The sequence below is a fragment of the Peromyscus californicus genome, unplaced genomic scaffold (genome assembly GCF_007827085.1).
Source record: "Peromyscus californicus insignis strain IS unplaced genomic scaffold, ASM782708v3 Scaffold_9__1_contigs__length_137607984, whole genome shotgun sequence".
Taxonomy (NCBI): Eukaryota; Metazoa; Chordata; class Mammalia; order Rodentia; family Cricetidae; genus Peromyscus; species Peromyscus californicus.
Genome location: NW_026294617.1, coordinates 16,945,392 through 17,004,873, shown reverse-complemented (window position 1 = coordinate 17,004,873; position 59,482 = coordinate 16,945,392). Strand labels below are relative to the sequence as shown.

Here is a 59,482-nt window from a genome sequence, read left to right as displayed (position 1 = left end):
GGACTCTGTCAATCTGTCCTCCCAGGTTCTCAAGATCCCTAGCAATCTCAGAATCCATTGACTGTAATTGTGTCATGTTAAAGGAAAGAACAGTGGAACTCTCATTAATGGCTTTTCTAGCCTTTCCTAGCAAGTCATCTTTGGGTTCATTATTCTATAGAGTTCATGAGTCAAAATCATGTCTCTGTTATGCCTCTGTTTGAGTGTTAGGCTGGAGATCTTGGACATGTTTACCTGTCCTGAGAAATGAACTGTAATTCTAGTAGCATTAAATATAGCCAGACAACCAGGTTCTGCAGAATAAAAAGTGGACTCCAAAGTATCCATGGTGATGTTATAGATGTCAACTGTGAGGTTCAAGGCCTTCATGGAGCATGTAATAAAGACTCTATTGCCAAAGTCTGTGAGTTGGTTTATAAATACATAAGGGGCCAGTTCTCACATTTGGAGCTCACTGGACAGAGAGTGGGTGGCCACAAAGATGTTGGCCCCAAGTGAAATGGTATGTTCCTTTGTGTTGCAAGAATTCTAATTGGTCTTATAATAAAAACCTGGAGGCATATATTGGGGTAAATGCAGAAAGATCAGAGAGAAACAAGCCATAGCCAATTCTCACCTCAACAACTCATCAGCTGAAAAGGGAAGATCCTGTCTCCATGAATCCTCAGACTGAAGACCCTGAGTCCTCAGCCAAAAGGGTTTGAACTCTTGCCTTCTCCAGCCTTATATTCCTGTCTTCACCCAGCCATGTCACTTCTTGTCTCAACCTTCCTAGTGTTGGGATTAATGGTGTGTGTGCTTCTCAAGTACTGTGAGCAAAGGCATGAGATCCCAAGTGCTGGGATTAAAGGTGTGTGTACTATTGCCTGGATGCTTCTCTTTCAGACTGGATTACTCTCCTGTAGTCCTGGGTGGACTTGAATTCAGAGATCCATCTGCCTCTGCCTCCTGAGTACTAGGATTAAAGGTGATCTCTATGGCTAACTCTGTCTGGCTCTTCCCTCTGATCTTCAGGCAAGCTTTATTTGTTAGAGTACACACAAAATATCACCACACCTCTGGCTAGTAAGTAGATACCCTTTGTATTTGTCCAACTAGTCCATAGGAAGGTATAAGTAGGTACAACAAGCTCATTATCAAGTTTCCAAGGCCATGGGTGTGTGTGCCAAGCTGGTACTGCATTGTTCCTATAGACTAAGTGTAAATGTATTTTGCAGAATTCATGCTCACACCAAGAGGTTTGCCTTGGGTCCAGTAGAGACTTACAGATAGATGGCAGTTTTTGTTCCAAATCCTGTGGGAAAGGGCTGAGATAGGTCTGTGTACTCATTGTAAAGTGAGTCTTGCTTGGATACATTCTTCTTTTTGTTCCCCTGAATAAGTTGTAGCAGATAATTTTGAGAGATCTTTTTGTCTACAGATAGTCTCTTCAAATTTCAGATATTTGTTAGTACCTGCCAATGATTGCTTTAATGCATATATTTCCAGATGAAGACCTATAATCAGTTCATGAGTAGTAACTAGTCCACCAAAGATTTCAGATGTCTGCTGTGTCTGTGTTGATTTCTGAAAGAACAGAAGATGCTTTGCCAGCTCTGAGTAAGGAGCCAACCAACATAGCTCCAGTGATTATGAATTATAAGGGCTTTCTTGGGGCAAACCTATTTCCTGAGGAGTAGGAGAAGACTGGTATTCTCCTCAGTTCAAGCTCAGAATAGGGTTCTAAAGGTGGGAGCCATGATTTGAGGTTGAAGGTAAAGAAGATATTCTGATCCTAGGTGTCATGATGTTTTACAGGTAGACTAAGATCAGGCATCACCATAGATTTCCCAGTAACCATTGCTGGGGAAGAAAGGGTGTTGACAAATGCCACCTTTTAGTGGACTGTGAAGAATTTGTTCTCATCCCATCCTCCTCCATCAATAACATGGTGTTAGGCTGCCTTATTTGATTTTACAGGATTTCCATGTTATGGGGAAGACATATCCATCATCAAATTGGATTCCTTTGTGCAGAGTTCCTCCATGTGATATATTGAGTATGGGCTTATGGGCCTCAGAGTCTCCAATTCCCCATTCCTTGAGCTGTGGTAGTGGAAGTATCATGTAGAAATAATAGAGAAGTCTGGGGTGTGTGAGTTTCCAGGTTTCCAGTCTGGAAAGATCCATACCTGCAGTTTTCCACCAATGTAAGTTTCTGTGGTCTGCCATTTTTTTTCTTAAGATTCATTTATTTATTATGTATACAGTATTCTGTCTGCATGTATACCTGCAGGTCAGAAGAGGCTTCCAGATCTCATTACAGATGGTTGTTAAGTCACCACGTTGTTGCTGGGATTGAACTCAGGACCTCTGGAAGAACAGTTAGTGCTCTTAAACGCTGAGCCATCTCTCCAGCCCCATAGTCTGCCATTTTTATGTTATACTTGACACAAAGGAATCATAGGATCTAGGTATTCCTCTTTTTGCAACTTGTATGATGTCCACTCTTGGGTTGATGTAATCCATTTGGAGCTGAAAGAAGTGCAGGCTGGAATTCCAGTAGTCTGGGAACTAATGTTCCATATTTGGGGAGGAAAGAAGTATGTGATGTTCCTGGTGTGGATATCCAGAGGTATTGGGAAGTCTATTGTTTCATTGTCGTGGGGTGCATGCATGGAATCACAGCTACAAAAGTTTTCTCATTTGGCAAGCAGATTTTTGTTTTTAGGTTACAATTATGGATTTCTCTGTATCGTTGATAATTAGTGGAGTTCATTGTTCCTTTAGTTTTATAATTTACCTTAAAAATGTGTCAGTAAATGTAATTGTCAAGTTGTAAATCTTCTGAGAGTGGTGTATGGAAAAGACTGGTGGGTCAGTTAGGTTTTCCATTGTCTCTTCCACCACTTAGATTGGTTATTTTGTTTCTGGTGTATTAAACCTTGTATGGTAGTGGTCCAGCTGAAGTTGGAGCCCTTGATGGACTACAAGGAAATTTGTACAGACTTGCCCTCACAAGTCCAGGGTGAATTGGATGATTACATTGAGTGGTCCACCCATATGCAAGAAGTGACATTAGTCAGTACACCAGTCTAGTTTGCATCAGTTGGCACCCATCCCAGAGATTCTATTATGAGTGTTGAGGCCTTTGCATTAAAAATCATGGCCGTATATAGGCCATGTCAGTACAAAACAGGGCTGGCTGTGCTAAGGTGTAATCTGAGTTCTGTAGAACACCATGCAGGCACAAAGTGTCTGAGTGTCTGCATGGATTCTGCTCAGGTGATGGGGCTTCAATATCACAAAGATGTGTGAAGGGTTGTGGCAGCAGGTCAAAATCAATGGAAATCTGTAACATTGTGTCCCCAATGCTGCAGTTTCTAGCCAGTCATTAATATGTGGAAATGAATCATTTTCTGCCTTTTCTATCCATATGTCCATCTTACCGTAGTAGGGTAGGTTAGGGAATTTGGCCACAAACACTACAGTTACATTTGGCCTATTCAGTTTTGGGTATAGTCCAAAAAGTGAATTTGGACATTTGGATTCATATGGTAGTGGTATTGTATTCCAAGAGAGAAAATGCTCCCATCACTTTGTCCTATCACTGTCTGGATTAAAGGTACAATTCTGACAAATCCTGGGTTCACATGGCTTTGTTGTGGCTGATATTGATGTCACCTCAGTCAATTTATCTGGCTCCTCATTCTGGTTCCAATTGGGATCATTGTATACATTTTTATTTCCATCCCTGTAAATACAATCCCTGTAGTTTTATTGTACTGGTTGCCAAGCCTAGGGTTGGTCTGCAGTATGTGTGAGGCCATAAATGCTGAGAGGAATTTTGCATTTGCTGCTGTTCACATTCTCCCCTTGTTCTTCACTGTAAGGTGGAAGAATGATTTAGTAGATATTTCTCTCCAGTTAAAGTTGTAGATGGCTGATGCTGCTGTGATATTTCTCCAAATCTGTGTTAAATGGCATTTCAATGGGTTTCTTTTGTTAAAATTGGTGTTTTTAATGTTGTCTTGGTCATTGGTGACTATGACTGTCAAATTTGGCTCAGTATGGGCATTAGCCTTTCTCATTCATCACAGTAGCTATATCAAACGGTATTCCCCAAAGCTCCACAATGAACGTATTGAATGCATTCATGGTGTATGTGAGGTTTGGGATGAAGTGTTCATGGTTCTAATATTCTGGTAGGAATCTATCCAAGGTGTAGCAGGGTAAGTCACCAATATCACACTCACTCTTGGTTTGTTTGTTATGGTAGCTGATGGTTTGGTGGTTATTTCATTCATTGTTCATGTTGCTATCGATATGGTCATTGAAGGCTATGATGTCTCCAACTTTGACCATCTCAGTAGTGTTGGTGATGGTGAAGCAAACAATGGTATTGCTGAAGAGCCTGAGCTTGACTCTCTGGTTAATCTTAAACTTATGGAATTCAACAGGAGGAGTTTCAGGAACAGTGTCCTGGGTGCCTTTGCCCAGCAGATTGATACCTCTTTTATTTTCTTGTTAGACTTTCTATGAGGCATAGGGTGTAATTTGTTATGGCTCTGCCTTGCCATATTCTATTTTCCATTCTGTCTGGGCAGAAGGTATAATGCCCAGTAAGCGGCAGTGCTGAGTAAAGCAATTCTAAGACTATTACTATCCTTATGAAAGTGCAAATGCATTACATTGGGTTAACTATATTATGTGCATAGATCATCTAATTTTTCAAGGTTCAGATTTGCCTTCTTGTCTGTGGTCCAGGTTATATTGCCTGTTCCAGGTGCCACAACTTGTGTCTCCTTTAAGTCTTGAGTATTTCCATCCCTGTAAACACATTTATGAGGAATTATTCTTCATGGCCAGGAAATATCTGGTTGTTGCTCTCTTTCTAAGTCTGACTTAATAGCTTCTTCTAAGGGAGAAGTTCTGTTCAATTTTTGTCTAGTATTTGACTCATAGCATGCAATTTCAATAGCCTTTCTCAGGGGTATCTTTGAGTTGTAATAACTTGTTTTTAAGCAGTCCATTCCATCTTATTATATTGTCAGGTAGAGTTGGAGTCTATGCTAGATGGAAGACCCCACCGTATGTCCATAGCCTGCAGACACCTCTGGACTTTAGAACCTGTAAAGTGGGTCCCTTGATGTAAATCAATAGTTATTGGGCAGCCATATGTGGCTTATCAACACCAGAGTGTTTATTTTGTTGCCAACTGGTCCTATCTCTGACTTTCTCTAGTTAATCAAGCCCTGTGCTTACATCTACTAGGGTGTAGGCATATAGGCCCCTGTAAGTATTCAAGGGTCCAATGAAATTTATTTGTAGCATTTAATTAAATTTTTTTAGGACACCATGTTACAGCTGGTACTTGAAGTCTGGATCTAGTTTTAAGGTGGCAATCTCTATGGCCTGTTTACAGTCCTGCCAGGTTCCTTTCATCAAACCATTATTAGAATAAAGCATGTATGCCTATATATCCCAAAGTTTTATGGAATCTTAGGATTTCTTCTTTAGTAATCATGGTATCATTGTGTGTGGGGGACATGTGTGGAGGTCCGAAGTTCTCTCTCTTGCCTATCATGTGGTGCCTGGGGATGGAACTCAGGTCAGGCTTGGCTCAAGCCCCTCTACCCTCTCAGCTTTCTCACCAGCTGCTCAGTAATGCTTTTATGTTTTGATCTTTTTTTAAACAGTGGCCCATGCTGCCCATGAATTCCTGGTCCTCCAACCTACACATTTGAAGTGCTGGAGCACATCTGTAATCTGCATTCTTAATGTTTCAACTCTAGTACTTTTCCTTAATTTGAGAGAACACCAAGGCACACACAAGGTCTAAACACGTGTGCTAGTAAATTTTGATATTTGAACAAGTCTGTGTCTTACAGCTTTTGGTCATGCCATTATTTTTACATTTTTGAGAGAAATTGCTATTATTTTATTGAATTTCTATTTTCTTACACAAACATTTGGATGGTCAACTTTGAGTGTTTACGACAGCCTTAAACTAATTTCTACTTAGCTAGATTTCTAAACAATGGTATAACATACTTAGGGCTTCTGCCCTATAGTTACAGGATTGTAGAAGTAACCAACGGTCTGATTAAATAAGAAACACAGAGCCGATTCAGAGAAGAAAGCCAAGAGGTCAGAGCTAAGAGCCTTACCCTTCCTGATTCAGGGATCCTCTTCAGTCAAGAGAGCTCTCCGAAAAAAGGGACCTACTTCCTGTGTGTATGTCTTTATATACTCTAGCTGTTCTGCCTTCTCATTGGTTGTAAACCCAAACATATGACTGCCTCGTCACTGCCTGTATTTACCGCCCTCCAGGTCCTTAAAGGTGTGCGCCACCGCCGCCATGCACTTGCTATGGCTCTAATAGCTCTGACCCCTAGGCAACTTTATTTATTAACATACAATTAAAATCACATTTCAAGGCGCAAAGCTACACAGAGAAACCCTGTCTGGAAAAAACCAAAAAAAAAAAAAAAAATCACATTTCAGTACAAGTAAAATACAACCACATTTCCCCTTTTCTATTTTAATAAAAAGAAAAAAAAGAAAAAGGTTATAACTAACAAAAAAAATATATACAAAAGTACAATAACTATATACAATATATACAAGTAATAAATGTCTAAACAATGTCTAGTCCATTTGTATTTGACAAATTCAGAGAAAATAATTTCATTATCTATCCTATTTTGTTAAGTCCAACATGTATCTAATTCACTTTCTATCCTAATTAACCTTCAACTATAACTAACTAACCTTCAACTATAACTAACTAATCTTCAACTCCCTCAGAGACCCAAGAAGGAAATAATATTAGCTAACAAAAATAAAAACAGGAACTTCCAAAAAAAATTTGTGAGTTGACAGAAACAGCCAGCTGCCTGGACAGTCACCTGCGGTTTCTCTGCAATGCTGGGACATCATCTTCAGCCTATAGGCTTAGCATATCTAACAGACTCATTTGTGAAGTAGGATGTACACAAGGTCAACAGTTCAACCTCACATTGGGTGAGAGCAGTCCATGTACCAGAAACACCTGAATTCCACTAGTGTCATGTTATGATTCAGGATATTAAATTCTGGAAATTGTTGATGGTTTTTTAATTCAACTGTCCATTCTTCTTGGCTGTATATATATGGCTTCATTTCAGCATCCCATTCTTCTCTACATCCCTCTATCAAATGCCAGTCTACTACTGAGAGGCATGAGCTTAGTTACTCTTCAAGAATAACTGTTTCAGCTGCTGTTCCATTGCACATCAGAAGCCATCGGCCCACTGCCTGTTCAGCTGCCTTCGAAGAAAAGGGCACTGTACCTTTTCCGAATTGCAAAGGCCACTTCAGGGATGGTGCCATATTGTCCTGGCCTCAGAAGATGCCTTTTGATAAAGCCATAACCACACTTGTTTTGGAAAGAATCAGTAGTCCTTTGTTTCATGTCCTGTCTGTCCTTTTTGTCAGCAGTTAATTCGAGGATACTTTGTTGTCCAGTGGCTAACTTTTGCCACAATGAAAGTTAACTCCATATGCAGTTTCTTCAATGCCCATATTTTCTCTGAAGTAGATTGGTACTGCCAGGAGCCGACATGTCTCATAATCATAACAAAAAAGAAAAATTTTCTAAGTTATTAAAACATCTTAAATGCCATATTCTGTAGATCTCTGAAGGGTTTGAAGATGACCTGTCTATCTAAAATATATCTGCTCAATTTTTAAAACATATCTAATATGACTACAAGTTCTATTGTAATGTCTAACTACTAACTTTCATTTCTTTATATCCTAATAGTTGGTAATAATAACATTCAAGGATCAGAAAATTGCAATGTTAAATGAATGGTATAAGTACAATTAGAAATATACATATAGCATTTTCTAACAATATCAATTTCAATATATATAATTTGTATACAATATAAAACAATCCAATCCAATGTAAAGTATTTAAAACTAGTAATTGTCTTTTTCTTCTTCTTTCTTTCTTTCTCTCTTTTTTTTTTAAACAAGAACCTTAAATCTAATCTCCTTTGCTTAGCCTTTTTCCTAACCCTTGACAATAACTTGTAACCAACCCCCCTAAACAATGAAAACTATCCCAGACCCAAAACCCATTAAAAAGACCAAAAAACCACCCACCCCACACCACCTCTTTGGGAATGTGGGCGTCGTATTCTTAAAATTGCTTCCTGCTGGGTATGGGCGAAGTTATCTTTATCCTGAAAGAAAAATGTTAGGTTAATTGTCAAATTCTAGGACAGGTAACTGTATCCTTCATTATCTAGTCTGTGTATAATGCCAAAGTTCAGGGTTTATCTCAAGTCCTTATTCAAGTAGTCTTTGAGACTGGATCATCTCAGCTAGTCATCTCAAAATTGCTCTGAGCACCTTGTAGTTCAAAGCTGATTTATAGATGATGTTTGTCAGCTTAGTGATATTATTATTGTCCACATGGAATTGTTGTTGTTGTGGGGCCCCAACTTCTTCCTGGAGACTTCAGTTGATGTTAGGCCTGGCGGTGATTTCCTGCAGAAAACTGATAAGAGACTTGAACACAAAGACATATATAGGCAGCTAATTGAAGCCTTTTTTCTAGAATTAGTTAGTACTCTATATGACCATTCATATCTTAACAAAGTTTAAAATGTATATATATCTATATATCTATATATATTAATCTTGTAAATTTTGATATAAAATTTATACTTTAAGAAAAGTTTTAAAGAATCAGAATAGAATCAAAGAGTTGAGATTAGTAATAGAATAGTCCCTTAATTAATTTCACTTTTCTCCTGTCCCATAGCAGAAGATGGCTCTTTTCTTCTGGCATGATACAGGGAGTTTGCATTTTCCTTTTAACAACATGCTTGAGTTTAAAGAAGGAGAGAGCCATTCTCCAACTCCAAAGTCAGCTTTAAATTTTAATTGAACTGGGACTATTAGAAGACCAATAGTGTTAAATCTTTAGAGAAAAGCAGAAACAAACATTTAGGAAGACATAACATTTTTTAGATAATATATACCCATATCCCATTTCACTCTGTTTCCTGGGATAGATGATTTGTCCCTTTTCTTCAGTTGTCTCATTTGTCCAGTGTTCTTCAGATTCCTTAACCTTCATTCTCCTAAAAGACAAAAACAAAAACCTTTCCCCAAGACTAATTTTGGGGATGTTCCTTTTTGGCAAGTTATTATCTGATTAAATGAAAAGACATGTGTTACTGGTAAGTTAGTTTAATTTGGATGTTCATGCTGGTTGATGAACTATCACCTCCTCTAATTAAGAGGTTTCTCTTGTTCAAATCGAACTTTTATCAATTTTGATGGTACCCACAACTTATCTTCTCCTGTAGAAACAAAAGGAAAATCTCATCCCCAACGTAACACATACCCTGGTTTCCATTCTGAGGTCAGCACATCCTTAAAGTATATAGGCTGATTTAATTCTGTAGTTTTTTCTATTATCCAATGTCTCTCTGCAGCTGTTGTTCCTTTCTCATTGGCATTAAGAAAATTCAAAGTTAATAGAGCATTATGCAGTCTGTTTCTGGGGGTTTTTGTTACCCCTTTCTGTTTATTTAGCTTATCCTTTAGAGTTCTGTTTGATCTTTCTATAACTGCTTGACCTGTAGGATTATGTGGTATGCCTGTAATATGCTTTATATTGTAATAAGCAAAAAACTGTTTCATTTTAACAGAGACATATGATGGAGCATTATCAGTTTTGATTTGTGCAGGTATACCCATGATGGCCATAACTTCTAGCAAATGAGTGATTACAGAATCAGCTTTTTCAGAACTCAAAGCAGTTGCCCACTGAAATCCTGAATAAGTATTGATAGTGTGGTGTACATAGTTCAGTTTTCCAAATTCTGCAAAGTGAAACACATCCATCTGCCAGATTTCATTCCTTTGAGTACCCTTTGGGTTACATCCTGCTGGTAATGGCATTTGATTGTAGAAGGAACAAGTAGGACATTTCTTTACTATTTCTTTGGCTTGTTGCCAGGTTATGGAAAAATCCTTTTTTAAACCTTTACTATTGACATGATTTTTTTATGAAATTCTGAGGCCTCCAGCACATTTCCTATCAATAATTTAGCAATCTCATCATTGCCTTGTGCTAGAGGGCCTGGCAGACCAGTATGGGATCGAATGTGAGTTATATATAAAGGATGACTCCTTTTCCTGATTGTATCTTGTAATTGAATAAATAGTGAAGTTAATTCTGAAGCATCAGGGATAAATTCTGCAGTCTCAATATGTAATACTACTCTTTCAGCATACTGAGAGTCAGTTACTATATTGAGAGGTTCTGAAAAATCCATTAATACCAACAGAATAGCATACAATTCTGATTTTTGAACTGAATTATAAGGACTTTGAACCACTTTATTTAAATTTCCTATTTGTAACCTGCTTTTCCTTGTTTGTTGGCATCTGTATAAAATGTATGAACTCCAGATATGGGCTTTTCCCGTACAATTCGAGGTAAGATCCAATCAGCTCTCTTTATAAGATCAATTCTATCGCTTTTGGGATATTTGCTGTTAATTTCTCCCAAAAAATTACTGCAAGCTCTTTGCCAAGGTTCACTTTCTGTCCATAATTTTTCAATGTCCTCCTTAGTTAAAGGTACAACAATTTCTGCTGGGTCTATTCCTGCTAATTGACGAAGTCTCAATTTTCCTTTCCAAATCAAGTCAGAGAATTTTTCCACATAAGTTTTTAATTTTTTATTTGGTTTATTTGGTAAAAATATCGATTCTAATATAATATCTCCCCTCTGCATTAATATTCCTGTAGGAGAATGCCTAGAAGGTAAAATAACCAAAATGCAATCCAGCTTTGGATCAATACGATCCACGTGCCCTTCATGTACTTTCTTTTCTACCAAGGCCAATTCTTTCTCAGCTTCAGGTGATAATTCTCTTGGACTATTTAAGTCCTTGTCACCTTCTAAGGTTTTGAACAAATTATGCAGTTCATCATTTTTTACCCCAACAATAGTTCTTAGATGAGAAATAGCTCCAAATAATCTTTGAAAGTCATTAAGAGTCTGTAGTCTATCTCTCCTAATTTGTACCTTTTGGGGTCTAATTTTTTGTAGCTCTATTTTATATCCTAAATAATTAATAGAATCTCCTCTTTGTATCTTTTCAGGATCAATTTGTAATCCCCAGCAAGGCAAAATTTTCTTTACTTCTTCAAACATTCTTTCTAAAGTATCTGCATTTGAGTCAGCTAGTAAAATATCATCCATATAATGATAAATTATAGATTTAGGAAATTTTTTATGTATCACTTCCAATGGCTGTTGTACAAAATATTGGCACAGAGTTGGGCTATTCAACATTGCCTGTGAGAGGACCCTCCATTGAAATCTTTTAACCGGTTGAGAATTATTATAAGCAGGCACTGTGAAAGCAAATCTTTCTCTGTCTTTTTCTTGTAAGGGTATTGAAAAGAAACAGTCTTTTAAATCAATAACTATGAGAGGCCATCCTTTTGGTAACAGAGTAGGCAAAGGAATTCCAGATTGTAGAGAGCCCATTGGCTGAATTACTTTGTTAATTGCTCTAAGGTCTGTTACCATTCTCCATTTACCAGATTTCTTTTTAATAACAAATGCAGGAGAATTCCAAGGCCTAATTGATTCCTCAATATGCTGAGCATTTAACTGTTCTTCCACCAGCTCTTGTAAAGCCTGGAGTTTGTCTGTTGTTAAAGGCCATTGCTGGACCCATACAGGCTTGTCTGTCAACCATTTTAAAGGTAGAGCTATTGTTGTTTGTGGAAGATCATCAGTTGTTGTGCCCAGTTCTTGTATAATATGGATGGCTGGTGACCACTCAGAATAATGCCTTCTAATATTTCTCCCAGAAACATGTGCTAGTTTATGATTTGTTTCTGAGACTGGAGGGATGTTAATCTGAGTATTCCATTGTTGCAACAAGTCTTGACCCCACAGGTTCATAGCTATGTTAGCTACATATGGTTTCAATTTTTCTCTCTGTCCTTCTGGACCTATACATTTGAGCCATCTTGCACTCTGTTTCACCTGAGATAATGTCCCAATACCTAACAGTTGAACGTTTACCTCCTGAAGAGGCCAAGTTGGATGTCAAAATTCTGGTGCAATTATGGTAACGTCCGCACCTGTGTCTACCAGACCAGACAACAAAACACCATTTATTTTTATCAATAATTTTGGTCTTTGTTCATTAATAGAAGTTTGCCAAAAAATTTTCTTTATGTTTTCTCCTGAATTTTCTATTCTCTCTGTTTCATCATCCTGACCAGCATGACTTATTCCAATAGGCATTTGGTTATTTAATTGCTCTGAGTAGGGGTTTCCTCTACAACTGCAGGAAAGGTTTGAACTGGATTTGCTATTGGGGCCTGCATGAGGCCCCTCAGGGTGTTTCCCGAAGACTGAGGCAAAGGATTACCCTGTCTGTCCCTTGTTGATCTACATTCATTGGTCCAGTGTTTTTCTTTACCACACCTTCTGCATACTCCAGAAGGAAGGGGTATTCTGTTGCCATTGTTCCTTGAAGAAACATTGTTTCTAGGAATGACCTGTTTACAGTCCTTTTTCAAATGTCCTTGCTTTCCACATCCAAAACATCTAACATTCCTCATACCTTTTGAAATTGCTTCTCCTACCTACGTATCATCATGCTCATGAGCTTCAACCTTAACCGTGTCTCTAATCCAATCTTCCAAAGGTGCAGATCTTGCCTTTAACGGCCTGATTATTGTTTTGCATGTTGCATTCGCATTCTCAAAGGCCAAAGATTCAATTATTATCTGACTAGCTTCTGAATCCGGGACCATTCTCTTTACTGCTGAAGCCAGTCTTTGTAAATAATCTGTGAAAGATTCTTTTGGGCCTTGTACAACCTTTGTAAATGACTCAGTTTTTTTTCCTGGTTCCTCAACTCTGTCCCATGCACTCAAGGCTGCTGTTCGACATAAAATTAGGGTTTGGACATCATATAAACATTGTGCTTGTGCTGAAGCATATTGACCTTCTCCAATAAGCTGATCCTGGCAGACTTGTATTCCTTTATCCCTCCATTGTTTTTCTATGTTTTTAGCTTCATCCTTGAACCAAGTTAGCCATTGAAGCCTTTGACTGGGTTCAAGAACAGCTTGTGCCAGCTCCCGCCAGTCCTGTGGTACAATCCTATTATATGTTGACCAAGAGTTTAATATTTGCTTTACATATGGGGAATGCATGCCATAAGATACTATTGCCTCCTTAAACCTTCGTAAATCTAACATTTCAATTGGAGCCCAAATATTTTGTGTAGTCATTTGATCAGGCAACTGCTGTACGGTTACTGGACAAACTAAGGGTGACTGTGTGAAAACAGGCTTTCTTTCTGTAACCCTATGATCCAATCTTGAAGCAACTTCACTGTTAGTTTCTTCTGTCTGAGTTTTTACAGATTTATCAAGTTTTTCTAAAGCTGTCACCCTGGCACTTAAATTGACTATCTTTTTAAATACTAAAATGAGGATAAACATAGTAATAAAATGCATAATTCGGTCAACATTAATCTTCTCATATAGCTGTTCCATTGTCAGACTGCTTAAAATTGCAAACAAAGCCCAATTTTCTTCCAATGTACACAGAAAACCCATTTTTTTTAATGTGGAAAAAATTTCTCTTTTAAATAGTTTCCTTTAAAATATTTGATATGTTAAGTGACTTACGAAGTCCTCGTAGAACAGTACCAATCTGAGGGAGTTTCAAAACAGCCACCTAGTGTCCAAGGTGTGAATCCAGAGAGAGAGAGAGAGAGAGAGAGAGAGAGAGAGAGAGAGAGAGAGAGAGAGAGAGAACACGCTCTGGCGGGAAACCGGACCTGCCGCCAAGCCAAGTTAAGCGGTTTTTAATGGATTCTTGTCACGTTGGGCTCCAAATGTAGATGTAACCAATGGTCTTATTAAATAAGAAACACAGAGCCGATTCAGACATGTGACTGCCTCGTCACTGCCTGTATGTACCGCCACACAGGATGGTTGTAGTTGCTGAAATCAGCTCTTGTTGTGTATGTAAGCAGTGTGATTTCGGGGTAGATATCAGTTGACTGATGCTACAGTGAGCATGACACTTAGCTGTTACATTTGAGAGACTGTACTAAGTTGTATGACACTAATTCTCAATCATTCCAGTGCCTGGTATTTCAGGTTTCTATCCAGTCTGAAGGTTTCTACCCAGTTTTAAGGGCTTCTGTGGCACCTGATATTTGCAAAGCCCCTTTGCACTCTGATCTGATCACATAGCCACACTTGAAATCACTCTGTAGCTTCTTCTGGTCTACTGGTTTTATGTATAGGGAAGATTCCAGCTTGATACTTCCTATTGTTCAAAGTATCAAGGTGGAATCTTCCCTATACATAAGTGTAGATGTAACCAACCTTCTTATTAAAATAAGAAACACAGAACCGGACTGGAGAGATGGCTCAGCAGTTAAGAGCACTGGCTGTTCTTCCAGAGGTCCTGAGTTCAATTCCCAGCAACCATATGGTGGCTCCCAACCATCTGTAATGAGATCTGGTGCCCTCTTCTGGCATGCAGGCAGAACACTGTATACATAATAAATAAATGTTTTTTTTTAAAAAAAAAAAAAGAAACACAGAACCAATGCAAAGAAGAAAGCCAAGATATCAGAGCTAAGAGCCTTACCTGTCTGCTGCAGCTAGCCACTTCAGCCAAGAGAGACCTACTTCCTGAGTGTTTGTCTTTATATAGACTTTCTATTCTGCCTTCTCATTGATTGTAAACCCAGCCACATGACCGCCTCATCACTGCCTGCTTGTACAGACCTCCAGATCTTCTGTGGTTAGTATTGAGATTAAAGGTGTGTGTCTCTAATGATGGCTGTATCCTTTACCATACAGAGATCTACCTAGTTCTGCCTACCAAGTGCTGGGATTAAAGATGTGTACCACCAACTCCCAGCTCTAATATGGCTTGCTATTAGCTCTGACCCCCAGGCAACTTTATTTATTAACATACAAATAAAATCACAATTCAGGACAAATAAAATATCACCATATTTCCCCTTTTCTATTTTAATAAAAAGAAAAAAGGAAAAAGGATATAACTAACATAAGAAAAACTATATACAAAAGTGCAATAACTATATGCAATATATACAAGTAATTAATACCTAAACAATGTCTAGTCCATTTGTATTTGACAAATTCAGAGAAAATAATTCCATTATCTATCCTATTTTGGTAAGTCCAAAATGTACCTAATTCACTTTCTATCATAACTAGTCTTCAACTATAACTAACTAATCTTCAACTATAACTAAATAATCTTCAACTATAACTAATCTTCAACTCCCTCAGAGACCCAAGAAGGAAATAATATTACCTAACAAAAATAAAAACAGTAAGTGCATACAAGCAAATTCCAAAAAATTTGTGACTTGACAGAAACAGCCAGCTGCCTGGTCAGTCACCTGAGGTTTCTCCATAGTGTTGAGGCATCATCTTCAGCCTATAGGCTTAGCGTATCTGACAGACTCATTTGTGAAGTAGGATGTACACAAGGTCAACAGTTCAACCTCACATTGGGTGAGAGCAGTCCATGTACCAGAAACACCTGAATTCCACTAGTGTCATGTCATGATTCAGGATTTTAAATTGTGGAAATTGTTGATGGTTTTTGAATTCAGCTGTCCATTCGTCTTGGCTGTGTATATATGGCTTCATTTCAGCATCCCGTTCTTCTCCACATCCCTCTATCAAATGCCACTCTACTATTGAGAGGCATGAGCTTAGTTACTCTTCAAGAATAACTGTTTCAGCTGCTGTTCCATTGCACATCAGAAGCCATCGGCCCACTGCCTGTTCAGCTGCCTTCGAAGAAAAGGGCACTGTACCTTTTCTGGATTGCGAGGGCACTTCAGGGATGGTGCCATATTGTCCTGGCCTCAGAAGATGCCTTTTGATAAAGCCATAACCCCACCTGTTTTGGCAAGAATCAGTAGTCCTTTGTTTCGTGTCCTGTCTGTCCTGTTTGTCAGCAGTTGATTTGAGGATACTTTGTTGTCCAGTGGCTAACTTTTGCCACAATGAAAGTTAACTCCAATTGCAGTTTTTTCAATGCCCATATTTTCTCTGAAGTAGATTGGTACTGCCAGGAGCCAACATGTCTCATAGTCATAACAAAAAAAGAAAAATGTTCTAAGTTATTCAAATATTTTAAATGCCATATTCTGTAGATCTCTGAAGGGTTTGAAGATGACCTGTCTATCTAAAATATATCTGCTCAATTTTTAAAACATATCTAATATGACTACAAGTTCTATTGTAATGTCTAACTACTAACTTTCATTTCTTTATATCCTAATAGTTGGTAATAACAACATTCAAGGATCAGAAAATTGCAATGTTAAATGAACGGTATAAGTACAATTAGAAATATACATATAGCATTTTCTAACAATATCAATTTCAATATATATAATTTATATACAATATAAAACAATCCAATCCAATGTAAATTATTTAAAACTAGTAATTGTCTTTTTCTTTTTTTTTTTTGATTTTTCGAGACAGGGTTCTCTGTGTAGTTTTGGTGCCTGTCCTGGATCTCTCTCTGTGGACCAGGCTGGCTTCAAACTCACAGAGATCTGCCTGCCTCTACCTCCCAAGTGCTGGGACTAAAGGCGTGTGCCACCACTGCCCAGCTCTGCTATGGCTTGCTATTAGCTCTGACCCCCAGGCAACTTTATTTATTAACATACACATAAAATCACATTTCAGTACAAATAAAATATCACCATAGCTTATTATATTTCTTATATATTATTTTATTTTTTAAGACTTTATTTTGTTTTTATGACTATACAGCCTTTCTCTTCTCTCTCTCAATCCTATGTACCTTTTACATAAATTGCAACCCATTTAGAGTTTTATTCATCTGCATCTGTCTTACTGTGAATCTCTAATCCTTTCTTGGCCAGGAGAGATTTTAAAGTGGTAAGCAGCTTGACTAGGATGAAAGTGGCATCCCTGGTTGCTGACTTCACCCCCCTCAGCTTCCCAACATGGTTGGAGGTACGTTTATCACCACCTCTGGGAGCCATGCTCACCACCGTCTCTGCGAAGCAGCATATCTATGCCTCCATCAAGCACCATGTAGCCCAGAATCCTTTTTTTTTGTCTGAATTTGCAAAGGCTAAATTCACCATGCAGTGCACTGCACAGCTTGGAGACACCTCTGTGTACCACCTCAGGAATCCACCATGCTGTGCTCAAGCTTGAATATACAGAGGTATCTATGTAGTGTGGACCCCATGAGACATATGAACTAGGAAGTTGCTCTTAACTCCATTTTCATAAGTTCTCTCAAGTTTTAGATGGAAACTCTTCCATCATGTTTGGTTTGAGACCAAGCAATTTCCCTCTATAGCTTCCAAATGGCTCTCAGGGGCTATATTTCCAATGGGTGGGGTAAGCATCCTTGGTTACTAGGCAACCTGCTTAAGCAGTAGAGGAAGACTAAAAGTAGATTTTGGTCTGCTGTAGCACTTTCACTATAATCAGTTGCTTAAAAGGAACTTCTTTAGATCTAAGGACTACACGTATTGCTTAAAGCTACAGAACAAAGATGGAATTAATCTTAGACTTTCTCACTACATTTCAGGGTAAACCCAAACAATAAATCTCAAAGCTAAAATCTTGTGTTAATAAACCAAGGAGAAAGAAGTACAAGGAGTTAGGAATTTAAGGTTAGTGAGGTTAGCTCGGGATAGTTTTTCTTATCTGCAGGATAAGTAAAGCAGGGCACATTTCTATCTATCTAAGGATTGCAAATCAACAATGTGGTAATACTTTGCCCTTGAATGTCTGAAAATGTCTCAAATGAAATCCTTTTGCCTGGAAACTGACAGTGGTCAAATGCCTCCCAACAAAGAAAACTGCAGTAAGTCAGACACTGAAAGGTTATGTTGGAAAGGGAACAAAGACCTGATTGTGGGAAAGAGGTTTTCACCTGCATATCTGTCTCCACACATAGCTAGGGGACAATATGAATATACCCCAAATGCATCGGGGAAATTGTGGCCAGTAAATGATCAGTCACACTGCCAAAAGCTTTTGTGAAATGAATCCCAAGGTTGTAACAGATAGGAAAGCTACAATTTCACCTAAGAAATTCACTTCAGGAAACAGCCAATACATTGAAAAGGCAATAATCCCAAACTGCATTGTGTCTGGGCTCCTCCAGAACCCCTGGTTCTAATGAGTTGGCCTTGTCAATGATGGCTGAGTCGCTACTTCATATTTCTGTGGTTCATAGCAATTTGGGTATATCTGTGAGGGATTATTCTTAACTAAAGGTTTTGAAATGGGAAGACCCTTCATATAATCTGGATCTTTCTTTGAGGTAATACCATCCACCGTTAATCTTGGCCAGCCCTTCTGGTGACGGCCCATTTATATAAAGAATATTGAAGAAGGAAGCTCTTTCTTTCTGCCTGATTGCCATGGCTTTGCCTAGGAAGGTCATTCAATTACTCTCTTTAGAGGCAAAGAATGATATCCACCTTTAATGTCAATCCCACTTTCAGGTGGCAGCCTACATATATAAAGGATATTGAAGAAGGAAACTTTCTCTCTCTCTTTGTCCTCTTGCCTTAACTCTGGCTACCAAGTTCTTTTCTTTATAGCATTAAAGCCTACTTCTTCAGAATTCTGGTGTATACTGAAGATTATCTGAGACATCCAGCCTCATGGGTTGAAGAAGTACTGAATTCTTCAACTTTCCATTTGTAGACAGCCGATGTTGGACTAGCAGGATCACAGACTGTGAGACATTCTAATAAATCCACTTTCTGCCTACATAGGCAGACTGATTCTATCAGTTCTGTTCAAGCAGAGAACCTCACTAATACTGTTTTTTTGTTTTGTTTTCACTTGCCTGGCGAAAGATATTGTACCTAACAGTAGTGCTCATAAAAGAACTTGTTCCATTTCTCTCTATGTATTCAATTTATTGTGAAGACTACACTTCATATTGTTGTTAAATTGTCAAGAGATTGAAATGGATTTTAGGAATAAAACTTCTAAAGCAATGGAACCACTATCCAGCCTTCTGATGGAAGAAAGATCTATCTTGTCTGTGATCTGGTTCCAGATTTTTCTCCTGGTTGTCTAAAGTCCCTGTGACAACCAGGTAAAAAGTACCTGAGTTCATCAGACCTCAGTGTGAAGCCATAAAACAAACATCTCATTTTGTGTCCTAAAATCTCTCTTTAATTGTTAATATTCTGGGCATCCTTTAACCTGGTGGAGAGGGGAATCATTCTACTCCACATTGTGTAATAGGCTGTGCAAGCTAGCCACATGGTGTCCAGGAGGAAGAAGGGGAAGTGCCTGTGGAGTGCAGGAATATAGCAGGGTCAGCTATTTGAGCCAGGGGCAAAGTGCTGTTGTAATGGAAATCACTGCAGATCTAGAAAAGGTCTGGGTCTTGGGTGGAAGGCAGGGCCAGGAACCACTGTACAGAGTCTTTAAGCACACTGTTACCCTAAGGGAGGTGCTCTTGTCACTCAGGCTTCAGTAGCCAATCAGGCCCTCCAGTGTGACCTGCCAGTCAGAAGAGTGTGGTGATGTTGGGGCTTTCCAGGGCCAGGCTGCAGGCTTGTCTTTGTAGTCAAGGTCAACCTGCTTTTCATGCAGCCATGGAAGGCAGGCTGCTAAATTTGTAGAGGTCTAGTTTCTCTAGTGACTTCTAAAAGTTTTGCACTTTGGATTTAATATTTAAGTGAAAGATCAATAATGATTTTGTGAGGATGATAAGTGGCATGTCTTGTGTTGAGTAGCGCTCCACTATTAAGCTGTGATGTAGAAGAGTAGAATTGGTGATGTGAAGGATTTACCAATGCTTAGGAGATAGTAAGTCACAGAGAGTAGAATTTAGTTAAGGGAGGCTGCCTCTAAAATACCACAAGGATAAGTATATGCTAACCAGGTCTGTTAGAGATTAAGATGCTAGGATACACATTTGTTCACCAGGATTGTCCAGACATTTGGCTCCAAACTATAACAAAGGAGACACCCCTGATTTTCAAGCAGCCACTAGGCCCATCCTTATATCAAAGAACAGGCCTCTAACAAGCTTTCTAGGGGGCACTACAGGGTCACAACCAACCTTAAGGCCTGGTGTGCAATTAAGGTCTTAATTTTCTTCTTGAGAAAAGCACTGTTCTGACAGATAGACAAGGTGATACCTGTTTGAAAAGGAAAACACTGTTGTGTTGAGGGCTGGCCTGATTAGCAAGACTTTTCCTGTAGGCCCTCACCCAGGAAGAAGGAACATTCTTCAGAGAGCCAGAAAAGGCCTGGAGTCTACGACTTGGGAGCTTTCTCCAAGGACCTGATATATTGAGGATAAAACAGAGCTCCTCCTTTAAAACCAGGAACATGCTAGGGAGACCTTGTAATGATGTTGGACCAGGACCTTTGTGGAGGAGTTGCTTCAGATCCTGGGAATACAACTCTTATTACCACATGGCACTATGGTTATCAATCCTAAGGTCACTGTGTGCTTAGTCATTAATGTTTTTGAGATACTCTGTGTTCTCCTTATGCAGCAGTGTGTGAATTGCCTCCTCCTGAGTTTGCCCCATCGTATGGTAGTTTCTGTTGACTTCATAGAAGTCTCTCATTTTCTTCCATTTCCCCACTGGAAGATGCTATTCTTCTTAAGAACTTTACTTGGCATGAGGCATAGCTCGTGCAAGACCTCCCTGCCCCAGCCTTTATTATTATTATTATTATTATTATTATTATTATTATTATTATTATTATTATTATTTTGCCTTTTACTTTTCCTATCCTTTTCATCCCCTGGTTGAGAAGGTGCCTTCTCATCTCCTGGCACCTCTACCTCAGGACCGTGTCACTGATGAATGACCTACTGTTTCATGTTTGTGGTGTACTTAAGAAATAAATCTGAAATTATCTTTGCTTTGTGAGTTTCCTATCTGCCTAAGTGGCTAGATTTACAATCTCCTGATACTATTTAAATCTTCAAAGTGTAACTTGAGCCTGAACCTAAAAGAAACTAAAGGATGACAGAACATGTGGAATGCAAAATCTGTTCCAGGCTGGCTCCTCTTTGAGTATTAGCCAGAGATGGATGCATGCTCTCATTAGAGACATTTTTCTTTTCCAATCTCAAGTTTATGGAGTGATTTCTCCTTTGGAAGGCATATTAATTCTTGAATAGCTGCACCTCCAGCTATTTAGAAAAATTTTTCTGAGACAAACTCTCCTATGTTGATTCTAGTGGCCTTGATCTCAATATGTTGGTCCCCACAGTGATGACCTTGGTGTCCATGTTCAAACATTATAAATTCTTAAATGACTTTACCAACTCAGAATTTTAAAATTACTCATTTGTGTCATGTAGTTGACTATCCATTGCAGTCACAGGAAAAGGATTTGCATGTGGAGTATGGCTTATGCCTTCAGAGGAGAATAGGAGGAATAGTTTATTGTGTGCACTTTAGGGGGAAACAGGATTGGCAATCAGCTGCTGGAGTCACCATTATGAAAGAGGACCTTATTGTTTCAGGGTGAGTGACTTTGTATTTTTCCAGCATATTTTAATTCATGTTGTGAACACACACGACATTGGTGGGTGTACATTTGAGAAAGTTTGTTTGAGCCAATGAATATTGAATTTCCAATTAGACAACTCATTTTGCAGATATGTTCAGTCCTGCTTGACAGAGTTAAGTCAACTCAGAAGATTGAGAAATAGACCATTGCCTGTAACTCTGTGTGTCAGGTTACAGATTTCAGCAGCCAACATGTGCACATGGGCAAGATCTGTCAGTCTCTTATTAATTGCGTTTCCTCAACTAGGGAAGATTCTATTCTTTTTTTTTGAAGTCAATATAGCTAATATAGGCAAGTGTTTTGCCTTAAAAATAAGCTACTTTTTATCATGCTAAAAGGTAATTATTGTTATTTTTTTTCAAATTTCACTTTTTTAAAATGCCTTCCTTTTCTGTCACATGTGGTGTTGCTGAAGTTCTTTTCCCATTCTGTAATCTGTTCCTTTGTCTTATTGACTGTGTCCTTTGCCCTAGAAAACCTTCCTAGTTTCAGGAGGTCCCACTTATTAATTGTAGAGGCCTGATCTGCAAAATATATAAAGAATTCAAAAAACTAGACATCAAAATACCAAACAATACAATTAAAAATGGGCTACAGAGCTAAGCAGAGAATTCTCAATAGAAGAATCTCAAATGGCTGACAGACTTTTGCTCAACATCCTTAGTCATCAGGGAAATGCAGATCAAAATGACTCTGAGATACAATCTTATACCTGACAGAATGGCTATGATCAAAAATATTGAAGACAGCTTATGTTGGAGAGAATGGGGAGCAAGGAGAACACTCCTCCACTGTTGGTGGGAATGCAAACTTGTACAGCCACTTTGGGAATTCTGAGCTATGGTGGTAGCTCAGAAAATTGGAAATCAATCTACCTCAAGACCCAGCTATACACTCTTGGGCATATACCCAACGAATGTTCAATAATACCACAAGGACACATGCTCAGTTATGTTCATAGCAATGTTATTCATAATAACCAGAACCTGGAAACAACTTAGGTGCCACTCAACCAAAAATGAATAAAAAATATGCAGCACCTATACACAATGGAGTACTTCTCTGCAATATTAAAAAAAAAAGAAATGAAGCCTGCAGGCAATTGGATGGAACTAGAAAATATCATCCTGAGTGAGGTAACCGAAACCAAAAAGAATTAACATGGTATGTACTCACTCATAAGTGGATACTAGATGTGTGAAGCAAAGGATAACTAGAATACAACCCACAGCTCCAGAGAAGCTAACTAACAAGGAGGACCCTAAGAGGGACACATAGGTAGCCCAGAGATGGAGAAATAGATGAGATCTACCTGAGCAAACTGGGGGTTAAGGGGAAGCAATGGAGGGCAAGGAATGGGGTTGAGAATATAAGGAAATGGGAGGTTTGAACTGCAACAGGGACAGAGTGGGAGAGCAAGGAAAGAGATACCATGATAAATGAAGACATTGTGGGAATAGGGAGAAACAAGGTGCTAGGGAAGTTCCCAGGAATCCACAAGGATGACCCCACCTTGGACTACTAGCAATAGTTGAGAGGGTGCCTGATCTGGTTTATTCCAGTAACTAGATTAGTGAATACCCTGTCATCATAGAGCCTTCATCCAGTTACTGATGGAATCAGATGCACAGATCCATGGCCAGGTCCCAGGCTGAGCTCCAAGAGTCCAATTGATGAGAGAGAGGAGGGATTCTATAAGCAAGGGACATTGAGATCATGATGGGAAAACATACAGAGCTGTCTGCCAAACTAGTGGACACACCTGAACTGTGAACCAATAGCTGAGGAGCCCCCATGGGACTAGACTGGGCCCTCTGGATATGGAAGACAGTTAATTAGCTTGAACTGTTTGGGAGGCCCCCAGGCAGGGTGATTGGTATCCATCCCTGGTGCATGAGCAGGCTTTTTGGAGCCCAGTGGCTAAGGTGTGACACCTTGGGCAGCCTTGGTGCAGGGGGGATGGCTTTGGACCTGCCTCAACCAAATGTACTAAGCTCTGCTGACTCCCCATTGGAAACCATAACTTGGAGGAGGTGGGGATGAGGGGTTATTGTGGGGGGAAGGCTGAGGTGTGGCAGGAGGGAGGAGGGGGTATCTGTGGTTGGTATGCAAAATGAATAGAAAATTTTTTAATAAAAATTTGAAAAAATGAATGCATTTCTTCTCTAATCCTAATTTGTTTCTGTTTCCCAATGTTTCTTGGTCATTAATAGTTTTATTCTTTTTCTTTCAAGTGCTGTTGATTTTTTTTGTTTCTGTTTAGAGCAATGTTTCCTGTTGGCTTGCCTCATGCTATGTAAGTGAGAATTGTTTGGAAAACCTAATCCTTCGTCTGGTGCCCAGTGCTGGGAAGAGTCCTTCAGTTCCTTCCAGTTGGGTCTTGATTGGTCAGTGAGAAGGAAACATAGACCAGTGAATGAGTGTTCTCCAATCTCTCTGGCTTTTATTGGGGATCTAGAAATGAAGAGGGACCTGGGCAAGAATGGAGTTCCCTGAACAATTTTGAAGCTGGTGTAGTGACAGTGTATAAAGAGAGGGGCAGGAAAGAGGGTGAAACATGTTCTGCTTTGGCAATAGTTGAGATTAGCATTGTGGTAGGTAATCAGTTTCAGATGCTCCATATATGTCCTGACTGGTCATTTCTTGGGATCCACAGACCAGAGAAATCAAGAATCTGGATAAATGACTAACCGTATCATGAAACCAAATTACTGTAGTTATAGAAGTTCAACCAAAATAGAAGATCTGGGTACAATGATGTGGCCTTGCCTAAGAGGACTATTATTTTCCTGGTTTGAGATGTTCAGCCTGAGGGAAAAGGTGTGAGTAATCATTGGTGTGCTCTCCTACAAATCCACAGCACGTGGCCCTAAAGCCTTTTTCAACTTTTCAAAATAGTTCTTTGAGAGTATAACTACATCATGTCCAGTCTCTTTCCTGCCTGCAAGCCCTACCACTGCCCCTCATGTTTTCTAATTCATGACCTGTTTTTGCTTTAAAAACAATTAAACAGTAACAACAGTCGCTTTTTGAATGTGGCCTATTTTTGAAAGTAGAAGTTTTCAGTTAAGAAGCAAAGGGTTGGCTGCATTGTACATTGAGTGTGTAATGGATTGTTCACACAAAACACTCCCTGCCAGGAAGTTGTCTGGGAGACTGGAAGAATTTCTATTAAAATACTAGGGACCTGTCTCGGGGGGTGGAACTGCAGAGCAGGGAAGGCCTGTGCTGTCTGAGTCACTTGACCTCTGATCACCCAGTAAAGCAGGCGCTAATGCCCTGAGGCCCAGCTGTGTGGCCTAGGCTAATGTGGGACCCTGGGAAGGTTTAGCAATCCTGAGTACCAATGGGAGGTAGCTATACAGAGCTGCGAGGGAGACCAGAAGCCATGCCATCGTGAGTGTGGGGTCACCGTCTTCACTGTCACAGAGCGGGAACAGTTCTTCGGAGGTGCAGAAGTTTCAAAGTTGTGTGTGGTTTGGGGTGAGTAGATAAGGCCGATTCCACATTTGTGACATATTCCACGTGACAGGAATTTGACATGTAATTCTTCTTCCACCGTGTGTTCTGTGTGGGCATCCAGCGGGGTAGGTTTGCCTGAAACCATGAGAGGACGTTATAATTTGCAGAGCCAAAGCAGGAGATCACCTCCATTTGCAGAGAGAACTCTGGAGCATGGGACCTCTCTGTTTTGAAGAAATAGCAGTAGATAGAGGGTTAGAAACATAACAGTTTAATGGTCACTTGGAGTCAGGTTTGTGGAAGTTGTGATGTCTCTGTTTATTTAGTTTCTATACAGATAGAATCATAGGGAGCTGGGTAATATTTGTGAAGATCACACTTTTCCTGGCTGAGATTCCTTTGGTCTTTTGATTAAGGTCAAAGATTTTTAAGTGGTACTTTACCAGATCTTCTGTTTTCCATGTGCCAAGGTGGGTAGAGCGGTGAATGTGAGAAAGGAGGGCTTCAGCCAGCTTTCCTGGTATGATCAGTCTTCCATTGCTGGTCATCTACCAGCTCTCTGGCCATTGGGGCTGCCATGCCCTCAGTAAGTGCTGTACCATGCACAAGCCAGCAGGGCTGTAGGCTTGATTCTCAGGGAGGTCCAGTGGTCCTAGTTCTGCCAGTGTCAGGGCGCTGAGGATATCTATCATCTGTTCCACAGCTTTCTTTGCTCCCCAATCTGTCCTTTGGCTCCCTCTAACTGTTAGGGTATCAATTTTTTGATGCCCAGGATAACGGATAGTGGCCAATTTGTTTGGCATCCATCAGGCTGCCACCAAGTCTAAAAATCTCCTGTTTGTTTCTCATGGGCTTTCTCTCAGTGCTAAGGAACCCGAGTTCTTGGTAGATGACCCCAGGACATTGGTAGCAGTGAGGCATAGTGGCTGTTTGTGTACATGTTTAGACTCTTTTCCTTTGCCATTTCCAGTGCCTTAGTAAAGGCTATCAGTTCAGCTCTCTGGGCAGAAGTCCCAGATGGGAGGGCAGTCATGCAAACAGCATCCTCTTCTGATACCACAGCCACCCATGTGTACCTTTTGTCATCTCGTATAAAGCTGCTCCCATCCGTATAATAGATGAGGTCAGCATCTGGCAAGGGCTGGGTTGTAGGTCTTTTCTCAGTCCATATACCTGGCTCAGGATTGCTTCACAGTCAGAGTGGGGCGTCCAGATCCGGATCAGGGAGTAGGTATGCGGGATTTAAGGCCACACTTGGAAGAAACTGGATATGAGGTGGATTAAGGAGGAGGCTTTGGTAGTGAGCCACTGGAGCATTGCTCAGCCATCAGTCAGGAGGTTGTTTGAGCTCTCCCTTCATGGCATGAGGGGTGGTGATAAGGAGCTCTTGGCCCAAAGTTAACTTTAACCAACAGGGCAGGGACTGCAATGATTCTTAGGCATGGAGTCACCCTGCTGCCACCAGGTCGAGTCTCTTTGACAGGTAGGCCACAGGCCTATTCCAAGGTCCTAGCCTTTGAGTCAGGACCCTTTAGCTAGGTGTTTTCTGTCATCTACATAGAGATGGAAAGGTTTGGTTATATCAGGCAATCCAAGTGCAGGTGCCAAAAGGAGGGCATTTTTTAACTTATTGAAAGCCTGTTCATCGGCCTCAGTCTATTGAAAGGGATGGCTTTTTTTTGTTGCTTCATACAGTGGTTTAGCCATTTCAGCAAAACTGGGGATCCAGAGACAGCAGAAACTGGCTGACCTGAGGAATTCTCTAACCTCCCTTCTGGAAGTGGGGGCAGGTACTTTGAGCAAAGTCTCTTTGTGGGCTTCAAAGAGCCAATGCTGACCCCCTTCAAGGACATATCCCGGATACGTCACTTTTGCTGGGCAGATCTGGGACTTTTTAGCTGATGCTTGATTCCCAGACTTTCCAAGGCAGTAAGCAAATTGTCAGTGATTACCTTACAATCTTCTTCATTGTCAGCTGCTATCAGAGGATCATCCGCATACTGCAGGAGAGTGACCTGTGGATGCCCCCTCCAGTATTCCCTGAGGTTCTCATCAAAGATGGTTGGGAGTTCCTGTACCCTTGGGGCAGCCTGGTCCAAGTCAGTTGTCTATTGTATCCCTTCCCAGGGTCGTGCAACAAGGACTGGCTCTTTGCACTAAGGGCAGGCTGAAGAAAACATCTTTAAGGTCAAATACTGTTTACCAGGCCCGAGTGGGAGGAAGTGAGTTCAAGGGTGTATGGATTCAGAACAATGTGGTGGACATCCATAACCCTGAGATTGACCTCCCCAAGATCCTGCATAGGCTGGTAATCACTTGAGTTTGTCTTTTTAATGGGGCGCAGGAGAGTATTCCAGGCTGACTGGCAAGGAACCAGAATTCCTAGTTCCATGAAGTGCCTGATGTGAGGGGTGATTCTCTCCTTCGGCTCCTTGGACATGGGGTGTTGCCGCACCTGGGTGGTGGTGGCATGGGTCTTCAGCTCAGTTAGTATTGGGGCTCAATGTTTTGCAAAGCCCATCCCCGCCCCCCAGTCTCTGTGAATGCCTCTGGATAATTGACTAGCCATGTGGTCATGTCCTGAGGGGCAGGTGGCAGATCCTGATGTAATCTATATTTGTCCTCAAGCTGAAGGGTGACTATTTCAGTTGTCTGGCCCTTCTGATTCCTAATTGAGACTCCATTCTTATTGAAAGTGATCTGAGCCTCAACTTTAGTAAGTCTCTTCTTAAAAAGAGACAAGGGCAGTTAGGTATGACCAGAAATGAGTGGGATACCCCGCCCATTCTGAGATCCACTGTTATTGAGGTAGTCCATGAATATTGTCTCATACCTGTGGCTCCCTGGACTGCAGACTTTTCCTGAGAAAGATTTCCTTGGGGTTTGATTAAGATCGAATGTTGAGCTCCAGTATCTACTATGGAATCTGTAAGTTTCCCATCCACTCTGAGTGTTACCCTGGGCCCGGGAAGGGGATCCAAACCACGACTCCCCTTATCACTGAAGTTGCCTGATTCTGCAACCAGTACACACCCCGGATCATAATCCTTGCACTTGGAGTTTTTAGGGCATTCTTTAGCCCAGTGTGCCACTTCATTGAAAAGCACACTAGTCTTTTGGCACCCTGTAATACTCCCTTCAGTGGGGGTCGTTTTTTTGGCTTCTGGCGAGGCATCTCAATTGGCACCTTCCTTTCATCTGGATCTCCTGTATGCAGTGACTGCTAGGAGGAGTCTCACCATATTTTGAGTCTGCTTTGACTTCTCTGCTGCCATGACCCTCATCTGTCTCTCTTCCAGGCTTTCTCGGTTGTTGTACACTTTCTAAGCTACAGGTCACAGCTCCTGGATACTCTTTTCTGCCAGCCCATCTATCTTTTGTAACTTGTGTCTAATGTCAGGTGTGGCCTGATTAACAAAGGCCATGACCATGGCTGATCTATTTTCCTGGGCCTCAGTATCCATAAGAGAGTTTGCCCTAAAGGCCTACATAATCCGATCTAAGAAGGCTGATAGAGACTCTGTCTTTTCCCATCGTACACTACTGACTTTGCCCAAATTGGTGGGCCAATGCTCAGCTACACAGAGCCCCCTCATTAGAACCTGGCAGTAGACCCAGAGCCTCTCCTTACCGTGTGTCAAGTTGAAATTCCAATTAGGACGGACCTGAGGGAAGCCTTGGGTCTATTAAGGCAGGGTTGACAGTCGGTTTTCCATCAGGTCCCAGAACCAATTTCTGGGCTTCTGTCAGAATTCTTTTTTTCTTATATGGTAAACAGAATCTGTAAAAGCTGTTGACAGTAATTCCAAGTGGGCTGGTGAGTGACTATAACTGAATCTTGGAGGTTAATAAGGGCCCATGGATTGTCTGAAAAACTGGAGTTTTGTTTTTTTCAGTTATAAGCATCACTCATAGTGAAAGGCCACTACTGCATCTGTTCATTGCCCTCATCATCCAATGGGCCTACCACTCTCAAGGGGAGAGTGACAGAGTCAAGCACCTGGAGCAATTCTCATTGGGCTCACCCCCTGGTGAAAGGTGGGCTTCCAGCATTCCTTCCATCCCACTGGGCTGCCCTGGCCACCTGATCAGTTGGGAGAGGTGGCCGGTAAGGGGGAGGGGAAAAAGAGTTAATCCTCTGTACCCCCTTGCAAAACAGGGCCAAAAATGGCTTAAGGTCCTCTCACCCTTTGTCTTCCTTTAAGGCGAGGTCAGTCTTGTTCACCCGTCCTGTGGAGATAACGGGTTTTAACCAAGGGCGAGGATGTGCTACAACCTCCTCCCAGGTGACTGTGTTAGGAATTTGGTCCAAGTGTTTGGGTTTGCCAAAACTCCAGTCTTCTGTCCTACAAATGATGTATGAGTCAAAGGTTCCCTCTATTGGCCACCCCGTTCCAAATGTTGGCCATTTGGTCTCACAAAAGATGGTACGTTTACCTTTTTGAATAGTTTCCACTCCTTCTCTCTTTGCCCTATTTCTAAAGTCCTGAAAATGGTCCAGAATCAAGGTTAGGGGAGTAGGAGTACTCTTTAGTCTGTCCCATTATGTCAGTCTCATAAGTCAGAAAGAGAACAAACAGAATTACAGCACACACAGGGCTGCAAACAATACAACCACAACTCCTGGCTCCTGAAGACAAAACTGAGGTGCTGCCAGCTTCCAAATCAAATCCAAATTAATCAAGGATGTCAATTCCCCAACCTAGGGCACCATTTGCAGGCATTTACAAATTTTGGGCTTACTTACAAAAGGATATCCAAAGGAAAGTAAACACAAGTAAACACAAAAAACACAAAAGTAAACACATACCAGAGGCACACAGAAAACGTACCAGGCAGCTTCAGGCTCTAAGGGCAGTGCTCCCTGTGGGCTTGGGAGATCCCAGATGATCCCCCAAATGTTCTGGCCAGTTCATGGGGACCCCCAAAAGTCCACCACAGAGACCAAATCCCTTATGTAAAAGCAAAGAGACTTTATTTTCAAGTTACAAGCTTGGTTTTTCTGTTTGTCTGATGCAGCAGTGAGAGCAGAGAGTCCCTGAGCCCAGGCATGGTAGAATTTTTATTATAACTGAGGTTGGAGTGAGGGAATTTCCAGGTTTCAGGATCCTGATGGGCTGACATTTGTCTAGGGCTATCTTGCTAAGAAGAGGAAATGAGTGTATGCTAGGCTCAAGGACTTCTGGCTATCATATCTGAAGGTTGAGATGTTTGGGATGTTAGGTACTTGCCCATCCCTGGCCTATCTCTGGGTGGATATCTGTGTGGTGTCATCTCACGGCTTTCCTGGATCTGATTCTTGCCTGCCAGTAAGCCACTTACAAAAGCTCTGTGGGGGCCTCTAGGCCTATCTTAACAGCTGTGTGGTCAAGCTGTTTTGTGCTCAGATTTAACTTGTTTTCTGATTTTACAAGATGTCAGAGTCATGCAATCACCTTGAGTGTCCAAAGAGACCTTGAACATTTGAAATGGTAGATGCTTTTGAAGACTATGAGAATCATTAAAGTTTTGATCATGGCATGACCATAAGCATATAGTGACTTAGGTCAGAATATATTTCAGTCGACAGAATGAAAATCCTCTGAGATAGAATGATATATTTGAATACTTGTCTCTCCTTGGTGGCTTTGTTTTGGGTGCTTGTGGAACGTTTAGTAGGAGGAGTCTCTGGATGAAGTTCAATATTGGTGAAGGGATTCGAGTGTCTTTGGCCCATTTCCTATGCAGCTGTACCCTCAACCCCAGCGAACAACCTCCATGATGATCAAGCCACCAGACACACACCACAACATAATCACACAAACACCTTCCCAGCCAGCACAGATGGGCTTAAGCATAGGTACTGGTACAGCCCAATCACCTGAGCATTCCACAGCCCTTATCCGAAGCTCATGTTCTTTGTGTCTGCCTGTCATGACTTCACCACAATTATAGGTAGTATCACTAAATCCCATATGATACAGTTGAAGCAATTGCTATTCAGTGCTAAGCCATTTTGTAACCTGAGATTTTTTTTTTTTTTAATCTTGTTGTTTATACTTTTGTTTTTGAGGATAAGATTTATCTGTGTGGCTCTGGCTATCCTGAAAGTAGCTCTGTAGACCAGGCTGGCCTAAACTCAGAGATCCAAATTATTCTGGCTGCTATGTCTTGTGATTAAATGTGGCCCATCATGCCTGGGTTTCTTTATATTATTGTCTGATGGGGCTGTAATGTATGTTTTTGTACAAGTCAAGCATGTGCTGTTTTGCTGAACCTCACCCACATCTTCAATTTTGAAATCTGGCAGAGTGTACTATTCTCTTCCCCAGGATGGCAGTAATCCTGACATTAAAACTACCCGAGCCTTCTGAGGCATTCTATTGAAGGTGTGTGACATTCTTAATACCTATTGTATTTTTTTTCAAATTCTTTTGAATGAATATACATCTTTTGCCTGTGTGCCTGGTCCTCAGACTGATCAGAAAATAGTTTTACAACCCCTGAAGTTGTAATGGCTAGTTGTAAGCCCTCATGTAAGTATTGGCAATAGAGCCCAAGTGTCTGCAACAGTAGCAAGGGCTCTTAAATGCTGAGCCATCTCTACTGTCCTATGTTGTGTATTTTGATCAATATTTACATTGCTAACATTTTCATCTGCTCATTTGTAACTTTAAACATGCATTCTCTTTTGGAAAAATCTTATTTTTTAAACCTTAAACTGGTTTCTGGAAGATGAAAACAGAACTAGAATGTATGCATAATTCTTTGTAGGAACTTTGATAAACACCTGTGAGTTCTTTCTACCTTTTTTGATCAATTTATTTTTATAGATGAGACAGGGTCTTGCCAATATTTAACTCTATCTATCCTGAAACTCACTGCATAGGCCAGGATGTCATGCAACTCAGTTAAATTCACCTGCCTTTGCCTCGTGAGTGCTGCGATTAAAGGCATAAACCAATACACACAGATTGCCCATCTTTTTTGTAGTTAATAATTGTTCATTCAATTTCTCTGTGTACTTTGATCTGTTTGCTTGCCTCTCTCTTTATGTCTTTTAATAGGCATTTGTCTTGGAAGGCTATATCCTAGACAAAGGGTACAGAAATGACAGAGGTGAACCTCATTGTTCAATTTTTGTTTTCTAAAATGAGTTGATGATTATAACTTCCATGTCATGGAATAACTGTGGGGATCCCCAAAATTATATGAATATATATACTGCCAAAGAAGTATACATCACCATGCTGTCAGTATCACACTCTCTGTTGTACACATGTATGGGATATTTTAGACTGCAGTGACCTATGATGATGTGCATATCGACTTCACTTGGGAGGAGTGGACTTTGCTGGATCACTCCCAGAAGAATCTCTACAAAGATGTGATGCAAGAGACATACAGGAACCTCACTGCTATAGGTATGACTGAATTTTTTTTAAAATCACATTTTAAAACAATGGGAGAACGGTTCCTTTGTCATTGATATACTTTCATAATTTCAATTGAGAAAGAAGAAGAGTGAGGTGAATAAATCTGGCATGGTTCTAACTTTCACTGAAGATAGTAACCTAAATATTCCACAATTTCCCATAATATATCATACATTTACTGGTATTGTATTTTAGGCTACACTTGGGAAGACCATAATATTGAAGAATATTGTCAAAGTTCTGGAAGACATGGAAGGTAATTTTCATGTGTAAGCTGATAAGAATGTACCTATGGAGAAATTTTAATGTGTCCCAGAAGTTTTAACTGAAAGCAAGAGTGTAAATAAGCACATTTTAAAGTGTACTGATGTTTCTAAAATTCTCACAAAACCAAATACCTCAATGTCAGGTAGCTGACATGTGCTTGCAAGGCATTGCTCTAAGAATGCCTTAATTGATGTTCCCTGAAAGAACACAGGGAAACAATGCCTTAATTGATGTTCCCCTTTGAATTACACCTCCATGATAGCTATGCTGTAGAACAGCCAGTCTGTTTAATTTCATGCCATTTAGATATTGAAAAAGGTATACATGATGAATAGGTGGTAAGTATATAACAAAAACCTAATAAGCACGTAGTTCAGAGTGAGCTAGTGTTACTCTTATACTTATTGTGACTTTTCTAAGTTTAGGGAGAGGGACACTCTATAACAGTCAAGAAAGTTGTGGAGAAAACTTTAATCGCCATACCACATATCTATGAAGAACAGAAAGTCAAGCTGTGCGAATGCAGTGGAGACATTTTTCTTGTTAGTTACCTTTATCAGTGTATCTTCTGTCACTCTGGATACAAACCATGTGAGCATAGAGATATGGAAAGAAACAACATAACTCTCTCATATAGGAAAATTAGAAGACATGTAGTACTCCCCAATTTGAGTAGAATTTTTTAATGTGATACAAGTTTTAAATTAATTGGTTTTTCATCTTCATTGGGAATTTCATGCTGCAGAAAAGCCCTATGAGTATTGTTATGTATAAATATGGTTGTCCTAGTTCACTTTGCAAATAGAGTATGACTCACACAATTGGAAAATATGTGATTGTAATTACTATATCAAAGCTCTGCATTCTTCCAGTTCTCTTCAAATATGTGAAGAATCTCATAGAAAAGAAAAGTTACAAATGTGGACCCTGTAAGAAAGGCTCTTACCATTACAAATACATTCAAGGACAAAACATCCCTAAATGAAGGGGAACACTATGAGTGTAAACTTTACGATCTTCTTTGTCTTAAAAATTAGACTAAATTGTAAAATGAATTTATAAAGATAAAATATTCATCAGTGTAATAAATCTGAGAAAGCTTTTACATGTGCCAATTATCATTACAGCTACAAAAAATGTCATAGAAGAGAAAAAGCCTCCAAATATACTCATTGTGCAAAACCATCTTCATATCACAGTCATCTTCAGAAGAATGAAAGTATTCATAATGGAGAGAAATTCTATGTTTGTATTCAATATGGTGAAAGCTTTGCACACAACACTAGTCTCAGAATACATAAAGGAAAATGTATTGCAAAGAAAACCAATGAAAGTATTCAGTGCAGTAATGCTTTCAATAGTCATGGTCATCTTGGAATACATAAAAGAACACATACTGGAGAGAAACCATATGAATGTAATCAATGTGGTGAAGTGAGTACATGTGTCAGTAGTCTTTGAACATATAAAGGAACACATAATGGAGAGAAACACTATGAATGTAATAGATATGGTAAAGACTTTGAATATGTCAGTAATCTGCAAGTACAAGAGAGAACACATAACAGAGAGAAACCCTACAAGTGTGTTGAATGTGATGAAGGCTTTTCAAGACAGATTACACTTCAAATAAATAAAAGAATACATGCTGGGGAGGAACCCTACAAATGTAATCAATATGATAAAGTGTTTTCACAAGTCAGTCATCTCCAAAGACATAAAAAAACACATACTGTAGAGAAACCCTACAAATGTAATCAATGTGGTAAAGTCTTTTCACAAAACTTTAATCTCCAAGTACATAAAAGAACACATTCTGTGGAAAAACCCTACAAATGTAATCAATGTGATAAAGCCTTTTCACTATACAGACATCTCCAAAGGCATGAAAGAATACATAATGGAGAGAAACCCTACAAATGTCATCAATGTGATAAAGCCTTTTCACTATACAGACATCTCCAAAGGCATGGAAGAGTACATAATGGAGAGAAACTCTACAAATGTACTCAATGTAATAAAGTCTTCTCAGGATCCACTAATCTCCAAGAACATGAAAGAACACATAATGGAGAGAAACCCTACAAATGCAATCAATGTGATAAAGTCTTTTCCAGACAAAGTTTTCTCCAAGTACATAAAAGAACACATTCTGGAGAGAAATCCTACAAATGTAATCAATGTGACAAAGTCTTTTCACAACACAGTAATCTCCATGTACATGAAAGAACACATAATGGAGAGAAACCCTACAAATGTAATCAATGTGGTAAGGACTTTTCACAAAAAGGTCATCTCCAAATACATGAAAGAACACATACTGGAGAGAAACCCTACAAGTGTAATCAATGTGATAAAGTCTTTTCACAACACAGTAATCTCCATGTACATGAAAGAACACATAATGGAGAGAAACCCTACAAATGTAATCAATGTAATAAAGACTTTTCACGACACAGTCATCTCAAAATTCATGAAAGAACACATACTGGAGAGAAACCCTATGAATTTAATCAATGTGGTAAAGCCTTTTCATGTTCCAGTAGGCTGCGAATACATGAAAGAACACATACTGGAGAGAAACTCTACAACTGTAATCTATGTGATAAAGTCTTTTTACTACACAGTCATCTCCAAAGGCATGAAAGAACTCATACAGGAGAGAAACCCTATGAATGTAATCAATGTGGGAAAGCCTTTGCCTGTGCCAGTAGTCTCCGAATACATAAAGGAACACATTTTAAATAGAATCCCTGTGAATGTAATTATTGTGGTAAAGTTCTTATAAGACACAAAACATCTCTGAACACATAGAAGAACACATACTGGAGAGAAACCCTATGAATGTCATCAATGTGGTAAAGCCTTTGCATGAATCAGCAGTCTGAAATAATGAGAAAATACTGTAGAGAAACCCTATAAATGTAGTGAGTGTGGTAAAGTTTTGCACTTCATGGTAGTCTTTATACAAGAGTAAGACTTGTAGTGTATAATTGGTCTCTTAAAATCTTTGCATTTTACAGTAGTCTTTGAGGGCCTGACAAAATTAATACTGAAGGAAAGGCCATAAAGGATTTGGTAAAATCTTTCATTTGAACAAAAGACCTGTAAATTTAAATGATGAGGTTTCCATTTTCTATTCCACAGTTCTCTTCAATTACATGCAATAAGGCATCCAGGTTTAACACTTACTGGATGTGTAGTAGTATTTCCTTGTCTATTGCTGTGACAAAACATAATATCTAAGTCGACTCATGAAAGAGTTGTCCCTTGGGTCCAGAAGGGTACAGAATCACAATGGAAGTGGCATGGCAACAAGTTTCAAACACGGCAGCTGCAGCAGAATGGTAAGAACTGTCATCTTTTACCTACAACATGAAGGTGAAACTAAAACTGGAAATGGTGTGTGGATGTGAATTCTCATGCTCACCCCCAGGGACTTAATTCTTTCAGCAGGGCATGAATTACCCAAATCTTTCCAAATGATACCACCAACTGAGCAAAAATGATTTCTCTGACTGCAAGCCTACATGCTTGCTCTGCTTGCTTTCTGTTACATAAATCAGTTCATGATGAAGAAAGCTCTGTAAGTAAGCCTTTTGATACTTCAACACCTGGGTTACAGGAATAAATCCTTAAGAGAGAAAAACATTCTTGAGTGAAAATCTCACTGTTAAAAATTTGTTTTAATTGTGTGATCTCAGTGTGTCTTTACTGTGTGCATGGTGATTCCCCAAAAGTGTATACCCTTGGCTCTCCTTTTAGCTGGAATTACAGAAAGTTGTTAAAACCCTGACCTTTTTCCTGGGAATGAACTTCTCATAACTACTTGGCCATGTCTCTCAGCCTATAGATATTTAAAAATCTTTATATTTCATCTTGATGTCAGGAAATAGGCTATGACCCACAATTGGATGAACAACTCAAGAACTGAGAAATTTATTTCAAACCTTACAAGGTGACAAGGACTTAAATAGTTGAAGAGATTATCAGCTTAAGCTGAGAAAGAAATGGCTCTGATAGAAAAAAAATTATAGGATGCACATGTGGATCATGTAGATCTCTAACTTGTTTGTATTCTGGTTATTTTACCTTCTATGTATTTCCCTGTAGAAATTTTAATGCAGAGATAATAATATCTTAGAATGGATATTTTTACCATATAAACAGAATAAGAAATTAATGACCTATGTAGAAAATTTCTGAGTGGATTCTAAAATGAAAGCTGAGACTTTCCAGTTAACAGGAATAAACCCAGCAGAAATCATACTACCTTTTACTAATGCTGAAATTTCCTCTTTATCGGCAGAAAATGAACCTCAGCAATGGATTACAGGGTAATTTTTTGTAGAGATTAACAACAAATATCCCAAAAGCAAGAGAATTAAATTATAAAGAGAAGTAACTGGATCCTTCCTCACATTAAATGGGAACAACAATTTCTGGAGCCCCTAATTTCTATACTGATGCAAACATATCAGGAATTTTTTTTTAAAGTGACTCAAAGCCCTTATGATCCTGTTCAAAAGTCAGAATTATATGCTATTCTCACAATATTATTAGATTTCTCTTTATATAGTTACTGACTCTCACTATGCATAAAGAGGTGTTTTACATATTGAAACTGTACTTACTTCAGATGATACAGAGTTGATTTTGTTATTTATTCAGTTACAAGAAATAACAATAAGTTGAAATCATCCCTTATGTATAACACATGTTAGATCCCATATGGTTCTATCAGGCTCTCTAGCACAAGTTTTTTATGAAACTGATCAACTATTGGTAGGAAATGTACTAGAAGCCTCAGAAGTTCATTTAAAACACTATGTCAATGGCAAAGGTTGTAAAAGGGTTTTCTCACCACTTGATAGAAAGTCATAGAAAATATAAGAAAATGTTCTACTTGTTCCTTTTGTAACCAAATTCCACTATCTGCAGGGAGGAGCCCAAAGGGTACTCAAAGAAATGAAATTTGGAAAATGGACGTGTTTCATTTTGCAAAGTTTGGAAAAGTAAAATGTCTACCACAGTATAGATACATATTCAGGATTTCAATTGGAAATGGCTATGAGTTCTGAAGAGGCTGATTCTGTAATCACACATTTGTTAGAAGTTCTGCCATCATGGGGATAACTGTACAAATTAAGACTGACAATGCTCCAGAATATGTGTCTAGTAAAATGAACAATTTTATGCATATTACAACATAGAATATATTACAGGTATGCCACACAATCCTATACAGGTAAACAAAGATGTAATCACACTCTAAAAGATATGCTTAATAAACAGGAAGGGGTAATAAAGACCCCAGAGATAGATTGCGTAAAGCTTAATAACTTTGTTTTCCAAATGCTAATGAGGAATTACAGCTGCAGAGAGACATACGGCAATAGAAAATCCTACTAAATTAAATCAGCCTGTATACTTTAAGCATGTGTTGATCTCTGTGATTTCTTAATCTTGCAAGTTGTTTGTTTTTAATTTCCTGTTTACTCTGGTAATATTATATCCTTCTAAGTTCTCTGGTGGAGTTAAAGACTAGATGGTTATAGTTTTCGTTTTGAACAAATTCAGAAAAGACACTCATAAAAGAGGTGTAAAGTGTATTGTCAGGGACAAGGATAGAATCTCTAGTTAGTGGAAAAATACAGACCCCCGATAAGACAGGGAACTAGATCATCTTACAGTCAGGTTGCCTAGCAACAGGACATTGAGGCAGAGCCCTTGACCCTTTCACCCTGTAAACATCCTATACAAACATCCTGTTTGCTTGCCCCACCTTATGCAGATGACAGCTTCTTGCTCCCCCCACCCTGCAGGAACTATATAAACCCTCTTGGAGAAAAATAAAGTTGCACCTTGATCAGAATCTAGACTTGGTGTATTTCCTTGTATCTCCTGTCCCTATCATTCCGTGCTTAGGGTGGTCGAGAACCCATTAAAGCCCTGCAGGCGGGGCAAACTGGCGCCCAACGTGGATGAAACCACTTCTTGAGGATTTGGAACGTCGTCTCCCGGAGGAAGACCAAGGCCTTGGTGAAGTTGTTGGATCCCCCTGAAATCGCCCGGTTCAGGACGCGATCCCGGAGGAGGGCGGAGACGACGCAGGTAAGAAAGTGACAAGCCATGAGACAGGCAACTTCATCACGAGATTTATTTATTTCTGGCCTAAATGAGCCCCTCAAGATACAAGAAACTAGGGTAAAAAAAAAAGACCTTAAAGCCTTTGTTGATTATTGATATTTTTAGGATCTATAAATATTCCCCTGACATACAAAAGGTTATTATTAATATATAGGAGAAAAAAATGTTCAAAGAAGCCTTTCACTCCCCCTCTACCTGCCCTAAGACTCCCCAAGCACTTTCTGGTCCGCCTTCAGTCTGTCCCTCGGTTCACAACCTGCGCTCTATGGAAGAGGGGATGCTCATGACTTTTAACCTAACAATCCCCAGGAGTCCGCTCCTCCCCATCCTCATCCCTCTGTTAATAATTTGACCTCTAACTCCCCTCTAGACCCCACCGAGGAGGCTTCCCTAGAGAAAGGGGCGGCCCGTTACCATAATCCAGACTGGCCCCCTGCAAAAATCTCCCCTTAACACAGGAGTCCTTGGGCCCTTTTATACCACCTCAAAAATCTCCGGCAGTTCCCCCTTCCGCAATGTCCCCTCCCTATGTTTCTCCGTCTTCCCATTTTTGCGGGCCTATTCTTAATGAGTTGGCTCCCCGTGTCCCAGATCTTGGTTCACTTTGACGGGCCCTACAGGCTCACAGGGAACATGTTGAGCTTTTAAGGAAATTGAAAACTCTTGACAAAGAACTTAAAGATCTTGCCCTTGAAGTGGTGGCTCCCGGTCCGCTAAAACCATCTCAAAAATCTAGTAAATCGAAGAGTAAGCCTCAGCCTGTCCTGGCATTTCCTGTTACCAGGAGCCAGACCTCTGGGGACTCATCCGAGGCGGCTGCCCAGAGCGGCCCCTCAAGGGGTTTGGAAGATCAAAATGAGGAGGGGGAAGAGGGGGAGGAGGAGGAGGAGGAGGAGCCGTCACCAGAGGACCCCCCGCCAGGACAGATTTATCACAAATTAAATTTCCACCTAGTTGAAAAGCTGAAATCCACCTGTGCTCAGTATGGTCCTACGGCTCCTTTCACGTTAGCCTTGGTGGAAAACCAGAGCGAACATTGGTTGACCCCTAATGGCTGGTATTTTCTTGCCCATGCGGATCTTTCTGGGGGTGACTTTGTCCTCTGGAAAACAGAATTTACAAAAAATTGCCTAGAAGTTGCTCAAAAAAATATTAAACAGCCGTCCTCAAAAACTTGCACACTAAAGAAACTCCTTGGCAACCCCCCTTACGATACAAATGCAACACAGACAAAATTCTCTCCTGGCCTCCTGGCCCAGATTCAAAACGCGGGGGTCCGGGCCTGGAAACGCCTGCCCCTAAAGGGTTCGGCTACCACCTCATTGACAAAGATTTGTCAGAGCCCTGATGAACCTTTTAGTGAATTTGTCTCTCCCTTAAATGATGCAGCTGAGAGATTTTTTGGGCCGAACGAACACGAAAGCACCTTTGTTAAACACTTGGCCTTTGAAAATGCAAGCCCTGCCTGCCAGGAAGTCCTCCGCCCTCATAAAAACAGAGCGGACCTGTCTGAATATGTGAGACTCTGTTCAGGTGTTGGTGCCACCCATGCCATGGGATCAGCTATAGGTACTGCCCTCAGGGCTTCACAACAGCCTGGAGACCGCACCTGTTATTTCTGTAAACAACTTGGACATTTCGCTAGGGAATGTCCCCAGAAAGGTCACAGCCTCGCGCCCTTAGCCCAGCCGGCTCAGGAGGCCGCCTCTATGAGGCCCCTGCCTTCCACTCTCTGCACCCTCTGACCCCCACCCCCACCCCCACTGCAACAAGGGCCATCATTGGGCTACAAAATGCAGGTCAAAAGTCAATTAAAAACTTCCAAAGGGGCCAGCCCCTGGCCCCAATGCCTCTAAGACTGCACCCTGGGGCCTTGAGGTCCACTCACCTCCTGCCTCCCCAGCCTCAACAAATTCTCCCGCCCCAGTTCCATTCTCCTCCCTCCGGAGAGCAACTCCAGGCAGTGCCGGATTGGACTTGTGTGCCGCCGCCGAAATAGTATTAAACTCCCTTAAAGGGACTCAGGTCATCCCTACAGGGGTGACAGGGCCCTTACCTCCTAATGTTTGCGCACTTGTCCTTGGCCATGCTTCTGTGGCCCTCCGAGGGGTCCAGGTCTACCCTGGCATAATAGATAATGATTTCACAGGTGAAATTAAGGTTCTGGCCACTGCTGTAAATGGCATGGTCAGGACTTCTCAAGGTATGCGCCTGGCACAGCTAGTTCCTCTACCCTCCTCTGTCTGTGATAATCCCTCAATTACAAACACCCCTCGGGAGTCAGCTGGATTGGGCTCCTCGGACGCCTGCTGGGTCCAGCCTGTTACTCAGGATCGCCCTACTCTCACCCTTACTATAGAGGGAAAGAAGTTTCAGGGTATCTTGGATACCGGGACAGACACCACAGTCATTTCAGTCTCACTGGCCGTCTGCTTGGCCACTGGTTCCATCCCTCACTGATTTAAAAGGAATCGGTCAGTCTAATAATCCTTTAATTAGTTCAAGGACACTTTCCTGGAAGGACGAGGAAGGAAACCAGGGGACTGTCACTCCTTTTGTGGTTCTGGGCCTGCCTGTTAATCTTTGGGGAAGGGACATACTTTCACAAATGCAAGTAATCTTATATAGCCCAAACTCTACAGTCACACAACAAATGCTACGGATGAATTATATCCCTGGCACAGGCTTGGGCAAGGCAGCTCAGGGGAGAGTTCAACCAATTCAGCCCGTTCCCAAGGAGGATAGACATGGCCTGGGATATTCGGGTTTTTAGTAGCGGCCACTGACCCTCCTGTACCCCATGCAGACAAAATTACCTGGATGACCCAGACCCCTGTCTGGGTGGATCATGGCCCCTTACTCAAGAAAAGCTACAGGCCACCACTATGCTTATATAGGAGCAGCTTATGGCTGGCCACATTGAGCCTTCAAACTCCCCTTGGAATACTCCTATATTTGTTATCAAAAAGAAGTCAGAAAAATGGAGGCTCCTTCAAGACTTAAGGGCAGTAAATAAGGTAATGAGGCCTATGGGGGCACTTCATCCTGGATTGCCTTGGCCTGTGGCTATTCCTGCTAAATTTTACAAGATGGTCATTGACCTTAAAGATTGTTTCTTTACTATTCCCTTGCACCCTGAGGACAGAGCCTATTTTGCATTCAGCCTTCCCCTCCCCAATTTTCAGGGGCCGATGCTTTGCTACCAATGGAAGGTATTACCCCAGGCCATGGCCAACAGTCCTACTCTCTGCCAGAAATTCGTGGCTCAGGCTGTGGACCCTGTCAGACTTAATTGGCCCCAGATATATATCTTACATTACATGGATGACCTTCTCCTCGCTGCACCTGACCCCATCTCCCTTGAGCAATGTTTTTCAGAACTCAGTAGAGCCCTTAATGGATAGGGACTACAGATTGCTCCAGATAAGGTCCAAACCCAGGACCCTTTCAATTACCTGGGGTTGGAACTCCATTCAAACCGGGTCCTCATTCCTTGCGTCCAGTTACGCACTGACCATCTCCATACCCTAAATGATTTCCAACAATTGCTCAGCCATATCCAATGGCTTAGGCCTTATCTTAAACTTCCTACAGATTCTCTCCTTCTCCTCTACGAGATCCTCCGGGGCGACCCTGACCCCACATCACCTAGTGTGCTTTCCCCTGCAGCCAACGAGGCTTTGATTCAGATAGCCATTGAAATTAACCAACAGTCTTGCTTTCAGATTTCCTATACCATACCTCTATATTTTATAGTTCTGCCCACACCACACACACCCACAGGAGTCTTTTGGCAACATGCTCAAGAACCAAATCTTAAAGACAAGATACTCCTCTGGGTCCACATGCCCGCTGCTCTTTCGAGATTCATTTCCGTCTACCCTGAACAGGTGGTCATAGCCATGTTGGGTCAGCTTGACGCAGCCTGTGGCTGGCAAGTAACACAGCAAACAGGGTAGCACCAGAGATGCCACTCAGGGCACTTAGGTCCCTTCCACCTAGACTAACCTATTATTCCTCAGATCAATTCCTAGATCTCTAGGAAGAGAAGCCACGCTGAGATGACTGCCTTGACAGGAGCCTGTTACTGCCATCACCTTAGCAGTCCTTCTCGGGGTTGGAGCAACGGGAATAGGCACAGGAATTCCCTCTCTGGTCCTGTCCAACCAACATTACTCTGAGCTTTGACTGTCCATAGACAAGGATATTGCTCAAATTGAACAGGGAATTTCTGCCCTCAAGTCATCCCTTTCCTCCTTAGCTGAGGTAGTTTTACAGAACAGGAGAGGCCTGGATCTCCTCTTTCTACAACAGGGTGGCCTTTGTACTGGGCTCAAAGAGGAATGTTGCTTCTTTACAGACCACACCGGGGTAGTCAGTATGGTAGGTTAAAAAAGGACTAAAAAAAAAACCAAGAGCTTGGATGGTTCCAAAATTGGTTTTCCAACTTCCCTTAGCTAACAACCCTTCTTCCCTCCCTCCTAGGACCTGTTGTAGGCCTGCTCCTGGTCCTTGCCTTTAGGCCATGGGCACTTTCCTGCCTCACTCGATTCATCCAAAGCCAAATAACAGACCTGCCAGCCAGGCAGATCCAGGTTCATTACCACTGCTTTGATATGCAGGACTCCAGGGTTGAAATTTCCCCTGATGAGAGATGCCCCACACAGACCCCTTCACTCGGGGGAGGCTACACCTGTGTGTGGGAAAAAGGCTCACTCAAGGCATGATTAGAGTGCAACTGGGACTACACAGGCTGGGGACCATGGTACCCCAAAATCCCGAGAGCCTAGATTATATGCCCTGTTGCATAGCGGTTGTGCAGTAGCAGCCTTGCATTTACCCATTTCCGCTCCCTCAAAAAACTGCACAGTCCATTGATTCCCGCACTATGGGGACGCCTGTGGTACTTGAGTCTGGAGAGACATTCCCTCTCAGACACTTTTTTTACAACCTTTAGAGGGATAGGGCCTCTGTAATCCTCCATGCAAAGCCTCTTTCAGAGCCCTCCTTTTAGACCATTCGAACCTGGTTTATGTTGGCCCTTAGATTTATTAGTAAGAAGGGGCAGATGTCAGGGACAAGGATAGAATCTCTAGTTAGTGGAAAAATACAGACCCCCGATAAGACAGGGAACTAGATCATCTTACAGTCAGGTTGCCTAGCAACAGGACATTGAGGCAGAGCCCTTGACCCTTTCACCCTGTAAACATCCTATACAAACATCCTGTTTGCTTGCCCCACCTTATGCAGATGACAGCTTCTTGCTCCCCCCACCCTGCAGGAACTATATAAACCCTCTTGGAGAAAAATAAAGTTGCACCTTGATCAAAATCTAGACTTGGTGTATTTCCTTGTATCTCCTGTCCCTATCATTCCGTGCTTAGGGTGGTCGAGAACCCATTAAAGCCCTGCAGGCGGGGCAGTGTATAAGGTTGAGAGACATAAAAAGATAGTTTTGGGTTTGTAATGCAAGTTAGGCTAGAAGGTGAATTAGGTAGCACACTTTGGAGTCACCAAGATAGGACAGATAATGGCAGTGTTTTCTCTTAATTTGTCAAATGTTAATGGACTAGACATGGTTAATGTAATTATTGCCTTATATATTTATATATAGTTATTGTATTGTATATATTGTTTTGTGTTCATTAAAACCTTCACTTTGTATTTAGGCAAAAAGGGAGAAATGTTGTGTGATATTTTGTTTGTGTTTAGACAAATAAGCTTGCCTGGACATCAGAGGGTAGAGTTTAGCCACTAGTTAACCACAGAATCTTGGTGTGGGTAGCTCATGCCTTTAATCCCAGGCTTGGGATTCCTCCTTATTATGGGCTCTCTTGTGTGTTTGAAGATACTAGTGACTGTTAGAGCCTTTAGTACATGGATCACTTTTATAGTATCCTTATTCATATGAGTTTTTTTCATATAATTGAAGAAAGCTGGAAGAACTCAGAGCTTTACCACACTGATTTCATTTATAACATTTTCCTTTGTGGTGAGTCACACTACATTTGCAAAATGAACCAGAACAAATAGAAGAATTTACACTCTTTTTGTATTTAAAGGTCTTTTCTGTGGTGTGAATTGGTTGATGTGTTTCCAATGAGATTTGAAAAGCAATTATTTGTAAACTTATATCACATTCAGAAAGGCTATTCAAAGTAGGGACTACTACATGTCTAATTGTTTTTGGTAAGAGAGAGAGAGATACATTGCTTCTTTCCATATCATTTATGCAACGTTAGCATGTTTCCACAGTGATTTATTGTATACCATTACAGAAAGAATAACAAAAGTTTCTATATTGCATTCCTAAACTGTATTTTTGTTCCTCATAGAGATGTGGTATAGATATTCTGGTTTTTCCTCAACAACCTTCTTACTTCTCATAAACTGACTCTATAACAAAAGTTTGATTACTCACCACAAGTTACACTAGCTTTACAAGGTAGTATTTGGTTCTTAGAGGATTTTGAACATACACTTATCTCCCAATGCACAGGTATGCCCTTTCCTATACCTGAGTGGTATGGGAACTAAATGTATTAACAGTTTTATAGTCTAGTTCTCATGAGGCTATGATTAAAATAGTGATATCTGTTAAGGCATTATTTGATTGTCTTCTTTCTGAGAGGAATGCCTTGCAAACAGAGATCATCTACTTAACATTGAGGTACACAGTGATGTGAGAATTCAGGTAATTATCAATACACTGAAAGCTGTTCTTATTTATAGTGTTGCTTTTCCATAAATTTTCGAGGGCAAAGTAAAATTTTTTATATGGAATTCAAGGCCAGCCTGATCTACCAAGCAAGTTCTAGGATAACCAGGACTTTTACACAGAGAAACCCTGTCTTGAAAAATCAAATAAAAAAAACCTTCTTTGGGATATTTGTATTATCTTTCATCATAAAAGTTACCTTCCATGTCTTCTAGATCAATGTCCTTTAACGTTGTGGTCTTCCCATTTGTACTCTAATATATACCAAAAAACGTCTGATTTATTATTGGAAACTATGCAGAATTTTAATTTCTTTATCCAGTTTTGTGGTGATATTTTATTTGTACTCTAACAAATAAAGCTTGCCTGAAGATCAGAGGAAAAAGCCAGCCATTATATTAAACACAGAGGCCAGACAGTAGTAGCACACACCTTTAATCCTAGCATTTGGGAGGCAGATCTTCATCCAGATCGCGGTGAGTTCATGGCCATACTGCAAACAGAGCCAGGCATGGTTGCACACATCTTTAATCCCAGCCCTAGTTAACCTAGAAGTCTGGAGGTCTAAACAGACAGACAGAAAGTGATAGAGCTGGGCAGAAAGAGAAAGTGATGTGGCTGGGTGGAGAGAGGAAGTGAGATGGCAGGGCACAGAAATGTATACAGGTGTGAGTATACAGGAAGTAGCTCGCTCTTGGGCTGAGGATTTCCTAGCAGTAAGAACATGGCTGGCTTCTTTCTGCTTCTCTGATCTTTCAGCTTTCACTCCAGTATCTGGCTGTAGGTGTTTTTGTTTTGTTTTGTTTGTTTGTTTTTTGTTTTTTTACTAATAAGATTATTTAGCAATTTGTGTTACACAGTTTACCAAAAAATCATGCCTGACTCATTCACCACATTCTTCCCCTTTATTGACTGAAATTACAGAAGAGCATGAAAAACCAAGAAACCGTTGTCCCCTTATTTTAAATGTTGAAGGAAAATCCACAGTCTTACCTATGGGAGTGAGGTTCGGGTAGGTCTCCAGCATAACATCTCTGTGGAGACTCTACTAAGAAGAATTCAGTAAAGCCCACTCCTCCCAAGTGAAGTTAATTAGAACATCATCATAGGTGATAATATAATCACCATGTCAGTTTAGAAGGAAATTGAAAAGGAGGTTCTCATGTGTCATTTCTTGGCCCTTTGAACAGAACTTCCCTTTCCAAGAGAAATGACTATTAACACTCATAGAGAGAGAGAGACAAGCAAACAAGTCAACATACTAAGTACATGTCAGAGAAACTGTATGAACAATACTAACTACAAAGAAAGACGGGCAAGCATTGTGTATTGTCTAATACCTTTAATCCTAGCACTCAGGAAGCAAAGGCAGGTGTTGGAGTCCAGCCTGGTCTATGAAGTGAGTCAGGATAGCCAGACTTACATATTTGGACCCTGTGGCCCCTCAAAAAGATAACCAGCCAAAGAAACAAAAAACAGGGTCTCACTGAAGTTCTGACAAAGAGATGTACATTCATTCCATTTCTGTATTCAGCTCCCAGAAGCCTGAAGTGTTACAGTTTAAACTACAGTTAATAAGATCTCACTAAAAGGAATGCATGTTTAACGCATTAGACATGCACAAATGAAAATACAATGATTGTTAGTGGATTAAAAAACAGGGCATGAGAGATGACTCAGTAGTTAAGAATACCTGCTGATATTGTAGAGGAAACAGGTTCACTTGCCAGAATTACATAGCTCACAACCCTCTTCTGACTACTAGGAGCACCAGGCTTACATGTGGTACATATCCGTGCATGCAGGCAAAACACTCATATTTATTTAAAAAAATCAAAGTATATGCAACAAGTAGAAAGAATATCACCCACAATCTAATGACACAGGATCCTCAGGTATTATTAATATCATGAATATATGCCATCCAAAGAGAAAAAAAAATGATATCCTCTGCCAAACTTTAAAAGTCAAGATGTTGTTGAAGCTTGGCACAACAGCACATGCTTGGCATGTACAAAAACCTACATTCTAGGTCCACCAGCCAATAACATAAAAATAAACCTGGGTGTGTTGGCATAAACATTTTTTTTAGTGAGAGATTTTCTATTCATTTTACATATCAACCACAGATTCCCCAGTCCCCCATCTTCCCACCCCCTACCTTCTCCCCTAAACCACCCCCCATTCCCACCTCCTACAAGGCAAGGTCTCCCCTGGGGAGTCCAGAGAGCCTGGTACATTCAGTAGAGGCAGGTCCAATTCCCTTAAGGGCCTTTTTTGACCACTGGCTTCCTTTTGCTGGCTGTGTGTGTTGCATGTCAGGTATCCCCATCTCAAGGTTGTTGTCGCCTGTGTTTTACCTGGTGGTGGGATGGGTGAGGGCCCTGGTGGCTTTTTGTGGAAAGGCTCTGTATTTGGGCACAAACATTTAATATGAGCACCTGAAAAGGAGAGTTAGACAGATCTCTGAGTTTGAGACCAGCCTAGTCTCAAGACAGCCAGTGTTATACTGAGAAACTTTGTCTTCTAAAGCAAAAGCCAGATAACAAAGAAATAAATTTAAAAAAGCAACCAAAATGGCATAGCAACTAAAAGCAATTGCTTCTACTGTATCTTATGCTATTTAGGGATAAAATCTATAATGGTGAATCCATGACAGCGAGAGAAAGAAACTGGCTTATCAATTTCAACCCCAAGAAAGTAGACACAATGAATAGGAAATGGGGTGAGGCATTAGACATTCAAATCCCATCCCCAGTGAGGAACTTCCTCCAGAAAGGCTGCTTCTACTATAGATTCCATAAGCACTGCAAAAGAAGCCACCAAATGAGAGCCAAGTGTTCATCTATATCATCCTATATGGAGGTTTATATTCACTCAATCACATGCTGTCCCAGGTCACTATAGACCTATGGTCATCCCATGATAAAAATGTATTTAGTCCATGCATCTCCCCTAGAGCCCTCCTTGTCATTTAGGCTCTCTGGGTCTGTGGATTGTAGTGATTATCCTTTACTTGACAGCTAATATTCAGTTACTAGTGAGTACATATCATGTTTGCCTTTCTGGACCAGGACTGGCTCTCTCAGGATGATTTTATAGTTCCATCCATTGCCTGCAAATTTTATTATGTCAGTTTTTAACAGTTGAGTAATACTCCATTATATAAATGTACCACATTTTCATTATTATCAAGGTGAGAGACATCTAGGTCGTTTCCAGTTTCTGACTATTATGAATAAAACTTCTATGAATATAGTTGAGCAAGTGTCCTTGTGGTAGATGTTGCAACTTTTAGGTGTATTCCCAAGCATGGTATAGCTCCGTCTTGAGGTATGTCAATTTCTACTTTTCTGAGAAACCTTCATATTGATTTCCAGAGTGACTATACAAGTTTGCACTCCTACCAGCAATGAAGGAGTGTTGTTCTTTCTCATCATCCTTGGCAGCATGAGCTGTAATTTGTGTTATTGAACTTAGCCATTCTGATAGATGTAAGATGGAATCTCAGAGTACTTTTGGTTTGCATTTCACTAATAGCTAAGGATTTTCAACATGTCCTTAAGTGTTTCACAGCCATTAGAGATTCCTCTAAGAATACTCTGGACCTGTACCCAATGTTTTAATTGGATTCTTTGGGTTGTTGATGTCTGTCTCACCAAGGACACAAGTTGTCCTGACTCTGCCATGGTGAGCTCAGAATCCATGCAGGGCTGCATAGTCTCCAGGCCCCAGTCTTCCATCTATCAGCCTGTGGGGTAGGGGCTGGGCAGGCTCCAGACATGCCAGGAGTCCTCTGAGGTTCTGCGTCCCTTCTCAGGTAGCTAGAGCCCTGCTGCAGTTTGCTCCCCACAGCTTCACCTGGCCAGGGTTATCCTGGGAAGCAGGCTGTGGCAGGAGTCCTAAGAGTGCAGGACCAGATGAAAGACCTTAACCCTTCAGGCTTACACCCCCCAAGCCCCAACAGAATAAGGAACTAAAAAGAAAACTAGTTCCAGGAGCAAGCTGACTCAATCATTATTCAACCACCCCTGTAACAATGTAAAAAGATTTCTGTTAAGAGATGTACTCAACTGTGACTGAGATAGTTGCAAGTGTTCCAGGAAGGACCACTGTGACCTTTGTGTAAACTCCACTCCCACCCTGATATCCCCCTTGAGGTTTTAGGAAGAATGTACCTGTTGACATAACTGTACCCCCTCTGTGATCACTCTGTAACCAGACCATGATCCTATGAAGTTAGCCTTTAGCCATAAATCAATCGAAACAAAATTGTATGGGAATTGTAATCTTGTGGTTCTTGTGGGTTTTTCCTTTAAAAATGCCTATGTGGCTGTAGTGTGATGCGACTCTTACTCTTTGGAGCTGAGTTTGCCATTCTGTACGGTCGCCACTTCAATAAACCTCGTGCTGTTGCATCAACTGGACTGGAGTCTGGGTTCTTGGGGTACCCACTCGAGACCCTAAACCTTTGGGGTCCAACACAGGTCCTTGATCTAAGGGCTTCATGGAGTTGTGGCCTTGCAGCGTTTTTCTTGCAGCCAGATAAAATGAAAGGACTTTTTGTCAGCTGGACTGTCCCAGCTCTCTGGTCCCAGACACTAGCTGCCCCAGGATTTTCCTAGACCACTGTTGTTATGAGGCCCTAACCCACCAGTCTCTACCCTGTGTGCCATTTTTTTTGTACCCTATTTCACTATCTAGGGATCTCTCTGTAGGATGAGCTCTCTAATCATCCTGATTTTAGGTGTGTATCTTTTGTTGTCTCACCACCTCTTCCCCTCAAGGCATTTATTTTCCTGAGTGCCATTCTCAAGGCTATTGGATGGAGTCTGAATTCCCACTTAATCACTGTGTACTACCCTCCCCTCCCTGAGCCTTTTCTGTGTGTTTGTTGCTGGAGATGGAGCCTAGAGAATGGATACTAAGGAAGTGCTCTGTCATGAGCCCACCCTCTGTGTAACAGGAGCATCCATGCTGATTCCAGCTGCCTAGGTGGCCAGGTTCTTCCCAGAATCAAAGAATTGAATGCCCTGGGAGCAAAAAAGGAAGGATTCACATCTCTTGAAGCAAATGCATTCTATCAGAATGGTGAGGTCTTCTGAGCAGGGACATTTGGGGGTGGTCTTTGAGACTGTCCTTTTATTGGGCCCTGGGTCTTTCTTCCCATTGATCCTCTCTGCCTGTACTCCATCCCTAGCCCAGGCAGCCATCGCCTGTATAAAGGGAACCGAGGCAAGTAGTCCTGGTTGAATGAAGACCCTTTTGAAGTATTCTCCTCCTTAAGTGGGAAGCTACTTTCTGTTTTCCCTCTTCACCCTCTTCCCTCCCTGCCTGCCCCTCTCATCTCCTGACTCCCAGTCTTCTTTCTTTCTCTTTTCTCTTTTGAGGCATGGCTTCACCCTGCAGCCCAGGCTGACTACAGCTTATGGCCATCCTTCTACCTCAGCCTCCTAGCACTGAGATTTATAAACATGAACCACCCCCCTCCTTCCCTGCAACTTTGCTTATTGGTTATTTCATTCAGTCTGTGTCCTTTGGAGCATGCAGGCCATTGATATTTAAAATTACTGAAATGTATTTCAGTAGTGGTAATGGTGTTGTTGATTTTTGGTAGTTTTCTTCCTCTCTGTGGTTATTTTGTGTTTTGAAAATTAAGACTTGGTATTTATTCCCACAGTCTCACTCTCTGCTGTGCTCAATCCTCTATTCAGGGAGAAATAAAGCTTCTTATATTTTCTCTAGCTTTTAGTTTGCTGCATATAACTTGGTTAGACTGTTTATGTCATGGAATGTTTTTCATTCTCCTTAAATCATCACAGTTTTGCTGGGCATATTATTTTAAGTCTGCTGTTGTCTTCTGAATTGTTTCCACTGAGAAATCAGCTGTTATTCTGATATATTTTCCTTATATGTGACTTGCATTTTTCTCTCACTCCTTGCAACATACTTTCTTTGTTATGTATACTCAGAGTTTTAGTATGCCCTGAGGATTTTCCTTTCTGGTCCTGTCTATTTGGTGTTGTGTGTGCTTTTTTGTTTTTGCATGGATGTGTCTTTCTTTATTGTGGGTAGTTTTCTTCCATTATCATGTTGAAGCTCTTATCTGTAGCATGAATCTTAAAAGTTCTTATTAATAAAGTCAAACCTGAGGCCTGTTATTGGGGTGAATACTGGAAGATCAGAGAGACAGAACAAGCCACAGTTAACCTACCTGGCCAACTTCTCAGCAGATCTTGTTTCCTCGGCCTGGAAGCCTCTGTGTCCTCATATCCGAATGGCTCTCAGCTGAACTGTCCTGCTCAAAACCTAAAAGCTTAACCAGCCAAATGCTTCTAGTTTCTGGTCCTCATGTCTTATATACCTTTTTACTTTCTACCACCACTCCCTGGGATTAAAGGCTCGCTTTCTGGGATTAAAGGCATGAGAGACTATGCTTGTCTGTGTCCTTGAACATATGGATTTCTGCCTCTGGTATGCTAGGATTAAAGGCGTGTGCTACTACTGCCTATCCTCTATGTTTAATATTGTGGCTGTTCTGTCTCTGACCCCAGATAAGTTTATTAGGGTACACAATAGATCGGGGAACACAATACCACCTCACTTATGTATGCCATTAACTTGGTATGCATCTCCATCTTTGCCAACAATCAGAGGCTTGTTTTTAGATGGTGTTACATATGTCTTATGTTTGTGTGTGTGTGTTTGTGTGTGAGTTTGTGTGTGTGTGTGTGTGTGTGTGTGTGTGTGTGTGTGTGTGTGTGTGAGATAAGTGTTCATGTGCCTTTGAGTTCCTGCCTTAACTTCTCTTCTTGCTGGACTACAACTCTAAAGTAAAATAAACTTTTATTCTTGCCCCGGCCAGCAGGGTCTCATTGGGGGCGACCCACCTGTCGGAGAGAATGAAAGGGATGGGAGACATGAAGGAAGACAGCAAGAGGGTTCTGATCAAGCTGCAAATATTATTCTCCTCAGCAAGGCTTATATAGCATGGGAGGGGGAGGGGGCAAGAAGGAGGGAAGGGGTACAGGACATGCAGGATGTGCAGCTGAGGGGGGGACATGTACCTGAAGGGGGACATGCAGGTTGTGAAGCTGCAGGATGTTGTGCTAGGTGATAAGGTCACTGGTCGGGGCCCATTGTTCTGTTGCTATGCTACCTGACCATGGGATGTTCTTTATATTTGGGGGCATCTGGTTTAGGGCCTGTGTCTTGTTCTCTGGCCTAGCTAGTACTTTTCCATGGTTCATGTTTGGTCCCTGACATATTCTCCCAGTTGTTTTTGGTGGTGGTGATGTATGAAAACAGTAGCAACTTAGTAAGACAAACATGAAGTTGCAGAGATTGTTCCATGATTTGAATTTGTCCATGATGTTTAATACTCTAATGCATTAGTATTATAAAAGAAATTAGAATTTTTAAGTGTCATCAGAAAGCTGTAGAGACTTGAAACTTATTCTCTTAGAGATTATGTATGAAAGATATTTGACAGATACTTTAAAAATTCTGATTGGAATGTCATAACTTTATATGTCAGTGAGATCCATAGATGAAATTTTCATAAAATGATTCTTATGAAAGCCTGAATCCTTTCCTCTGGGGTATGATGTTACATGAACATCCAAAGTAACAATTATATCCAATCACACCATTTTTTTTATGTAGAAGGCCAAAGTAAATTGAGCCAATAATGAAACAAAATGAGTTTCTTTAAAAAACAGTTTAAAAATGTTATTTTTTTAATGTTGCAATGTGCATTTTTTCAGCCTTTATAAATTTGGAATTTGCATTGGATTCTATTGTTATTTCTAAGAATAATAATCCCTTGTTCATCATTTGTGAATTGGCATTTAAGGGATTTGCTACTTCAGATTGTGTAAGGGTAAATACAATGTTTAGATGCACTACTAGAATCATTTGCTTTACTCTTTTACGTATAATATATGTATTTGTAACAAGTATTTCTTGATATGAGCTTTTGTAGGTTTAATTATGCCCATTTCTAGAAGATCCTCTGTTTCTGTTTTTGTAAAGCACCCAAGGCCCAAAATACTTCAGAGTTTTCTGGATTTTATTTCTGTAATACAAGAGTGTACAGTACACCAACTTTGAAAAAGCTCTGGAATTGTTGAACTTGTTGACCCATTTAAAATAATTCAATTATTCTTCAAAGTCTGTTTCTTATTCAATTCTTTATGACTAAGTTTTCAATGTAGTTAAAGAGTACCTAAATTTGAATAATATTATGTGTTTGTTAGTGAGCTTATGTTCACTTTTGGTTAACAGTATCACCCATAACCACTAAGATTCTTCCATAAAATTAAAGGTCTTTTCATTTTATTTTTTTTTATTTTGGGGGGGAGGGTTGAGACAGTGTTTCTCTGTGTAGCCTTGGCTGTCCTGGAACTCAGACTGTAGACCAGGCTGCCCTCAAACTCAGAGATCTACCTGCCTCTGCCTCTCAAGTGCTGGGATTAAAGGCATGCACCACCATTTCTCATTCCATAAAGCTCTTTTTATCTTTTGTAGTTGATCATATATTAAATCTCATAGGTACCTCTTAAATTTAGATTGGACCTTGGCATAGTAATCTTTGACAAATGGGACATTAGTAAACATTGACTGTTCTAGCTTCTGAAAACTCTGCTACCATGTGAAGAAGGATGAACTAACCTGCAGTAGGCTAAGAAAAAATCACTAGCCAGTTCAAATGGCAGACATGTTAGTGAACCCCAATTGAGGTGCTAGATGACTTCACATTCATGAGATACACAACTAAGACCAGATAAAATGACCATCTGAGTAGCGAACAAAGAACTATATAAGTCATGAACAAAACAAGACTGTCTGGACATCAATTAGTGAAATATTTATTATTACAATAAAGAGTATGCTTAATACAATAAAATCAAATATATGTAATTCACTGGTCATTAATATCCCTTAATATCAATAGAATCAATCCCCTATAAAAAGACACAGGCTAACAGAATGGATGAGGAAACAGGATCCACCTGATGCATACAAGAAACACACCTCAACTTCAGAGTCAGAAACTACCAAAGAGTAAAAGGCTGGGAAAAGACATTCCAATCCAATGGACTTACAAAGCAAGCTGGTGTAGCTATCCTAATATCTAACAAAATAGACTTCAAGCTAAAAAAAATCAAGAGATCAAGAAGGACATTGCATATTTACCACAGGAAAAATCCATCAGGAAAGAAGGACATTGCATATTTACCACAGGAAAAATCCATCAGGATAAAGTTTCAATTCTGAACATTTATGCCCCAACGAGAAGCTCTCCCACATTTATAAAAGGAACATTACTAAACCTTAAATCGCACATCAAACCCCATACAATAGTAGTGGGAGATTTCAACATTGTACTGGTCAATAGAATGGTCTGCCGAACAGAAACTTAACAGAGAAGTAAGGAAACTTACAGACATTACGACTCAAATGAACTTAATAGATATTTACAGAATATTCCACCCTAAGACAAAAGAATATACCTTCTTCTCAGCACCCCATGGAACCTTCTCTAATATCGACCACATGCTTGGTCACAAAGCAAATCTCAACAGATTAAAAAAAAATTGGAATAACCTCCTGTATCTTATTGGACCACCATGGCCTAAAGCTAGATTTCAACAACAACAAAAATTACAGGAAGCCTATAATGTCATGGAAACTGAATAAAGCTCAACTGAATCACCAATGCATCAAGGAAGAAAAAAAGAAAGAAATTAAAACTTCCTACAATTCAATGAAAATGAATGTACAACATATCCAAACTTATAGGACACTATGAAAGCATTGCTATGAGGAAAATTCATAGCATTAAATGCCCCATAATGAAGTTGGAGAAATCTTACACTAGCACCATAAGAGCACACCTGAAAGTTCTATAACAAACAGAAGCAAAGTCACACAGGAGGCATAGCCACCAAGAAATAATCAATTTGAGGGTTGAAGTCATTAAAATAGAAACAAAGAAAACAATACAAAGAATTAATGAAACAAAGTGACGGTTCTGTGAGAAAATCAACAAGACCCTTATCCAAACTAACCAAAAGGCAGAAAATTGCATCCAAATTAACAAAATCAGAAATAAAAAGGGAGACATAACAACAGACAATGAGAAATCCAGAGAATCATCACATAGTACTTCAAAAACCTGTACTCCACAAAATTGAATAATTTAAAGAAATGGAAAATTTTCTGGATAGGTACCACATACCAAAGTTAAATCAAGAACAAATAAGCAATTTAAATAATCCAATAACTCCTATGTATATAGAATCAATCATTAAAAGTCTCCCAACCAAAAAGAAAACCCAGGACCAAATGGTTTCAATGCAGAATTCTACCAGATTTTCAAAGAAGAGCTAATACCAATACTTTTCAAATTGTTCCCACAATAAAAACAGAAGGAACAGTACCAAACACATTTTATGAGGCTAAGGTTACACTGATACTCAAACAACACAAAGATGCAACAAAGAAAGAGAATTATAGACCAATCTTCCTCATGAACATTGATGCAAAAATATTCAATAAAATATTGGCAAACTAAATACAAGAACACATCAAAAAAAATTATCCACCATGATGAAGTTGGCTTCATCCCAGAGCTGCAAGGATGGTTCAACATATGAAAATCTGTCAATGTAATACACCATATAAACAAAATGAAAGAAAAAAACACATGTTAATCTCATTAGATGCTGAAAAGGCCTTTGACAAAATCCAACACTCCTTCATGATAAAGTTCTTGGAGAGATCAGGAATACAAGGAACATGCCTAATCATAATAAAGACAATTTACAGCAAGTCAACAGCCAACATTAAGTTAAATGGAGAGAAACTCAAAGCAATTCCACTAAAATCAGGAACAAGACAAGGCTTTTCATTCTTCCCATATTTATTCAATATAGTAGTTGAAGTTCTAGCTAGAGCAATAAGACAGCAAAAGGAGATCTAGGGGATACACATTGGAAAGGAAGAAGTCAAACTTTCACTATTTGAAGTTGATATGATAGTATACATGAATGACCTCAAAAATTCTATCAGGGAACTCCTACAGCTGATACACACCTTCTGTAATGTGGGAAAATAAAAGATTAATTCAAAAAATCATTATCCCTCCTATATAAAAATGATAAACGGGTTGAGAAAGGAATCAGAAAACATCACCCTTTATAATAGCCACAAATAATAAAAAATACCTTGGGGTAACTCTAACTAAGCAAGTGAAAGACCTGTGTGATGAGAACTTTAAGTCTCTGAATAAAGAAATTGAAGATGTCAGAAAAAGGAAAGATCTCCCATGCTCTGTGATAGTTAGGATTAACATAGTAAAAATGGCAATCTTACCAAAAGCAATCTACAGATTCAATGCAATTCCCATCAAAATCCCAACACAATTCTTCACAGATGTAGAAAAACAATACTCAACTTTTTATGGAAAAACAACAACAAAAACAGGATAGCTAAAACAATTCTGTACAATAAAGCCATCTCTGGAGGCATCACCATCCCTGACTTAAGCTCTACTATAGAGCTATATTAATAAAAGCAGCTTGGTATTGGCATAAACATCAACCTGTGGACCAATGGAATCAAAATGAAGATCCTGACATTAATCTGCACACATATGAACACTTGATTTTTGACAAAGAAACCAAAATGTCCAATGAAAAAAAGCATCTTCAAATGGTGCTGGCATAACTGGATGTCAACATGTAGAAGACTGCAAATAGATCTATATCTATCACATGCACAAAACTCAAGTCCAAGTGAATCAAAGATTGCAACATAAATCCACTTACACCGAACTTGATAGAAGAGAAAGTAAGAAATCTTGAATGCATTGGCAATAGGGACCATTTCTTAAATATAACACCAGCAGTACAGACACTGAGAACAATAATTAATAAATGGGACCTCTTGAAACTGAGAAGCTTTTGTATGGCAAAGGACACAGTCAATAAGACAAAATGACAGCATATAGAATGGTAAAATATCTTCACCAACCCCACATCTGACAGAGGTCTGATCTTCAAAATATATAAAGAATTCAAGAAACTAAACATCAAAAAACATAATCAAATTTAAAAAATGGGTTACAGAGCTAAACAGAGAATTTGCAACAGAAGAATCTCAAATGGTCAAAAGACATTTGAGAAATTGTTCACCATCCTTAGTCATCAGGGAAATACAAATCAAAATGACTCTGAGATACCATCTTACTACACCTGTCAGAATGGCTATGATCAAAAGCACAGCAGAGCCAGTCGGTGTTGGTGCATGCCTTTTATCCCAGCACACGGGAGGCAGATGCAGGCAGATCTTTGTGAGTTTGAGGCCAGCCTGGTCTACAGAGGGAGATCCAGGAAAGACACAAAGCTACACAGAGAAACCCTGTCTCAAAAAACCAAAAAAAAAAAAAAAAGCACTGCAGACAGCTTATGTTGGAGAGGATGTGGAGCAAGGGGAACACTCCTCCACTGTTGGTGGCAGTGCAAACTTGTACAGCCACTTTGGAAATCAGTATGACTGTTTCTCAGACAATTTGGAATCAATCTGCCTCAAGACCCAGCTACCACAAGGACACATGCTCAGCTATGTTCATAGCAGCATTATTCATAATAGCCAGAACCTGGAAACAACTCAAATGCCCCTCAACCGAAGAACTGATAAAGGAAGTGTGGCACATATGCACAATGGAGTACTACTCAGCAGTAAAAAACAATGACATCATGAAATTTGTAGGCAAATGGTTGGAACTAGAAAATATTATCCTGAGTGAGGTAACCCAGATCCAGAAGGACAAGCATGGTATGTATTCACTCGTAAGTGAATATTAGATCTAAAGCAAAGGATAAACAGACTACAACCCACAGCTCCAAAGAAGCTAGCTAAGAAGGAGAACCCTAAGAGGGATGCATAGATCACCCTGGGAAGTGGAAATAGATGAGATCTCCATGAGCAAATGGGGTTTGGGGGGGTGGGCAATGGAGGTTAGGTCATGGAGGATGAGAACATAAGGGAATGGGATGGTCAAGCTGGAACAGGGACAGAATGGGAGAGCAAGGAAAAAGATTCCATGATAGAGGAAAATGTTATGGGAATAGGGAGAAACAGGGTGCTAGGGAAGTTTGCAGGAATCCACAAGGAGGACACCACCTTAGACAACTAGCAATAGTGAAGAGAGTGCCTTAAGTCGCCTATGCTGGTAAACAAATTGGTGAATACCCTAACTGTCATCATACAGTCTCTATCCAGTAACTGATGGAAGAAGATGCAGAGATCTATAGCCAAGTACCAGCATGAGCTCTAGGAGTCCAGTGTAAGAGAGAGAAGAGACATTCTATGAACAAGGGGCATCAAGATCATGATGGGAAATATACAGGACAACCAATCTAAAGTAGTGGGAACTCATGAACTGCAGACCAATAGCTGTGGAGCCTCCATGGGACTGGACTAGGCACTCTGCATAGCTGAGAGAGTTGTTTAGCTTGACCTGTTTAAGGGGCCCCTGGAGTGGGATCAGGATTTGGCCCTGCTGCATGAGCATCCCTGTCTATGTTGGGACACCTTACACAGTCTTGGTTTAGGGGGAGGGGCTTGGACCTGCTTCAACTGAATGTACCAGGCTCTGCTGAATCCCCATGGGAGTCTTTGCCTTGGAGGTCATGGGAATGGGGAGTGCATTGGGAGGGAAGGTTAGGGGGTGGGAGGAGGGTCACTGGCAGTTGTTATGTAACATGAACAGACAATTTTTTAGTAAGAAAAAAAAAGAACTGTAA

General features: G+C 40.4%; 1 protein-coding gene across 1 annotated transcript; it reads left to right on the top strand.

The window, feature by feature from the left end:
- The first annotated feature begins 33,608 nt into the window (after window positions 1-33,608).
- Window positions 33,609-39,019, top strand: LOC128105929 (zinc finger protein OZF-like). Its single transcript, XM_052731234.1, is given in 2 exon segments — window positions 33,609-33,638; window positions 33,881-39,019. Coding segments are annotated over 2 exon segments (1,698 nt in total). The 3' UTR covers window positions 35,549-39,019.
- Window positions 39,020-59,482: the final 20,463 nt, after the last annotated feature.